The sequence below is a fragment of the Humulus lupulus genome, chromosome 7, assembly GCF_963169125.1.
Source record: "Humulus lupulus chromosome 7, drHumLupu1.1, whole genome shotgun sequence".
Classification (NCBI taxonomy): Eukaryota; Viridiplantae; Streptophyta; class Magnoliopsida; order Rosales; family Cannabaceae; genus Humulus; species Humulus lupulus.
In genome coordinates this window covers 40,115,967-40,188,055 of record NC_084799.1, presented here as the reverse complement: position 1 = coordinate 40,188,055, position 72,089 = coordinate 40,115,967, and the positions used below count along the sequence as shown (strand labels likewise).

The 72,089-nt window shown below is 36.9% G+C and overlaps 3 protein-coding genes, 1 long non-coding RNA gene and 1 other non-coding gene across 5 annotated transcripts; 2 read left to right on the top strand and 3 right to left on the bottom strand.

The window, feature by feature from the left end:
* Positions 1 to 13,530: 13,530 nt before the first annotated feature.
* On the bottom strand, positions 13,531 to 14,150 carry LOC133789549 (uncharacterized). Its single transcript, XR_009873605.1, has 2 exons — positions 13,943 to 14,150; positions 13,531 to 13,747 (listed from the first exon to the last, which is right to left on the bottom strand). It is a non-coding gene; the product is annotated as an uncharacterized LOC133789549 (long non-coding RNA).
* Positions 14,151 to 39,232: 25,082 nt separating this feature from the next.
* Positions 39,233 to 42,426, top strand: LOC133791212 (protein NRT1/ PTR FAMILY 8.1-like). Its single transcript, XM_062229139.1, has 5 exons — positions 39,233 to 39,398; positions 39,716 to 39,934; positions 40,039 to 40,256; positions 40,507 to 41,060; positions 41,400 to 42,426. The coding sequence occupies exons 2-5, from the start codon at positions 39,826 to 39,828 to the stop codon at positions 42,232 to 42,234; spliced, it is 1,716 nt and encodes a 571-aa protein (XP_062085123.1). The 5' UTR covers positions 39,233 to 39,398; positions 39,716 to 39,825; the 3' UTR covers positions 42,235 to 42,426.
* Positions 42,427 to 50,215: 7,789 nt separating this feature from the next.
* On the top strand, positions 50,216 to 51,532 carry LOC133791211 (uncharacterized). Its single transcript, XM_062229138.1, has 2 exons — positions 50,216 to 50,446; positions 50,645 to 51,532. Exons 1-2 carry the CDS (start codon positions 50,413 to 50,415, stop codon positions 51,097 to 51,099), a joined length of 489 nt encoding a protein of 162 aa, XP_062085122.1. The 5' UTR covers positions 50,216 to 50,412; the 3' UTR covers positions 51,100 to 51,532.
* Positions 51,533 to 53,493: 1,961 nt separating this feature from the next.
* On the bottom strand, positions 53,494 to 55,667 carry LOC133791210 (protein OCTOPUS-like). Its single transcript, XM_062229137.1, has one exon. The coding sequence runs from the start codon at positions 55,441 to 55,443 to the stop codon at positions 53,653 to 53,655; it is 1,791 nt and encodes a 596-aa protein (XP_062085121.1). The 5' UTR covers positions 55,444 to 55,667; the 3' UTR covers positions 53,494 to 53,652.
* A 15,927-nt stretch (positions 55,668 to 71,594) lies between these two features.
* LOC133793094 (small nucleolar RNA R71) lies at positions 71,595 to 71,701 on the bottom strand. Its single transcript, XR_009874555.1, has one exon. It is a non-coding gene; the product is annotated as a small nucleolar RNA R71 (small nucleolar RNA).
* Between the last annotated feature and the right edge of the window lie 388 nt (positions 71,702 to 72,089).

Below are 72,089 nucleotides of genomic sequence, written 5' to 3'. Positions count from 1 at the left end.
ACTTTGAAGAATCTCTCCGAAATGGTATCATCAATGAAATCAAATAACTATTGATACCATAATATGGCGTGTTTGTTGTGTTTGTCTATCTTGCTTAACCTTACTTCCTCCAAATAATAAGATCTAACTGAATCGTGCTCCTTTAATATTCTCTTTGTTTATACGATCAATTCAACTTTAAAGAGATGTGCCTAACTGGCTATATAGTGTACAGTATAAAATTAAATTATTTGCCTGTTCACATTTTATTTCATATGGTTCCATCCAGAAATGAATAAAGCTTTATTCAAATAATCCTCATATACGGTCGCTCACTATATTTAGAGTTATCCATTTGGAGTGACCTTATCTCTCTCTTTTTCAATGTAAAGTTGATTTTACTATTTTTACTTTTTAACATCTCGTTTTGACAAAATCATCTTTATTAGGACACAAATATATATAACAGAAAAACTTAAGAAAGCAATGTCTTTAAAACTTTTGTACGACCCCCAGCTAATTATAGGAAAGTGAATACATAAGATTTAAAAGTTATTATAATTATGATTTAATTTCAAAGTTATATTATACTAATGAATTCCAAATGGGAAATTTCACTTTTTATCTCTAATAATACATAATATTACCAAAAAATCTCAACATTAATAATATTTTCAAATTAATGCTAAGCTTTTCCCTCCTACCGAAAATACCCTTCCCATTCAATCTCAGCCTTCTCTCTCTCAGTCTCGGTTTCTCTCTCTTTCAGTCTCACAAAAATCCCCCAAAAACCATCGAACCCCCACCTCCGTCGAGCCGCCATCTCCGTCGAGCCGTCGAGCCCGCATCTCCGTCGAGCTCCCACCTTCTCCGTCGAGCCCCCACCTTCTCCCATTTCTCCGGCGATCTCGAGCCCACTGCAAACTCCCATTTTTCTGTCAAACCCGAGACCCACGGAGCATATTTCCTTCAAAGTTTAAAAAACTAAGGTAAAATCTTGAACCCAAGTCCATATTTGCTTTATATCGTTGTTGAATCTGTGATTTGTGGAATGGGTTGTCCGATTTTGTGGGAAATTTTTTCTGGGTTTGAACCAGTGGCTCGATAGGTTCGATTATGGTTCGATAGTAGGCTCGATAAGGTAGTTTGAACAGTTCGATGATGGATCGATTATGGCTCGATATGAGCTCGACATGGAGCTCGACATGAGCTCGATAGGAGCTCGATAAGAGCTCGGTAGGATATGTTGTATTATATTACAAGGGCTCGATAGGTTCGATAATGGTTCGATATGAGACTAGACTGTAGCTCGATGGTTATTTATCTAGACAGGCAGATTTTTCCTAGCTCGATAGGTTCGATAATGGTTCGATATGAGACTAGACTGTAGCTCGATGGTTATTTATCTAGACAGACAGATTTTTCTTAGCTCGATAGGCTCGATGCTGGCTCGATAGGCTCGATAAATTTAGGTTGTTGATATTTCTCGATGGAACTCGATAGTTTTTCGATAGTGCTCGATAGGGTATGTTGCAGCTCGATGATAGCTCGATAGAGATCGATAGAGCTCGATGACAACTTATTTCAGTGTTTTTTTGAAATTTTTTTTATTCTGTTTTCTTACAAAAAAAATTTCATGTGTTGTTACAGATGCCTAAGTTGCTTGTTCCGTTCAGTGATCACTTTCCTGGTCGAGTGACATATCGGGGTAGTAGTACTTTAAATCACATCAAGACCAGGTTTTTGGAGCTCGGGCTGCTTGAAAGGGCTAAGGAATCCCCTTTTAAGCAATACTTTTTGGCTTCGGAGTTTAATTTCTCCGGAGTCTTGGTGCATCAACTGTTGCTGAGGAAAATCACCAGCAACAACGAAGATGAGGTGCATTTTTTCTTGGGGTCGAAGTCTTGTAGATTCGGCATGGGAGAGTTTGCCCTGGTGACGGGGTTGGATTTCAGTGCCTTCCCGTCACCAGAAGAGTTGGAAGGGCGTAATCTCAGCGATCGGTTGATAAAGGAGTATTTCAACGATGCTGAGAAAGTAAAGCTGTCACAGGTGGACCATGCTTTCAAGACTTGTACGGTTGTGGAAGATGTGTACAAGCTTGGTCTATGTCTGTTTGTTGAGGGGGTTCTGAATGCCATTGAGGGAAAACTGCACATTTGGCGAGATATTCTAAAAATTGTTGAGAATGTAGAGTACTTCTTCAGCTATCCATGGGGGAAGTACTCTTATAGGAGGCTATTGCATTCTTGTAAGAAGGACATGGTGAAGCAAAAGGCCAACTATGATGCCAAGAAGGATGCCAAGGTGCAGCAAGAGTCCAAATACAGTATGTATGGTTATGCCCCCGCCTTACAGTACTGGGCATATGAGGCTATCCAACAGCTTGCGGTGGAGCTTGTTGTGAGCTCGGGAAACATGTTCCCGAGGATGCTTAGCTGGTCGCATCGGAGGAACAAGGATTTCACCAAGTCCGTCATCGCACCGATATTATTGAAGAAGAATGTAAGTTATGTTGTTTTTTTTTTATCTATATGCTTATCTTTTATCATTATTTGAGTTAACCAAATGTTTTATGTTGTTTGCAGTTAATTGTTCTTCCGATGTTGAAGCCTCGGCCAGCAGAAAAAGACTATTACTTGTCTTTGACTGAGGGAGATCTTCCCCTTTATCCTGGGCTTGGCCAGGATCCCTCGGAGACTGATGAGGAGGAGGATGCGACTTTTGAGAAAATGGCAGAGAAAGTTTCTCAGGCTGCCGAGGCAGCCAAGATATTTGTTGATGCTGCCCCGGGGGAGGAGGTTGCAGGTCCCACCCCTCCTATTCCCCCAGCCTCAGCCCCAGCCTCAACCTGTGCCCCAACATCAGCCCCAGCCTCAGCCCCAGCATCAACCTGTGCCCCAACATCAGCCCCAGCCTCAGTGTCAGCCCCAACACCAACCCCACCACCAGCCTCAGCCCCTGAGCTGGCCGACTTGATTGAGCGGTTGGACAGAGTCGAGGGTCGACAGGAGACCCTCTTGAAGAACCAGTCAGTGATCTTGGACGTACTCAGTCAGATCCTGACATTTGTTAAGGAGAAACCGAGGGGGTCCAATGAAGATTCAGAGTCAAAGTCATTGGATCTTCCGCTAGACTATGTTGATGATCCAACGACGCCCCCTACCATCATTGTGACACCAGATGCTGAGACTCCGGGAGTCGTTATTGTCAACCCTGAGGATGTTGCTGGGGTTCAGTTTCAGAGGGCTAGACGCCAAAGACGCAAGCCAGATTGGTTTGAGGACTATACGGATCCCACGAGGAAAAGACCTCGCACTGCTGCAGCTGCACCAGCAGACGAGGCTACACAAGAGGCTACACATGTGCTGGACCCTCTCAAGAAGCCAGATCCCAAACAGTATAGGACAATGTGCAAGTGGCTTCTTGGAGACATGCCCAACAAGACCCCGCGGGATGTAAAGACTGGGAGTCACGGTCCAGCATGGTTTCTGACGTTGAAGACACCCCAGTCGTGGCTCAATGATGGGGTAAGCAATTTATACCTAATTATGGACTGTTTTCAATTTTACATGTTTTATTTTTACTGACTCGATAGGAGTTCGATAGTAGTTCGACATTGATGTTAAAATAGGGGTTGTTCTTTACTATTTCAGAGTGGCTCGATGTGAGCTCGATGGAGCTCGATAGGTAGTTCGATAGGGATGTTAAAATAGATTGTTTTTTTACTGTTTTAGAGTGGCTCGATGTGAGCTCGATATTAGTTCGATAGTAGTTCGATAGGGATGTTAAAAGCTCGATATGAGTTCGATAGTGAAAATTCCCTTAACAAAGTGGCTCGATGGAGCTCGATAGGGAGTTCGATAGGGATGTTAAAATAGGTTGTCTTTACTATTTCATGATGGCTCGATAGGTAGTTCGATAGGGATGTTAAAGTAGGTTATTTTTACTGTTTCAGACTGGCTCGATGTGAGCTCGATAGTAGTTCGATGGTAGTTCGATAGGGATGTTAAAGTAGTTTGTTTTTTTTACTGTTTCATACTGGCTCGATGTGAGCTCGATATGAGCTCGATATGAGTTCGATGTGAGCTCGATGGAGCTCGACATCAGCATTTTATGATGGTTTTTGCTAATTTTTTTATCGTACTCTCTTTTGCAGCATATTGATGCGGCAGAACACATGCTTCGTATGCGTCGCAAGTATTTTCCCAATATATATCGACAGAATGCAGTTGTGATGAACAGTTATTTCTCACAAGTGATACCTGCCCGATATGATCAGTTCAAGAAAACAGCCGACAAAACAAAGTATTATTGGGATGCTGACATTATGTCCATGTTGACCGGCATCGAGCAGCAGTTTCTGGCATCTTGGGGAGGAGTTGAGGATGTATATTGGTGCCAGAAATATGGACAACAACATTGGTTTGCCATTGAGGCTTCCATTTCTAGTTGGACTCTGACTGTTTACGATTCAGACAACTCGGTGATTAGTGACGCAAAGCTTGAGGATATTATGAGTCCATGGTGCTTTATGCTACCTTCTCTGTTAATGCAGAGTAAACTGTTTACTGATAGCTTGATGTTGAAGATTCCATCAGCAGGAAATAGGCCGCATCAGTTCACATTGCGTCGCAAACAGAAACACGAGCTCCCTCAGTCAAAGAGAAGGTAACAAACATCATCTTCATACTAATTTTGTTTCTAACTAAATTTATAGTAATGTGCACTTAATATATTTTTTTTTTTTTACAGTGGGGATTGTGGTGTGTATGCTATCAAGTATATTGAGCATCTAATGGTCGGTCTTCCATTGGAAGCTATCTGCGATGAAAATATGGAGGTGTTCAGGAACAAGTGGACCACAGACTTGTGGTATCAAAATTTGTTACCTTGATGATTGTATATATACAGGGTCTTTACATGTACAGTTTGTTGTTCACATTTTTTTATAATTTTCATGGGCTGTTATCGAGCTAATATCAAGCTATATCGAACTGTTATTGAATTATCAAAATTTGTTACCTTCATAAAAAGAGTTTATTAATACAACAAGTTCAAATGGGAAAAAAGAGTTTAAAGCCTAGCTTTTCCATAAACATAACTTTTCAGAAAAATAAAATAAAAAGAGTTTATTAATACAACAAGTTCAAATGGGAAAAAAAAGTTTAAAGCCTAGCTTTGCATGTAGCCCTGTTGTGGCCAAGACCACCACACATGCTACACTTGCGATGACTGGGAATGATTTCTCCATTCGATGGAGTGCGGTTTGTCTTCCTTCTTCCCACCTTATTCTTCTTCGGTCGACCAACTGATTGTTTTTCAACGGGAACCCCAACTTGCATTTTCTCTATGTTCTCGGGAACTTCCCAATCATCCTCATTTCCAGTTGGGTAAATTGTTTCTTTGTAAGACTCCCTCCACATCTCAGTAGTGTAATATGGTGAACACAGTGAGTAAATGTTGATATTGCGCAACATGGCCGCAGCCACACCATGAACACAAGGGTAACCCATTATTTGAAACTGACCACAAGAGCATGATTTGGTCATCAAATTCACCTCACCATCACCTTCTGGGTCTACCACATGAAATTCAAACTGTCCAAGAGGATGGACTTTCAAGTACCTTGCATCATCCGCAATGCCTGAGACATCTTTCTCATATGTTGTTGCTAATTTCTATGTGCACTTCTCTACCTCCTCACGACGCGCGGCAAACCATGACTGAATTGTGAAACGAATGAATTCCACAAAAGTAGTGACTGGGAAGGTTCTTGTGTCTCTGGTTTTGTTGTTGAAACTTTCAGCGTAGTTGCTTGTCATTACATTGTATCGATTCCCAGGAAAGTATACACGAGTCCGAGTCCACTTATCGAAGCCAATACCCTCGAGATATTGAGCTATGGCAGGATCCATTTGCTTTATATTATTGAAGAACCTGTGAAATTTTGACTTCTGAAATGCATATGCCGCATTATACATCTCCTTGTGACAGTGATCTGTCTTGAACTTAGCGATTACATTCATACTTATGTGATGGTAGCATGCGCCGTGGTAGGCATCAGGGAAGACCAACTCAAGAGCATGAATAATGCTAGCATGCCTGTCTGAAACAAAAGACAGATTATCAACAACTCCAATGGCTTCCTTCAATTTCATCATGAAATACTTCCAAGAAGCATGATTCTCACTGTCAACAATCGCGAATGCAATTGGATAAATGTGGTTATTCGCATCCAATGCGACAGCACACAACATGTGGCCACCATACCTTGACTTTAAGAAAGTGTCGTCCACACATATAAGACAACATGATGTAAATCCCCTTCTACAAACTCCGAGTGAGAAGAAACAGTAAAGAAAGCGACCGTCATCTGTGACAAAATCAGTAATTGTACCTGGATTCTTTTGCTGCAGCATGTACAGGTAAGAAGGTAACTTGGAGTACGATTCTTCAGGTTTCCCCCTAACATAACCGAGTGCCTTCTCTCTGCATCTCCAAGCCTTAATATAACTCATATCGATCCCAAAATTATTCTTCATATCCTCCTTTATGCTGTTTGGTGGATAGCTAGTGCCATCAGTAGCATATTTGTTCTTGATAAGGTGCCCAATGACAGAAGGTGCTGCTTGATGGTGGTCTTTTTGTCGCAATTCTAGTGAGCAAGTATGTACACTATTATAAACAGTGATCTCAAACATCTCTGATCGCGCTACTTTTTTCCCTCTTATTCTCCAACCACAATCAGGATCCTTGCAGGTGATATACAACACATCAGTACCAGACTTCTTAACCATAAACTCAAAATTATTCTTCATTGCAAAGAGAGCCGCTTTGGTTTTCAATTCCATCTTGTTCTCAAATGTCTTCCCAAGATGTAATTCCCCCAACGCTATACCGGATGAGGGTGATTCAGAACGACTACAAGCTATGATATCTTCTTTTGTAAACATGGGAGCACTCCATTTTCTGTGATCTTCTGTTGAACATATTGAAATGTTCCCTGTATAGTTATATTCTGTTCCACCATGACGACTAGAGCTGGTGCCAGGTGTTCGGCGTCCTTGACTTGGTGGGTTCGTCCGTGCAATATGACGTATTGGTTGTTCTTGTGCTTCTTCTACTTGCAAATGTTCAGCTAATAGATCATCATCCACCGAATTGTCTCCTAATTCCTCATTGTGTTCGGCTACCGGATCGTCATTCACATAGGGGTTGTACTCATACTGGTTGTCCCTCAGGTCACCAATAGGAAATCCTAAAGTACTGGCTGCTCCCTCAGGTCCAGGAGTGGAATATGGGTCTGCAATGACAATCTTTTTAACAGGAGTGACACACAAGGCCAACCTTTCTTTAGATGTTACTCCTATGAATGCACGGACACCAAGATCACTTTCAACATGAACAGGTGTAAACGGTTGGTCGCCGCAAGTGTAAGGAACTTCCAATTTCAACTCATACATCTGTTTATCAACTTTAAGTTCCTTGTGCAATATGTCAAGAAGTTGCAAGTACGTTACAGTATCCTCCATCGGTATCACCGTGCATTGAGGGTCCTTGAAAATCCACTTATTCCCTTGTAATTCCCAAACACCATTGTAGGATACAAAAACGTAGACAATAGAGCCTATGTTGGAAAAAAAAACATTAACATTGTCAGGAAAACTGTCATTTTTCCAGAAATGCAATAGAAAATAACATTATCGAGCTTTATCGAGCTATTATCGAGTTGGAATCGAGCTACCATTTCTCAAAACAGAACACAAACCTAACCAAACCCTCCATCGAACCCCTATCGAGCTATTATCGAGTTATCATCGAGCTACCCTTTCTCAAAACAGAACATAAACCTAACCAAACCCTCCATCGAACCCCTATCGAGCTATTATCGAGTTAGCATCGAGCTATCATTTCTCAAAACCGACCATAAAACACAACCAAACCCTCAATCGAACCCTATCGAGCTCATATCGAGCTACTATCGAGCTCACATATTATAGATCCATTCGACCCCTTATCGAACCCTTATCGAGTTTCCATCGAGCACTAAACCGAACCTATCGAGCTATTATCGAGCTAACATCGAGCTACATCGAGCTCTTACAAAGACCTTCTTCTACATACCATCGAACCGTTATCGAACCGTTATCGAGCTTCTATCGAGCAAAAAAATTGCAGAAAACCCAGAAAAACACAGATCGCGGAATCTCTCAAAAAATCCCGAAAAATACACCAATATAGGCTCAGATCTGTTCAAAATAGCCAAAAAAAATGTAAACAAATAATACCCAACACAAAATGTAAAATCTCATTACCCATGGTTTTTCTCCTCCAAAAACTCTCAAAATAGATGTTGCCTTTGATATTAACGAATTCACAGAAACAATGGAGATAACTAACAATGATTTTGACAAGAAAATTATACAAAACTGTAGGTTTTATGGAGATTTCGTGAGAATTAGAGAGAGAGAGGGAGGAGAGTGGAAGAGAAGATTTTGTGAATTTTTGATATAATGGGAGGGGTATTTTGGGTATGGGAGGAAAGTTTAGCATTAATTTGAAAATATTATTAATGTTGGGATTTTTTGGTAATATTAGGTATTATTAGAGATAAAAAGTGAAATTTCCCTTCCAAATTATTAGGTATTCATTTTTTTTCTCTTCAATTTTTCTGTTTCTTTTTCAACCTTTCATACTGTCAAAAAGTTAGAGTTTATTTTTATATATGTTTTTTAATGACCTTTAATATATATATATATAAATAAATAAATTAATGTATACTTAACCTTGGAAAAATACCCATTTACTTTAGATATTTTTATATAAAATACTCATTTTTGTTAAAAAAAAAAATTAAGTTTTTACAGTCAAACATTTTTTTTTTAATTTTATGGTTATAAGAAAATTTTTATATTTTTACAGTTTTATCTTTTTTTTCAAGTTGTTTGTAAGTTTTTTTTTAGTTATTTTGATATATATATATTTTTTTTTTTGTTATTGTTGATCCAATGAGTTATTTTTAAGTTGTTTTTCTTAAAAATCGTATATTTGAAAATTTATTGCGTATTTTTTACAAAAAATACTAGGAAGCACATAAAAAACAAAAAAAAAATCTGTATTTAAGAAAAAATCAATTTACTTTATAAAAATCTTAATTTTTTTCACGAAAATACAGAGAGGCAAATATTGTAATTAAATTATATAAATATATTTTTAAATGTTAGCTTAATTTGTAACTAAAATATACATTTTCGTAACAAAAACTTGCTAAACTAATTTTGTAACTAAAAAAAACATTGGGTAACTAACATTTACAAAAATAACTAGTGAAATTAGTTATAAAGTTTTTTTTTCCAAAAAGAAAAATAAATTAGTTATAAAGTTCTATAAATAACATTTAAAAGAAATGATTAGATTACAAATATATTAAAAAAAAAATTACATTCCATTTAAAAGAAAAAACAGAAATTGAAGAAAGAATGAAAAGAAGAGAGAGATCTTGAGTGGCTGGATTTTGTTCTACTTGATGAGTCGAGTTCAATGTTGCAAAGATCTCCATATTTTTATGTTAGAATTGGTCAAAATTAATGCTTAAAGATGGTGGCGTTGTGAACTTCAAATGGTCACCATGGGAGTTGAGTAGGGTGAGAGGGCTTGGGGCTAGTGGTCTCCTGGTGGCCAACAAACACCTCTAAGTAGTAGAGTTGTGCAAAAGTTTTTGCAAACTGCCAAACACAAATAAACCGCCTAAACCAAACCGAAAAAACTGACAAAAAATGCAATCCGAATAACCTGACAAAAATTCGAATCACTCAATTATTATATTGGGTGGTTTGGGAAATATACCAACTTGCCCAATATAACTCGAATAAACCGATTAAGAGTTTTTTTATACATACATATATTATGTATATCATTACATACATTATATTATATGTAATATTAAATATTGTTTTTGAATTTTTAACAATGAATTTGTAATAATGTTTTAAAATTTTCAATTTAGAATAATATGTATAAGTTTGGAAGATGTATACTATACTTTTAGTTTGTTGAATCTAATTATTTAAATATTAAAAAAAAACTTAAGATTGGTTTGGGCAAGTTAACCCGTCCAAACCGCCTAAAATATTGGATGGATTGAAAAAAAATTAATTGCACGGGTTAGAGTTAAATTTTTGCAACCCAATGTTGGTGGTGGTCGGTGTTGGTCGGTCGTGAAAGAAGAAAAAGAGAAAGAGAGAGGGGGCTCCATACTTTTGATATTAGTTTTTACATTTGTATGTTTCAATTTAGGGTGGGTTATGTCATTTGTCTTTTTTTTTTAATTCTTTTTAATAGATAATATATTCAATTTCATGTAAAAATGATAAAAATTAAATAGTAAATAGATTTATTATGTTAAGTACTACATATATTATTATATTTTTAACATAATCTATATTGTTTCATAAAAAATAAAAATAAAACAAGAAAGTCTCCATAAATATTTTAGGTAGTTATATAAAAGAAAAGAACAGCCGATACAAAACATAAGATTGTTCCTTTAAGTCTCCATCCTCTTTATATATTCAACAAAATCACACAAGAGATTCTTTCGATTCAAAGCGTAATTCACTCCCCAAAACATACTCAAACTCATGACCTGTGTTTGATGGGGCGGTGAAAGTTCTCAATTTATTATATTTGAAGCACTTAAGTTCCTAAATTATTTTTTTAGTTGCGAAAGTTACTTTCGTCCATGTTTTGGTACAGTTTAGTGCAACTATCAATTCTCACCGTTAAGTTTGATTGTGACACGTAGGAAAAAGTGTCTAATTAAATAGATATTTGCAGTGAAAGTACCCAATTTAAGAAATATTTGTAGCAAAAGTACTCAATTTAAGGGATATTTGCGACAAAAATACCCAATTTATAAGTAAATTTCACGTCATGATGACAGACTTAACGACGAAATAAACAGATACACTCAACTGTACCAAATCATAGACAAAATATATTTTCGTCGTAAAAAAATAACTTATGAACTTAAGTGGTACAAACTCAATAATTTAGTTAAGTTGCAAATATCCCATATATATAGGGGAATTCTCCTATAGGGGCTTCACTTTAAGCCCTACCGGTGGGGCTCTCAGTGTCCTCGACCCGTGAACAGTTTTCAGCGTGATTTTTTTTATGACCGTGTATATTGTAGCTATTTAGAATCTTGCAGATTTTCAGAAAATTCTGAATAGTTTACAGGACCGAAAACTAGGTTCAAACATGTTGTTGCACGCGTGACTAATTTTTTTTATGCGGGTGGAAATCAACATGTTTGAACCTAGGTTTTGGTACTGTAAACTATCCGAAATTTTCTGAAAATTTGTAGGATGCTCTAAACAACTACAATATACACGGTCATAAAAAAAATTGCGCCGAAAACAGTTCACGAGTCAAGAAACACTGAGAGCCCTACTGGTAGGGCTTAAAGTGAAGCCCCTATAGAAGAATTGTCCTATATATATCATGCAATTTATGAAGGGAAATTTGAGTTTTTTTGCTTAATGGGGTGGTGTAATTCAAAATAATACTATGCATTTTTATCATTTCAAAATGATGCCAAAAGTTTTGCTAGTACCCAAAATGCCCTTGTCACAATTCCCCCCAATCCATTTTGATTCTCCTTTCTCTCTCACACACTCTCTCGGTTCATCTCCCCCCCGATCGACCGACTAACCAAAACCCAACCCCATCGAAACCCCGTCGTAGCCCCCATCGAAATCGCGCTGTTGCCCCCGTCGAAGTCGCGCTGCTGCCACCATCAAAGCCCCCTGTCCCTCTCGCCTCTCGCCTCAAAGATTCTCCCTCTCGCCTCTCGTCGTTTGTCCGTCTCTGTTGTTCCCCCTCACGAGCTCATCCAAAACCCAGGGCCTCTGGGTTCGAGTTTCTCCATCTCCATGAGTTTCTCCATACCCAAAACAAAGGTAAGCTCTTATTTTTAATACATTTAATTTGTGTTTGTAGTGTTATATTTTATGATTATTTGTGTGTTTGTGTCTGGTTTTGGGTTTGAATCAGGTTTGTTTTGGGTATGGATTAGTGTGGGTATGTTGAGAGTGAAGTCTAGGATTTTTGTGGGTCTGGTAAGGTTGCTCGATGGTGGTTCGACGGGGCTTCGATGGTGGTTCGATGGGGCTTCGATGGTGGTTCGATGCATGCCCGATAGGGGTTTGATAGGTTAAGTCGTTAAGCACTACAAGAAAAAATTCTTTTGTTGACGCGGTTCTTCGCCCACAGGTAATTAAGAGAAGGAGAGAAAGGGATTAGTGCTGAATATAGAACCGTAACAGATATAAGATCGTAAAGAATGAAATAGGTGACTCAAGACACGTTTTTAAGTGGTTCAAAGGTTAAAATCCTTCTACTCCACTAGTCAATATTATTGATATATTCTGGGTATTTGGTTACAGAGTATATATCTTCCCAGAGATTATATTTTCCAACCCTTATCAACTCCCAGGGTCTCCATATTTATAGGAGAAGGCACCTGGAAGTTGGTAAGGAGGTCATCCCGTGACCTTCTTATTTTTCATATCAACTCTGTGACATTTATGATTAATTCCTAAACCTGACACATAAGTGTGGTCAAATCAATAGGCAAGGAGATAACGCGCCGCACGGCCCAACCTAGCCGTGGGTGCCTGAACACGCACGTTCCTGCTGCGTGTCCGAGAATTCAGGGGAATATCGGACACGTGATGTCAGATATATGCACGTTTATCTTGCGTGTGTTGACTTTACAAGGGGTCATAGCCTCCATATCTAGCTCGTACCACGAGCTGCGCACCTGACCCGACCTTCGGCCTTCAGATTCCTTGCTTCAGTCTTGGGGAGTCTCGGCGAGTCCTTGGGGATTCCTCGAGCTAAGGAGGTACGACCTCAAGACAGGAGCTCCGGTCTTGGGGATGTTCATGGACTAACCATGATTAGTCCGAAGCTCGGCCTGCTAATCAGCCCGTGGGAAAATCAGGGCGTACAGCTTTTAATAACACCAAAAATGTGTTATCAAAACATACCATAACACTTTTTGACGTGTTAAGACCGACTATGTTATCGTAGGTCAGGGTACTTTACATAACACTTTATCATTGTTATACAGATGTGTTATTATACTGTCAACGATAACACACTTTCTGTGTTATTTTAATAAATAGATAAGTGTTTAATTATATTATTTATAGTCGATTATATAACACATTTCAATACTAATTTGTGTTATACTACACTTTAGTATAACACATTTTTTGTGTTATACTACACTTTAGTATAACACATTATTTGTGTTATATAATGAAGTTTGCATAACAAAATTCTTTCCATTAAAAGTGTTATTATAATAGATATTATAACACATTTTTCGTATTATTTTAATATTTATATAAGTTTAAATTCTCATTATATATTCATTTATATAACACTAATTTATTCTATTATATTTTAATTTTTTTATATAATTAAAATTAGCTTTCTAATATATACTAGCATCATCAAATGAACTTGATTTTCAAATAACAAAAAGTAAAAACATTCAACATTGTATTAACAATCCACAAATTAGTTTAAAACATTCAATACTGTCATCAACAACAAAATGTTCTTTAAGTATTCAAGTAGTCTTAAATATTCTACATATTGAAAAGTTACTACTTTCAGTACAAAATATTCTACAGCTACCCAACACAAAGCCTTCAAAATTAAGTATCATTTTCTATTTCACTTGTCACATCTGCAAAATAAACAAAGAAATATTTTATTGTTATTATCTAGCATCACAAATTACTTCAAGAAAAATGCTATGGAAATTATATCCAAGAGAGGACACTACATACAAAATAATGAATTCACAACTACACCAAAGCAAACAAAGAAACCAAACACTAAATTATAAGACATTGGTTCTTTTTTTAGTATGAAAATGTACCTCTTGGAATAACTTTTTTAGAAGGCCATGCAACTGTGGAACCAACTGCTTCTTGTATTGTAAGCATCGCATTATTAGGACGAAATAAGTAAGACTCTGGTACAATATCAGCATCAACCCATACTCGCATAAAGTCTGGTCCAAGAGGCTTTCCATGTACAGTTAACTTTGGATCACTAGAATCCCAACAACCTTCAGCAACAATTACATCTGCTCAGTCAAGCAAGTAGCAACCATTCTTCCCTTCTGTAAAGTTATGTCTTTTTTCTAGTGCAATACTCTACCAAAATGATTTTAAAGAAAATATATTAGTTTTTGTATTTGTTCTTCTAAAATGAATCACTAAAACAATAACAACTTTGATAATTTACCGTAGGGGACTGAATATTGTTTGACTGCGGTACATTGCGAGACTGTCCTTCGCTTGGTGTCGCTTTACCACCAACCTAAATATAAAACCAAGATAAGTTTCATTGGAAGAAAAGAAAACTAAGGTTTATAAGTGCAAGATAGAATTACCACCAAGTGTTCTTTAAGTAGATTCATCATTTCAGTCATTTTGAGCTTCATATTATGTTGCTCTTCTTCTAACTTGGAGATCTTGCTATTACACATATTAACAACAGTTAGCTTCGACCTTGTTACGCCTCTTCCGTGTCCAATTAAACGACTAGATTTTGGGTTACCAAACAATTTTGTCAAGGCATCCTCATCAGCGTTGTCTGTAGTTCCAGATTTTGGGTCTTCAAGGAGAATCTCATTCAATGAACCCTGCATATAAATTAGTATAACTAATGTATGCATTATGGAAAATAAATATAAAATCACAAAAATTAAATGACTAATACTCACAAAAATATCAGATGTCGTTGGGTTTACAGGTTCACCATTCTTCTTGGTATGGGCTCTCCGAAAAGCATCGATTCTAGATATTTTAACATCCTCATTTTCTTTTTTCTACACAATACAACAATAGAGATTATAAAATAGAGACTACAATAATGGAAGCAAAAATACAAATAGTATAAAACTTAATTATTACCATAACATCGATTGTTCGAGCATATCCTCTTTGACTTAAGGTGTGTGGAACATCTTTCTTTCTTCTCTCTTAGTATTTGGCCCTTATATCCTATTTAATAAATAAGTAAAAGAGGCATAATAGTATTTAATTTAACACCAACAGAGATAAAAGAGGCAGCAACATCACTTCTTACATCATATTTCTTACCAAATATTCTTTACTAATTTTTTTGGCAACAAATGCTCTCCATTCTACATCACTTTTTATGCAATCCGGCTTTAAGGCTAGTCGTTCACTCTCATTTTTTGCATTGATAATATCCTTTACAAGTCTAGATTTCCCAGATCTCCATAGTTCTGCCATCATTTCAAAGCACATCTTTTTTTGCCAATCATCATGTAAGTCATATTGTGCCTACAATAGAATATATAATAATATATTATATGTTTAAGTGTAGAGCTGAATATATAAAAAAAAATACAGTCATAAAACTTGTAATTCTACCTGAATAGATGCCCAAAGAACATCTCTCATGAGTGGTGAAACTTTCCTCCAATCTGAAATAGTGTAAGGAACAACCTCTCGCACAAGAGTGCCCACAAAAGAAGAAAATTGCACTGAGTTAGTACCAACTGGTTGCCCTTTTTCATTCCAATTTATTATCCTTAAGTCATTGTTCCTCTTTGTAAGATTTGCCAATAGAGTTTTTCCCCTTGTCTTCTTGGCTAAGTTCATTACATTCGCATCTACATCTTGAGGTATTTCTTCAATCTCGGTTTGATTTGCCTCATCAATTGTTTTTTGTAATCTAACAGATTTTCTAAGAGGTTGTTCAAGTTGTACCTCAGCCACTTCTTCACATTCTACAACAGCCACTTGTTCACATTCTGCAGCAGCCCCTTCTTCAAATTCTGCACCAACCCTTTCTTCATCAACTATCTCTTCATGTTCCTCCCTTACTCCCTTTTCACAAACACTATCAACTACCTTATCTACTTCATAATTAAGAGATCTTCTAGTTTTTGAACTTCCAAGTGACATCTCCATGTCTTCCACATCATCATTTGGATCTGGCTCTGTATTATAGACCATACGACGAGTTGCTACTCTAGTACTAAGAGCAGGTGGTGAGTCAATTACAACTCTAACAGGTGTAGAAAACCTACGAAAAGCAATCTTTTTCTTTAAAACAGGGCTTCCAAGCAATGTATCGTCCCAATCAGCTTGAGTCTTCAATGATGCTTTTCACTTTTTGGCCACAAAATTGCATAAAGCACCTGGACGAAGGTGTTTTTTTGGAGATCTTCGTAATGTACTCATTTTTCAAGTTGAAATTGTTGCAATATAAAAAGAAAGATAACATAAGAATATAAATCAGAAATGTGGATCACCAAAGAGTAATAAACATACACCAAAACCATAAAACCATAATTGTTTCATTCAAAGTAAAATAAAATCATAAAGTACACCATAGAGAGTAATAAAACCAGATTTGTTTCATTCAACAAAAGTGTAATAATACACCAAAATTACATACAAAAAGTGTAAGTAGATTTGTTTCATTCAAAGTACATAAGAAACAACAGAAAACTCAACTTTCTTCATTGGATTCAAGTCCAAAACACCCTCTATTTGAATCCTTTAAAGCTATATACTAATTACTTGACTCATTCTCCCTTGCATAAAAAGATTTTTTCACTTGTGAAGCTAATACAAATGAATCCCTAATGGATTGAGCTTGTCCTATATTAAAATTTGCAACCATATAGAACTCCGACTTCTTAACACCCATTCGAATATTCGCCCAATCGCACCAAAACAATGGCACCTTAAAAGTACGATAATCAAGCATAATTATATCCTTGATAACACCAAAATACTCTTCTTTATCATTCAATTGCCCACTGTCATGTGCTTCCAAGTATACACTGCTGTTTTGAGTTGTTTTTTCAGCTCTTTTTTTATGGAATCAAATTCCATTAATCATGTACCCTTTATAGGAAGTGACACCGCGACTTGGACCTTCAGCCAATTGAGTTAACATGTCATCTACTTTGCTCAAGTTAGAAATCTGAAAATAAAAATATTTTTGTAAGAAATTTGTACACTAAAACAAAACGTAAACTTTTATCTTGGCAATAGAATACAACCTTTTTCATAAAACCATAACGGGAACCCTTAAGAATGTCGATTCCACAACAAAGTTTGATTGTTATTCAGATTTAAGTGCCTTTCTTTCAGCTCATCCATATGGACATTGAGAAATGGTTCTACAATATCTGAGTTAAACAACACATACCAATGCGCTACTGCCAAGTTCAATCGGTCAAGCTCAAAGCACTCTGCTGCTGATAGTGGATTTTCTTCTAATAATGTGCTATCTCGATTATCATTTTTCTTTAAAAAGGTTTCACAAAAGTGTACACATTCAACAGCAAGATAGCGATTTGCAATACATCCTTCTGGCCGTGCATAATTTGCTACAAATCCTTTCAATGCTTTCATATATCTCTCAAAATGGTACATCCATCGAAATTGCACCGGACCACAAAGTCTAACTTCTTGTGCTAAATGAACAACCAAGTGAATCATTGGATCAAAGAAAGAAGGAGGGACATATTCTTCTAGTTTATAAAGAATTTCAAAGGCTTCTACTTCAATTTCATAATTTCCTCCTTATCAACCACACGCTGACACAATCCATGGAAAAACTTAGAGAGTCGAAGAATTGTCTCTCTACAACCTTCTTCCATTAAACCCCTTATAGCAATAGCCAATAGTTGTTGCATAATCACATGACAATCATGAGACTTAAGTCTTGTCAGCTTCTATTTCTTCACATCTACACAGTTTCTAATGTTAGAGCTATATCCATAAGGCAATTTCAAGTCAAATAGCCTCTCACAAAGCAACTTCTTATCAGATTTTGATAAAGTGTAAGCTGCAGCAGGAAGATGAGTAACACCATTTTCTTCATACGGATGGAGATGAGGCATAATGCCCATCTCTGCCAAATCTAATCTCCAGTTGTAGTGATCTTTAGATTTTCCTTTGCAATCGAGAAATGTGTTAAGTATGCTTTCACAAACATTCTTTTCAACATGCATAACATCAAGGTTATGACTAACAACTAATATTTCCCAATAAGGCAGCCTAAAAAAAATGGAGTGCTTCTTCCAGATTTTTTCTGTGTCTATATCACGACTCCTCTTTTTTCCCTTTCCAAAGTCATTAGTCACTTTGCTTAACTACTCAGCTACTTCAACACCTGTCAATATAATTGGAAATTGTGGTGCTCTTTCCCTTGCCCTAGCTGTTGTATATTTCTTCTTTCTATAACGGTGTTCTTGTGGTAGAAATCGAATATGATTGCAAAAGGACATCTTTTTGCTATGCTTCAACCAAACAACATTTGAGTGCTCGCCACAAATAGGACAACCATACTTCCCTTTAGTCGCACATCCAGCTAAGTTTCCATAAGCTGGAAAATCATTTATGGTCCATAGCAACATGGCCCTTAAATTAAAAAACTTCTTTGTAGAAATATCATATGTATAAACACCATTCCATAATTCTAGTAACTCATCTATTAAGGGTTCTAAGTAAACATCTATGTCATTCCCGGGTTGTTTAGGTCCAGGAATCAACATAGATAGAAAGGTAAATTCATCCTTCATGCACAACGCAGGTGGCAGATTATATACAACAAGCATTATAGGCCAACAACTATACGTAGAACTCATGTTTTTGTAAGGATTGATCCCATCAGCAGCAAGTCCTAATCGAAGGTTGTTAAGTTCAAGTTGAAAATCTGGCCATCTCTCATAAACTGCATCCCAAGCCTCTGAATCTACCGGGTGCCGCATTTTCCCGTCTGTTCTTTTATTGGTTGAATGCCATTTTAAGCTTAAAGTCGTCTCTTCTTTTCTAAACATCCTTTGAAACCTTGGTATAATAGGAAAATATCTCAACAATTTTGCAGGCTGCCCTTGTAGAATCTCTTTTGTCTGTTCATTTTGCTTCCATCTTGGATATTGACAAGTGGGACATACTTGGGCATCAGCATTCTCTTTTGTATACAAACAACAATCGTTGACACAAGCATGGATATGCTTATAGCTCAGATCAAACATCTTTGGAAATTTTTTAACTGCATACATTGATGTCAGTAGGAGATTATCTTTCGGCAACATTTCTTTGATCATCTCCAACATCTCACTAAAGTCAACATCTGAGATTCCATGCTTTGTTTTTAGATTATACAGGCCAACGATAGACGATATTTTTGTATACTTTGAACAACCTTCATACAATGGAGATTCAGCATCTGCTAATAGACTATGAAAATCAACATCATTGTTATCATCACCAAAATCATTGGTATTACTTGAAAATACTCCCGATGCCCGAAATAAATCATATTCAAAACTTGTGTTTGTCGTGCTGCTTTGAACTGGATCTTCCCCATGATGAAACCATGTTTTGTAAGATTGGTCCATGCCCCACAAAACTAAGTGTTCGAAAACTTCGTCTAAAAGTTGATGTCTTAGATTATGACATTTGTTGCATGGACAAAGAATATTGGTTGGAAATCCGAGATTCGTCATGGCTGTCTTAACAAACTCCCTAGCTTTTTGCTCGTATTCCACTATTGCTCTAAAATTTTAGAGCATACTTCAATAATCAAGCACTAAAACTTAAACTTATACCCAAAATAAACTATATGATTTTGTTTACTAACCTGTTAAGATGGATCCAACTTTTATCCATCTCCATTATTATAAATGTCACCCAACTACCTTTTCATTTACTACGAATTTTAGAAGTAGATTGTAGTTAGATTTCATCCATGCTATTGAACTACTATTACTACAACACTCTACTACGTTAATTCATATTGAGGCATTGGTTTGGTTTCTCTTTGACAAGGACTTAATCTATCTTTAAAGTTGGAAACTACTATTATAGTGATGCTTCCTCCATACAATATCAGTTGTTTTTAAATGACCACCTCCAAGTCAAGTTGCGCCATATGTTAAATAATGGAGACAAAGATATGAGTTGAAAGACTTGCTATATATATGCTACATATTTACGTGAACATAGAAAAATAAACAAACAAGAACATGTATTTTCAATTATTGACTGTTCTTTGACATTAAGTGACCTACATATATAAAATCGATTGGAAATGAAAGCTACCTTAACAAGCATATAGACAAACAACACACATGTTTTCTTCCTTATCTCGCCACAGCACATAAATTTCTCAGATCCTACTTCACTAACACACACAAGTTCTCAACCTTCCGTTATCACCGCAACACACAATAATAATCTCATAACCTACTTCACTATGGATGAATATTTAAGATATTCAAACTCCTCTAATATTTCAATAATATAAAACCAAGGTAAAAGGAATACCTCTTGCAAACAAAAATAAGAGTCTCCCGTAAAAAATTACTTGCACACCAAGTATCTTGCCTCTTCTTTTGAAGGCAGCCAACTAGAAAAGTTTCAACTAAAGAGAAAAAAAAACTCAGCATTAAATAAAATAAATAGATAAAATTAAATATGCAAGGACAATATATAACAAAATTTTATTAGAATAACATCATATAGAGAAATGAAATAGAGATGGAGTTAAATCTTCTTATTTGGTTAAAATGAAATTATAAAGAAAAAGACAGTGATGTAAAACTTTTAATGACATGAAAAAGAATAAAATTTGAATTTATTTGAACATAAAATAGATTGGAAATGAATTGTTCCATACAAATCATACAAACAAATGAGAATTAAAGTTCTTGATCAGTGTGAATAATTCATAAAATTTAGTTTAGTTTAGAAAATTCATTAAAAAATTAATAAAAAAGACACCCATTAGAGTGTCTTTGACAGTTTGACAATCCAAGACCACAATGGCACTTACAACACCTCATGAAATTTGTTCATAAATACATATATCAAAATTATAACAGCACATACATCACCCTTCCCCATTTTGCCTAAGGTATAAACCAACAGTCTCTAATAGCCAGACTTGTTATTTCTTCTTGTTGTTGTTTTGCTATATTGGTTAAGAAAAAAAGAATCATGGTACACGACATACATTTTGCTTTACTTAAAAAGCTTCTCACCTTGTCTGCAGGGTATGTATGTGTGAGAGGATTTGACCAAAAAACACGAGCACCACAGCCCCTATTAGCCAGACTTCACTTCCTAGCCAGCAAAGCGAAAAGAGCCAGAGATGCAAAAAATGTGAAGTGGTGGTGTAGATAAGGGAGAACTCAGGGTGATGTCCACCAAAACCAGAATTTTACCATGATGAATCCATGTAGTATAAAGAGCATAAATTCCAACCTAGATTATTTAACAAAACAATTTTAAACTAGTTCTTTTAGATAGTATCAATATATAAATATCCCAAAAGAGAAAGAATAGACTGATAACTCTAGAAATTAGAGTTATTTTACCACATTTTTAAGCTAAAAATGATTTAGTTCTTAAGTTTTTAATTAAATTATTAAGTTTTAATTACTTTTTGAATTTATTAGTTTCATTTTAATTTTTATAGATTTTTATGTATTTTTATAATTATTTTGTTGTAAAATTTTATATAAATAAATAAATGAGTATTGTTGAACTTAAATGTTAAATTAAGTTATAATGAATATTTTCAAAGAATTTATATGAATTATTTATAATTGAAAATATTTTATCATGACTTAATTTATATTTATTTTGTAGGAAATGGTTCTATTTTTGGTGCTTGAAAAGCCAAGAAAGTGTGAAGAAAAGAAAAAGGAATAAGGAGAAAAAAAAATGTTATTTTTGAAAGAATGAAGCCAACCAAGAACCTGGGCCCGAGCCCAACCTCCAGCCAGGCCCGTTACAGTCCTGCAGCTCTTGAAATGCCATTGGGCCTGCCGATCCCATTGGGCCTCACGAAGTCCCCTGCCAGCAGCTTCATTCCCAGCGTGTTCCACCTGTCTCCCACGTTGTCTCCAGCAGCCAACTGCATCACATATGCATATCAACAAACCACCTTGTCGCACGCCCCTGCCTCCTGAAGACTTCCAAGCTGTACGGGCCAGCCTTACATCCAAGGCCCAATAATGAAGCCTTCCTCCACGCCACCAGCTCCCATCAATGAACCCAACGCCTGGCTCAGCGTCAGTCCATGCCTTCAGTCCACTTCGGCTCAAGCACCATCTGCCTAGCCCAAGTCAACCATGCCAAAGCCACAAAATTAAGACCAAAAACTCACATTTTTATTCCCAATATTTTTCACTCAAATATCAATTCACTCTTCCCTATTTTTCTTACCTAAATAAACATTCCTAATTCATTTTTTTACCCTAGCTTTTCACTAATATTTTATCCAACCAAACATTTCATCTTTCCAATACTCTTACACTTACTCTATTTATCCTACCACTTCCCAACACAATTAAATTAATCAATTTATTTATTTTAATTTGATTAATTTAATCTCCATATTTTGCCTATAAATAGAGCCTTGTAAGACCATTTGGGGGGCTCTTCTTCTTCATCTTTTGAACATCTTCTATACATATTTTTCTCTCTTTTCTCTACCATTTTCATCTTTTGAAGAGCATGTCAAGTATGTTATTTTGTAATTTTTATTTCAATCTAGTTATGAGCTTCTAATCTTTTTCAAAGGTTATTAAGATGATGATGAAGCAAAATGTAACTAGATAGTATTATTTTTTTTGTTGTATGTTGATTTCCCATTTGTACAACATTGTTTATGGATTTTTCTATCAAAGATATGCATTTTTCATCTAATGTTGATTGTTAAAGCATATTACACTTAGTTCTTCATTATGCAAAAATATGATATTCTTTTATTAAATGTTTTTCATTGAATTGTTCACATCTAATTCTTAGAGCATAAGTATCATATTTTGCCTAAACATAATCTCTTTGATTTTTTGTAGTTTCATTAGGTTGTAACACAACTAATGCTTAGAAATTATATTTTATATAAGTGAAGAAAAATCCTACATTTTTAAAGTAACTTGTGCTTGAATAGAAAATGTATTTTGAAAAAAGTATAGTGTGATTTATTTCAACTATATCTAAACTTGGGAATCAATATACTTATAAATACTATTGAACTTGCATTTTGTGGATTCTAATATCTTAATAATCTTATTTTACATATCTCATTTGAAAACCATTTTTCTATTTAATCTTAAATCTTTTTATTACTTGTCTTTTATTTTTCTAAAACAAAATCTCATCAAATATTTGGAACTAGGTTAGAATATTATTGCTTTGTTTGAAATAGTTTCTTTTGATGTTAGTCAACTCCCATGGGTTCGACCTCGTACTTACATGAACATTATATTCCGAAACGATTCGTGCACTTGCGAGTTTAATTATTAAAACACCATCTTTTGGGATTCAACACAGGCAACCTAGTTGAGTTGTGCCCAATCAAGGAAGAGAGACATATAGGGATACTATTAATAAATTTGATAAATTCATATCTTTCTTTATTAGACAAAATCATTAGCTACAATTTCCATCCTATCAATAAAATGTCAGTGCATTTTAAAATTTAAAGCAAATAGAAAAGATAATTATATTAAATAATAATGCAACCAATGAACATAGGAGTATAGAACAGAGATGTACATAACATAAGTAATTGCAAGTACCACTACAAAAAATCTTAGTTTTAGTCACAATAAAATTTGTGACTACAATTAAAAATTTTGTGACTAAAGAAAATTCATCTTACCTATGTCATCACTAAAAAGTCCATGGCTAAAAGTATTAGTCATAAAAATCACAATTTATTGTCACTAAATGTATTTTTAGTCACAACACAATTTATCACTTAAAATAATAGGTTATGACAAAAACTACATTAGTGACAACTTGTAATTAAGTATAATTTTTTAGTCACAAATAATTTTTTGTTGTGACTAAAAGTGACATTTAGTCACACAAAACATATGTTGTGACTAAAAAATTGTCACTAAAAGATACTTTTATTTGTAGTGTACCCAAGTATATTTTCCATATGAATCAATTCCAAATATTTTTGCTCCTCCATGAGACGTTCTAAGTATAATAGTAGACCCCAACTAATTAATTGTACACTCCACTATAGTCCCCATTTCTTGCTATTTACCACCACCAGTTCCTACACAAGAGAAAAACAAATTTTAAAAACTAGTGTACGTAATCACATAAACAAAAGCAACCCATAAAAAACTTGATCAATGATGTAGACTTTTACCTAAGCTCTTCTTTCTCTGGCTTCTTCAAATCTATAAAATCTTTGACCCATTTTCCTGAAGCATACATTCTCACTAAAAAAATACAGCTTTGTATTTCTTCTATCTTGAATTGTAGTATCAAATAATTTTTTTCCTGAACAAACTAAGTCAAAGAACATAATATTTCAAAAATATAAATAAAAGAAAAAATATGTCTGATGAGGAACAAAAACAATTAAGTGAAAGAAAGACCTGGATGGTGACTTTATTCCTTTTACTGCAGCTTTATAGTACTCATAAGTTTACTTTAAATCTATAGAATAATATATTGTATTAGACACATAAGAAGCTAGCATGAACTTTGAATCACACATTCAAATACGAAGTACTTACATTCATTGGATAGGTTGAAAAAGGTAAGAGAGGAGAAGAAAAGGGTCTATGTGGCTGAACTGGTATTAAGGTGTGATATAGACAAACTGGTCAGTACACAAATAATCTCATGAAACAAGATATTTGTACGGAGGCATACAAGATTTCTAGGGCTTCAGAGAGAGATTGGAATTTTTTAGAGAGACAGAAAGTTGTGTAAAGAAAAAAAAAATAAAGCTTATAATCCTAGTAGCGTAAAGAGGGGAAAAAATAGAGAAAAAACACCAACTCCCAAAATTTTAAGTGTCCCGCCCATAATTTCATTCCCATAACATAATAATTTTTTAATAGTATTAGATTCTAGTGTTGTAGTAAGCCTATTATGTTGTAGTAATATGATCTACACACGCTAAATATGATAAAAATAAGTTGAAAACCAAGAAAAGGATGCACGCACTCATAAATGAATAATCACTATTTTGGCTCAAATGTGTGGAAAGTGTTTAAGATAGATATATACTTGGTAATAACTTAGAACACTTTGTATAGCTTTATACTATAGTATATAATTGATGTTAGGTCTATATCCAGCTTAGAAATATGTCTAATTATAGCCAAAATTAAAATAGAGTCGTTAGAAGGGCATTGTTGAAAATCAAGAAAAGTGGATCTAAGCAAAAGCGACGAGTTGTTTTCAACAAAGTGGTGAGCTGGTTTGCCAAAACCAATGAGCCAATTTGAGAAAGAGAGCAATCTCTCTTTTGCCATATTTTTTCAATTTTAAACTTATGCTTCAGGAAACAATTTTTGTATGATTCAAAGTGTATAACACTTAACTATAGTTCATACATAAATTTTCGTTTCTGAAAAGACTTATTAAGTGATTAATTCAAGTATGATGCATGAAAATTCATTAACAAGAGTATAAACTATATTTAAACCTTAAGTATGCTAGTCTTGGAATCTTTGGCTCTTTGATATCTTATATTATCTCTATTCAGATCACTACTAAAAGAAAAATAAACAAGATTTAAGCATTGCAAGCCAAAACTACAAATTGTCAACACAACTGATGAATTGGGGTACATCAAGCTTGTGCAAATTGGGCAATCAACTTGTGAATAAACTCCAGTTTTCCCACCAAAAACAAGGGTTTTCTTTACAACTGTGCTACATCATTATCTGGAATTGTATTTAGTGGAGCTCAATACACATAAAGCCTATCAAAACAAAGTGATGAAAACCATGAAAGTTACAGAAACATTGTAAGATATTGAATGTGATGAATATCTTGATTTTGGAGATGGAAAGCAAGATGCAGGTTTCAAAAGTAAACAAAATCAACAAACTTGAAGAGCAAATACCTTACTCAATGAAACTACAGAGTATATGGAATATGTAACACCCTAATTTGCTAATAAGGTTTAAGACCTTGATTAGCGTGTCTGGAGGGCAATAAGTGAGTTGGCATGTTAATATATGAATTTAAATGAGTATGTGATTAGAATGCATGTTTAGGTGGTATAAATATGCATGTGGACCCCGTTTGTATGATAGGGGTAAATTGGTAATTTTAGCCCGCTAAGGGCATAAATGTGATAATTGTATTATATGATTTGTACCATGTGTGAGTGGTGATATGATGGTGATGCACATGCCGAGACGGTTCTAGGGAGCTAATTAGTTTAAAATTCACAACGGGATTTTATACCCGGCTCGGGAGGAGCCTAGGGGTATTCTGGGAATTTTGTAAATTGGGCTGAGAATAAGTGGTTAATGGTTATTGTTGACTGAGTAACTTGAGTAACCATTGGTAATTAGTAAGGGTAACAAGTTTAGATGAGGAAGTGGTAGATTTGTAGGATTGGTGAAATGGCAAGAGTGCCCTTGAGGTTTGGTTAGGAAGTGATCTACTTGGAGGGGTAGAATGGTCTTTTGGTAGAATATAGGAACCTTCAGCTGAGGGAAAAGGGTCATTCACATTTTACACTTGGGCATATTCCTATTCTTGCTGAAATTGAAAGGAAACCTAGAGGAGGAAAGGGAAAACTAAGGGCAAATCTCTTGGGAGCAAGAAGAGAATTAAAGCTAAGGGAACTTAGAGGATTATTCAGTGAATTGAGGTAAGGAAATTCTATGTATATGTTGTACAATTTAGCTAAGAATATCATGGAATTGAGAATTGAAGTATGTGCTTTGCTTGGTAAATTCTTGGGATGAATTGAGGTTAGGTTCAGCAGAAGGTTGGGGTTTGAGCTTGGAACTTAATTGGGAAGAGCAGCTCAAGTTGAATTCTTGATTGAGGTAAGAGCTCTAAACATGTTTGAATTCTCATATCTGTTATGGTTTAAGAATCTAGAAGTCTGGTTTATATTTTTCTCAAGCTTTGGTTTAAGTGTTTGAAATCTGAAACTCAAGTGTGGATTTTGGGTGTGATTGTGTGTTTGAGCTTGTTGGTGGTGTTTATAGGTTGTTAGATGGTTTATTTGAGGTTTTGGGTTGATTCTGAGGTTTGGGTATGCATTGGGGTTGAATTGGGAGTGTTTTGGCTTAGGGAAAATGCAGAGGAAAACCCAAATTTTTGGGTTCGCGAAGGGGCGCCACGGCGCGAGGCTGCATCAGGACTGGGGGTGCTCTCTGACTTGCTGGGTGCCACAGCCCTCAAGGGTAGTGCCGCAGCGCTAGGCTATTTTCAGGATAGGGAATTTTGCATTTTTGGGCATTTGTTCCGAGGGCTCGAGGGATGTTTCCGATACATTGTTTTAGGAATTTGGGGATCCCGAGAGTATGAGATTAGTCCCGAGAGGTGGTTTTGGATTGGTTAGTATTAAAGAGTACTTCTTATGTGTTGTGACTAGGTTTTTGGAGAGGCTCGGGGTAGAGGACCGTGCTCGTGACCTTCGTGTATTTTGAAGCTCGGGATACAGGTAAGAAAACTGTAACACCCGTAGAGCAAGGCATGGGCCCATAGTGTTGTTGCAGGGAATGGCCCTAGATTTTATTATTGTTAGGGTGTAGCTTTAATTGAATTATTGTATGTTTGAATGCTATTTGAGAATGCTATATGTGGTTATAGCAGAATGAACGGTAAAGGAGCCGGGAACGGCGAAGGGCCGAGAACGGCAGTGGGGCCGGGTATAACACTTAGCACATGAAGTGCTTATAGTTAGGGTGAGACCCCAAAGGATACATGGGATATCCTTACGGTGAGGACCGAGATCCCAGGCTGTGGTAGCGCTTCTGGGACGGCATGGCCGTATATGTGTTTAATCTTATGGATTATCTGTTCATCTGTGAGTTATCTGTTATAATGGCTGTATGATATGTATATGTTATATGTTGTGTGAGTTTTCTTGCTGGGCTTCGGTTCACGGGTGCTCTGTGTTGCAAGTAAAGGCAAGGAAAAAGTCAACCAGCCATGAGTACGGAGAGCGTGGGGCGACGCGTACATGTTTGGCCTGCCCGACTGCTTTGGTTGGGGGCATTTTGAGAAACGGTTGTATTAAACTCTAATTTTGATGGTTAATTACCTATAAACCTATTTTGGAATTGTAAACACTTTATAGACTATACTTTGGGATCCCAAATATAAGACACTTGAAATTTTCAATGAATTAAGGAATTTTCAAAGATTACAGCCTTGACTTCTGTTTAATCACACTTTTGTTTAAAAAACCTCGTTTAGCGAGTTGATTGAACATTTCAAACTCACTTAGTAACGGCTCTAAGGTAGTAGGGCGTTACAAAATAGCCTATATATGACATGAGACATAAATTTAACTTGAATTTAATTGCATATAGCCTACACCCAAGACTTAATTGCTTTGATTTCATTAATAAACAACATGTCTTACAAATAAATTTATGCAAATATATAAATAATGAAGAAAAAAATAATATATCACACACATAATAAACAATACAAATCTACTGAGTCATTCGCTATTGAGGCATTCATTCAAACACCCTGATTGCATAAACTGTAATCTATATATAATGTATAAATTGTTCATTAGTTCATAGCATTGAGAAATGGTTATAAACTCAGATTTGTTCTTACAATCGATGGCCCTTTATAACTTTATTTATCATATATCTATGGCTCTATGCAAAAGTAAATGGAATGTTCAGAAATCTCAGCCAATATATAAATATATATACAAAAATTGAGTTCTATAGCAAATGGAAAGTTCAGAAATCTCAGCCAATTTTCTATCATCATCCAAAAACAGAAAACTCAGAACTAAGAAAAAAACATAGGCAAATGCTAAATCTATATTATATACAAAATTTGAGTTCTAAAGGAAAAGAGTTTGGAAAAGAAGCTCATTTACTTACTTGAAATGAACAAAAAGTTATAAGCTTTCTTCTTCAACTTCTGGGGCCAAAGCTAAGCTTGGGTGCCAGCCATGGACTTCATCTAAATGTGATTATGGTCAAGTGGAGTAGCAGTGGCCAAGGCCTCATACGAACCCAATCTCCTAACCCCAACACTGTTCGAAACCAGAGCATAAGTCACCATGAGTATCACAAAAACAACAAGTACATAGACCAAGAAAGCCAGATCTAGAACAGCGGAGCCCTCAATGCCGCTGACTAAGAAAAAGATCTTCACCAAACTTAAAGAAATCTAATAATAAAATTGAATTACAAATCAAAGTATATTTTTAAAAAATGAAATTACCTGATGTGAAGAGAAGGATGAAATAGATTCGACCTTGATAGAAATATGGAGGGAGGGTCTTGAGAGAGATGGTGGAAGAGGTTTCGCGGTGGAGGAGACGGAGTAAAGAGGCGTTGAATGAGGTTTTGCAGTGGAAGAGATGGAGGTTTCGCAGTGGAGGAGACGGAGTAGAGAGGCGTTGAATGACGTTTTGCAGTGGAAGAGGCGGAGGTTTCGCGGTGGAGAAGACTGTGGGTGTGATGGGAGCAAATAGCAAGTAGGTCAGGAAAGAGATACCCGCTAAAAATTTTAATTAGGCGCTATAATTTTTTAGTGACCCGCTTAAACTTTTGACATATACCATAATACTTTTTTCATAGTATTAGATTTCAGTGTTATGGTTAGTAATTTTTGTTGTAGTGAAGGATTCTAAGTTTAGGTTCGATGCATGCTCGATTAGGTTCGATAGGTTAGGTCATTTGGGGTTCCAGGTTTATGCTTCTGTGGGTTTCATGCATGTCCGATGAGGGTTCGATGCATGCTTGATGGGTTGGGTATATGTTGGGTTCGATGGTGGTAGATGTTCGTTCGATAGGGTAGGCCTTAGGGGTTCGATGTTGGTTCGATAGGGTGGCCCATTATGGGTTCCAGGTTTAAACCTAAGAAATTAGATGCATGCTCGATGGGGGTTCGATGCATACTCAATGGATTGGGTTCTATGTTGGGTTCGATGCATGCTCGATGGATTGAGTTTTATGTTGGGTTCGATGGTGGTTTGATGCATGCACTAGGGTTGTTCGATGGGTAATCGATAATGGTTCGATGGTTCATGTATGTTTATTTATGTATTTTTCACGCGACTTTGTTTAACTGTATTATTTTTATTTTAAATTTTTGCAAATGCTGAAGTTTCTTTTTCCCTTGACAGATCACTTTCCTAGTTGAGTCACATATAGGGGTAATGGTTGCTTTAAAACAATCAAGGACAAGTTTGAGGAGCTCGGGTTGATAGAAAGGGTGAAGGAATCCCCTTTCAAACAATTTTTCGTTGCTGAGAAGTTAGACTTCTCTGCATCTCTCATACATCAATTAATGTTGCGCAAGATCCAGTGCTTCAAAGAGGATGAGTTGCATTTTCATTTGGGATCTAGACCCTGTAGATTTGGTAGAGGCGAGTTTGCTTTGGTTACAGGGTTGAACTTCAATTCCAGGCCATCTGAGACTGATTTGAAGAAACACTTGACTAGAGACCGCTTAATCAATGAGTACTTTAATGATGAAGAAACAATGAAGATAATGCATTTGGAGGTTGCTTTAAAAAATTGCACTGTAGTTGAAGATGCCTACAAGTTAGGCCTATGTTTCTTTGTTGAGGGGGTTTTACTTGCACGAGAGGGCAAGTTAAATGTCTGGATAAATTAGCTAAAGATGGTGGAGGACACTGATTACTTCTTTACTTGCCCATGGGGGAAGGTATCTTTTAACAAGCTTATGGATGCATGTAAAAAATACATGCATCATCAGAAGAGGAGCTATGAGAAAAAGAAGGAAGTTTAGGGGAAACAGAAAGAAGCAAAATACAGTTTGTATGGTTATGTCTCTGCATTGCAGTATTGGGCATACGAAGCCACCCAGCAATTTGCATGTGAGTATGGTATTAACCATGGAAACCAGTTTCCGAGGATGCTCAGTTGGTCGAGCAATAAGGAGCGTCCTATTTCGAAGGTCGACCTTGCATCGATGTTCAAGAAGACGAGTGTAAGTTCTTCTATATTATGTCAAAATACAGTATTCTTTGGTGGTTTCAAACTAACTTAATGCTTTGTATTTGATGCAGTTGATTGGGTTGTCCATGTTGAAGCCCCGGCCTTCGGAGATAGATTATTATAGTGCTCTGACTGAGGGTGATGCTCTCTTGTATCCCAAGTTGGGCCAAGAAGAAGAGGTAGAAACTCCCACTGATTTTGAGAAAGTGGCGGAGATAGCTGCTGAGGTTGCGAAGGCAGCCAATATTTTTGTTGATGGCCCTGATGATGAGGATACCTCAGTCCCCATCGGCCCCGGCCCCATCGGTACACCCCAGTCCTGATCAACCTGATTTACGGGAGGTGTTGGAGAGGTTGGAGCGAGTTGAGAGTTATCAGGATACCATCCTAAATAACCAGACGATCATCATGGATGTTGTCAATAAGATCTTGAAATTTGTACAAGATCTTCCAGATGATTCTGATTTCGACTCACTTGACCTCGCAGATGATTTTGTCGTACATGACATAGGCACTCCTCCCCTGATAGTACTCACAACAAATCCTGAGACCCCAGGTGTTGCTATTATAGAACCTGGGGATGTTGCTGGTGTAGAGTTTGAATTGGCCAAGAGGAAAAGATGCAAACCTAAGAAATTTGAAGACCACACCGACCCAACCAGGAAGAAAGCTCGTGTGGATGCGATTGATGACGTGCCATTAGTCCTCGACTCGAACGCAATTGGATATAAATGACTATTCACATCCAAAGGAATGGCACATAGCATATGGCCATCGTACTTATTCTTCAGGAATGTGCCATCCACACATATCACAGGACGACAAAATTTGAATCCCCTCCTACAAACTCCAAGGGAAAAGAAGCAATATAGGAAACGGCCATCTTCAGTGACAAAATCAGTAATTGTACCTGGATTCTTTTGCTGCAACTGTTAGGAGTGTGTCCTAAAAGCATGTAAAGACATTTGTTTTTCTGTGAATAAATAAATACAATGTTTTATTATTATTGTTATATTTAGATTGTTAAATTATTGTTTGAATAATTTTGTAAATATCAGAAAAATTCCATATTCATTATTGAGGATGTGATCTTGTATTAGTACGAGAGAATTAAGATCACATGAATGAATAAAAATAGTCAACAACAACAAATTAAAGTTATGGAATTCTTTAATTGGAGTTGTAAGTACGGTTTACTGAGTATCATAATGATACAAATATTCTAGATTCGGATTATTGATGTGGAAAGACATCTCGATAAAGGTGATTTATATAATATGATTATATATGACATGGACTGATATGAATTAAAGTCTTTATCCAAAAACCATTTAACAATAAAGACTTGTAATTCATATCATAACTGATGATCATTTATAGATCAACCTAAATCCTGAGTGTTCATGAACTCCTGTTCATGTTTATTAAATCTTTTGATTCATTCGTTAAGGTCTCTTCAAAGAATGAGGCTAATGACTTTTGTTTTGGAGATTTAATATCATGGATGGCTGGGAACATGTATCAACAATACGGAATCTAATCTTTCCTAACGGATCGTATATTAGTTCCCTTAAGGGTTAATTCTGGAACTGAATGATTTTGAGCTCAAATCTATAATTAGATTATAAATTAATTATTCACTAGTGAATTAATGGTACTTAAGGAATAAGAAGTAAATTATAAAGGTAAAATGGTAATTCTTCCATTCTAATTTATGAACTAATTAATTAGAGGGTTGAACTATTGTAAGATGGTTATATCAATGGACGACTTAAGAAAAGATTTCTGTAAAAGTATATCTATAACATAAAGAGTGCAATTCTGAATTTATAGTGGAGTAATATCATAATTAATAAATTAACTATTATAATTAAAGAGTTTAATTATTTAGTTTATTTATTAGAGTTTAATGTTATAGGTCCATGGTCCCCGAAATGGCTAAAACAATCACTGACAAAGGTAAATACAAAAATGGGCAAAAAGGACTTATGTGATAAGTAAAATATTTGTCTATGCATCAAACATAATTATTGTTTAATTATGTGTAATTAATTATTTGATTTAACAAAAATATAATTAATTTTGAATTAATTTATTTTTGGGATTTTTGGTATTTAAATAATAATAAAAATTGGGAAAAATCACATGCCATCACTGGCATGTGGAACACGTGTAGCACAGTGCACAATCACTGTGCTACACGCATAAGAGACTGTGATCAGTTTCTAGGTTCCACAATTTTAGTTATTTAAATATTAAATAAATAATGAGATATTGTAATTTGATTAAAATATTATTATTTAAACAAAAATTTGATAACTGATTAGTTATTTTCAAATTGTTTAAAATATTTAAGATTTTATTTTAATATATTAAATATAGGATATCAGTTTTTCAGAACGTAACTTTTCAGAGACAGAAAAAAATCTAGAAATCTCTCTCAGAGAAAGAGAACAATGACACAAACAAAAGTCACTATTCTTCACAAAACCTAGGTCCAAACTTTATCAGATCTCATGTGTTGAGAACATCTGATAAATAGTTTTTTGCTTATTGTTTGTATAGCGAGCTCACACTCGTTCTTTGTGTGCTGAGAACATTTTGGAAGATCTTGGTGTGAGATCTCAAGGATTTAGCCATACCAAAAGATAGCAGCAAGGAAGGACCTAAGGAATTTTTCTATTCATGTCTTTGATTCAATATATATATATATATATATGCATGTGAAGAAGTAGATCTAGAAATCTTATGGGATTAAACTAACAATTTGATTGTTGTTCCGCTGCGTATAATCTCTGATTTGATTAATAAAAACCAACAGTAACATGTGCAAGTAGGATGGCAACTTGCAATATGAATCTTCTTATGTCCCCCTAACATACGTAAGTGCCTTCTCTCTACATCTCCATACCTTTTCATAACTCATATCAATACCAAAAATTTTATTCATATCCTCCTTTATGTTGTTTTCCATGTAACTGGTCCCATCAACTGCGTATATGTTCATTATGAGGTGTCCAACGACCCATGGTTACTTTAAAACAATCAAGGACCAGTTTGAGGAGCTCGGGTTGATAGAAAGGGTGAAGGAATCCCCATTCAAACAATTTTTCATGGCTGAGAAGTTAGACTTCTCTACATCTCTCATGCATCAATTAATGTTGCGCAAGATCCAGTGCTTCAAAGAGGATGAGTTGCATTTACATTTGGGATCTAGACCCTGCAGATTTGGTAGAGGCGAGTTTGCTTTGGTTACGGGGTTGAACTTCAGTTCCGGGCCATCTGAGACTGATTTGAAGAAACACTTGACTAGTGACCGCTTAATCAATGAGTACTTTAATGATGAAGAAACAGTGAATATAATGCATTTGGAGGCTGCTTTAAAAAACTGCACTGTAGTTGAAGATGCCTACAAGTTGGGCCTATGTTTCTTTGTTGAGGGGGTTTTACTTGCACGAGAGGGCAAGTTAAATGTCTGGATAGATTCGCTGAAGATGGTGGAGGACACTGAGTACTTCTTTAATTACCCATGGAGGAAGGTGTCTTTTAACAAGCTTATGGATTCATGTAAGAAAGACATGCATCATCAGAAGAGGAACTATGAGAAGAAGAAGGAAGTTTAGGGGAAACAGAAAGAAGCAAAATACAGTTTGTATGGTTATGTCCCTGCATTGCAGTATTGGGCATACGAAGCCATCCAGCAGTTTGCACGTAAGTATGGTATTAACCATGGAAACCAGTTTCCGAGGATGCTCAGTTGGTCGAGCAATAAGGAGCGTCCTATTTCGAAGGCTGACCTTGCACCGATGTTCAAGAAGACGAGTGTAAGTTCTGCTATATTATGTCAAAATAGAGTATTCTTTGGTGGTTTCAAACTAACTTAATGCTTTGTATTAGATGCAGTTGATTGTGTTGTCCATGTTGAAGCCCCAGCCTTCGGAGATAGATTATTATAGCGCTCTGACGGAGGGTGATGCTCCCTTGTATCCCGGGTTGGGCCAAGAAGAAGAGGTAGAAACTCCCACTGATTTTGAGAAGGTGGCAGAGATAGCTGCTGAGGTTGCGAAGGCAGCCAATATTTTTGTTGATGGCCCTGATGATGAGGATACCCCAGTCCCCATCGGCCCCACACCCTCGGCCCCAGCCCCATCGGTACACCCCAGTCCTGATCAACCTGATTTACGAGAGGTGTTGGAGAGGTTGGAGCGAGTCGAGAGTCGTCAGGATACCTTCCTAGAGAACCAGGCAGTCATCATGGATGCTGTCAATAAGATCTTGACATTCGTACAAGATCTTCCAAATGATTCTGATTCTGATTCCGACTCACTTGACCTCCCAGATGATTTTGTCTCACATGACATAGGCACTCCTCCCCCGATAGTACTCATAGCAAATCCTGAGACCCCAGGTGTTGCTATTATAGAACCTGGGGATGTTGCTGGTGTAGAGTTTGAATTGGCCAAGAGGAAAAGACGCAAACCTAAGAAATTTAAAGACTACACCGACCTAACCAGAAAGAAAGCTCATTTGGATCCGATTGATGACGTGCCATTAGTCCTCGACCCTCTAAAGAAGCCACTTGCTACACACTACAGAATGGTCGGTAAGTGGTTGCTTGGAGATATTCCGAACAAGACGAAGAAGGATGTCCAAACTGGTGTGTATGGTCCGAGTTGGTTTCCTCCATGACTCAATGGTGTAAAACGGTGAACACAAAGAGTAAAGGTTCACTCCACGCTCTATAGCTGCTGCAGCTGCATGGGGACAAGGTGTGCCTATGAGCTGGAATACCCCACATGAGCATGATTTCGTCATCAAATTCACCTCAGCATCGCTGTCTGCACCAGTTACATGAAACTTGAATTGACCAAGGGCATAGACATTCATGAACCTTCCTTTGTCAGCATTGTTTGATACATCTGCCTCCATCAGGGTGGATAATTTTGTGGTAGTCTTCTCTGTCACACTACGTCGTTCAAAAAACCAAGACTGTAGTGTGAACCGAATGAATTCTAAAAAAATTGTAACTGGAAAGGTTCTTGCATCCTTGGTTTTGTTGTTGAAGCTTTCAGCGTAGTTGCTTGTCATTATATTGTATCGTTTTCTAGGAAAGAAAGGACGAGACCATTTATCGAAACCAATTCCCTCCAAATAGGCAGCTATAGGAGGATCCATTCGCTTAATATTTTCAAAATGCTTTAGAAATTCGGTCTTCTTCCATGCATAGGCTGCTGCCCACATTTCACTATGACAGTGATCAGTCTTGAACTTGGCTTTCACATTCATACTGATGTGATGGTAGCATGCACCGTGGTAGGCATCAGGAAAGACAGCCTCTAGAGCATGAATAATACTCGCATGCCTATCTGACACGAAAGCCAAGTCATCAACGTCCCAAATGGCTTCCTTCAACTTCGTCATGAAATATTTCCACGAGTTGTGGTTCCCACTATCTACCAACCCGAAGGCAATTGGATATAAATGACTATTCGCATCCAAAGCAACGGCACATAGCATGTGGCCACCGTACTTATTCTTCAAGAACGTGCCATCCACACATATCACAGGACGACAAAATCTGAATCCTCTCCTACAAACTCCAAGGGCAAAGAAGCAATATAGGAAACGACCATCTTCAGTGACAAAATCAGTAATTGTACCTGGATTCTTTTGCTGCAACATGTGCAAGTAGGATGGCAACTTGCAATACGAATCCTCATATGTCCCCCTAACATACGTAAGTGCCTTCTCTTTACATCTCCATGCCTTTTCATAACTCATATCAATACCAATTTTTTTCTTCATATCCTCCTTTATGTTGTTTGCCATGTAACTGGTCCCATCAACTGCGTATTTGTTCTTTATGAGGTGTCCAACAACCCACGGTGCAGCTTGACGATGACCTTTTTGTCGCACTTCTAGTGAGCATGTGTGTACGCTCTTGTATACCGTGATCTCAATGTGTGTACGCTCTTGTATACCGTGATCTCAAACATGGGGGACATTGGTTGTTTTTTCCCTCTCAGTCTCCAACAACAGTCAGGATCTTTGCATGTGATATACCACACGTCAGTACCAGACTTTTTCACCATATACTCAAAGTTATTCTTCATTGCAAATAGAGCAGCTTTGGTTTTTAGATCAATCTTGTCCTCAAAAGTCTTCCCAACATATATTTCTCCCATTGGTCCACCAGATGATGAGGAATGGGTTTTAGCAAATGCCTCAATATCTTCTTTTGTAAACATTGGGGCACTCCATCTGGTGTGATCTTCTCTTGATACAATTGTCTCCCTCCACCCAGTGTTATCTTCTGTCCTAGCAGGTTGATTACTGCTTCGAACAGGTGCTCGACATCCTTGAGTTGGGAGGTGTGCCTATGCAAGAGGCAGTCCTGACTCTTCTTCTACTTGTTGGGCTTGGGAAATGTCTAACTCCTCATTTGAAACATCTACACTATAATACGAGTCATCCTCGGAACCATCATCATTATCTTCAAAGCAATTACCAACTGGATCATCATTCACATAGGCATCGTACTCATATGCCTCAAGCACACCTATGGGACCTCCTTGTGGTATATCAAGCTGAATAGTAGCCATCGGATTAGTAACTGGAACAAAAGTGCCCACCTCACTAAGATGCTTGTAACTGCTACCTGCAGGAGATGGATCGACACTAGTCGTGTCTTTTTTGTTCACACTAGGAGAAGGATCTGATATGACATTCTTCTTAACTGGAGTCACACACAAGACTATCCGTTCCTTCAAGCTTATTCCTAAGAATACACGAACTTGACGATCATTTCTCAATTGAACCGGTGCAAATGGTTGGTCGCCGCATACGTATGGCACCTCGAGTTTCAATTCATACACCTCTCTATCCACCTTAAATGTCTCGTGCAGTATGTCAAGTAGTTGCAAGTAAGCGACATCATTCTCTACTGGTATCACTTCACCTTCAGCATCCTTAAAATACCATTTCCTACCATCTATTTCCCAAACACCGTTGTAAGAAACAAATACATAAACAGTAGAACCTGAAATAAAAAAAAAAACACAAATACAATTAGCTGAAAAACAGATGGTAGGAAATGGTATTTTAATGATGCTGAAAAACATGACCATCGAGCATGCACGAAATAGTGAGAATGCACATTACCATTGAGCTTGCATCGAGTAGCTATCGAGTAACCATCGAGCACAACATGCAACGTAAAAAAATATGTGCCATCGAGCTTGCATCAAGCAGGCATCGAACATCCATCAAGCATGAATGAAATAGTGATAATGCACATTACCATCGAGTACCCATCGAGTACAACATACAACGTAAAAAATGATGTGCCATCGAGCTTGCATCGAGCAGGCATCGAGCATCTATCGAGCATGCATGAAATAGTGAGAATTCACACTACCATCAAGTACCCATCGAGTAGGTATCGAGTACCCATCGAGTACAACATGCAACATAAAAAATGATGTGCCATCGAGCTTGCATCGAGCAGGCATCGAGCATCTATCGAGCATGCATGAAATAGTGAGAATGCGCATTACCATCGAGTAGGTATCGAGTACCCATCGAGCAGAACATGCAACGCTAAAATTGGTGTGTCATCGAGCCTGCATCGAGCACCCATCGAGCACAACACTAACCCAGAAAATTCCCAGAAAACGCAGATCGACAAAAAACAAAAAAAAACCCAAAAAAATGTACAAATATTGCTCAGATCTATTCGAAATGCTCAAAAAATTTAAAGGAAACATCACTAATCCAAGTATTTAAGAAAAAATTGCTTACCCATTAAATTTTTTTCCAAGATTTCTCAACCCTTAATTTGGTCTTGATCCCCCTCTACAAATGGCTTTCTTAGTGGTGGTCCCAAGCTTGATGGGGTTCTACCGTGGTGCTTTTAGTGGTGGTGTAAGGTGAGGTGAGGTGAGTGAGAGTGAGGAAGAAACAAGAAGAAGGGAGAGAGGAGGAAGGAAGAGAGGAGATAGTTGTTTTTAGGGGCATTTTGGGTACTAGCAAAACTTTTGGCATTATTTTGTAATGGTAAAAATGTCTAGTATTATTTTATATTACACCATATTATTTTGTATTACACTGTACTATTAAGCATAAAAATCAAATTTCCCTGTGAGAATATGATTAGGAAAATGATGGCTACTTTTTTTCCACTATGATAATGGCTTCATTAGTCAAGAAAACAATCTTGTTTTTTAGGGAATAGTCAAATTCCAGTATGCAAATGCATACTCTGACCACAAAAAAAGGAAAAATATCCTTTCTACGCTCTGCACTTCTTCTATTTAAGCTCATATCAGACATTTGAAATGTGGAGGCTCTGAGGTTTATTCAAAAGTGTCAGGTTTGAATGTTCTTCTACGAATCTCCCTTCAGATTTTAGCTTCTGCCTCTGCAAATGTTCTCTTTGTTTTTCCTATTTTATTCTTTTCTCTGAATTCGAAACTGAGTTTTTGTGTAAAACGTTAGTTTTCATACCAGAGAAAAATGTTTTACATATATATGTCAAATTGATTTAAAAGTAGGCTGCAGAATCAGAAAATTGAACTGGGTTTAACTTAAAGTATCACACCCTTCAGTCTAGAGCAAATTCTTGTGTGTAAATAATTGTACTGGCATGTTTTTTCAATGGAAACTTAATGCTCATGCTATGAATACTAGGTTGTTTTCTGCAGTTGTTTTAGCCCCTTCCCAAATCCTGCTCTGTTCACCTCTCTGTAGATTTTCCTAAATAAGCTAGTTACACATACACACGCACAGTTTGAAAAGCCATGGAAAGTAATGATGATATCTACACAAAAGATGGGACTGTCGATTACATAGGAAATCCGGCAAATAAGAAAATAACCGGAACATGGAAGGCCTGCCCTTTTATTCTAGGTAAGTACAAATACAATTAACAATCCCTTTCTAGTACTCACTACTAGTGGAATACTTATACTCTTGGAGATCAAATGGTTACTTCTATTACCTTTTGTCATTAGGAAATGAGTGTTGTGAAAGATTGGCATACTATGGGATGAGCTCCAATCTGGTTCTTTATTTCAAGCATCGACTGCATCAGCACAGTGCTACTGCCTCTAGAAATAACTTAAATTGGGGTGGAACTTGCTACATAACGCCCTTGATTGGAGCATTTATAGCCGATTCCTATCTGGGAAGATACTGGACTATTGCCGTTTTCTCAATCATCTATGTCATTGTAAGTTGGACTGACTAAGAAAGCTCATGAATACAGTTGTCGTGTAGTTCTGAATCTGATACTTTAAAAAGTACCCAAATTGAAAATGGTTTCCTTTGTTGATTTTTGTTGCATTGGATAAGGTTGAGTCATCAAAATAATTTGTTATTTTCTGTCTATACTTGATAACTGTTTCCAGTGCTGCAAATTCTCCAAAAGGGCATGTTTGAGTAGTCTTACTTATTCTTTGTGTCTTCAATCTATCACATAGGGCATGTCATTGTTGACAATGTCAGCATCAATCTCAGGCCTAAGGCCAACCTGTTATTCAAAAGATGATTGTCGTGCCACAGACACAGAAAGTGCGGTTTTCTTTTTAGCTCTTTACATTGTGGCACTTGGAACCGGTGGGATCAAGCCTTGTGTTTCATCCTTTGGAGCAGATCAGTTTGATGATGATGATGAAGTTGAGAAGAAACACAAGTCTTCTTTCTTCAATTGGTTTTATTTTGTCATCAACATTGGCGCTCTTATTGCCGCCTCTGTTCTGGTTTGGGTGCAAGAGAATGTGAGTTGGGGATTAGGCTTTGGTATTCCAGCAGTGGCCATGGGAATTGCTGTAATAAGCTTCTTTTCGGGTACTCGGTTGTATAGGAACCAAAAGCCTGGAGGCAGCCCTCTTACACGCCTTGCTCAGGTGATGGTGTCAGCCTTCCGAAAATATAAAGTTCCTGTGCCTCTCGATAAGACTCTATTGTATGAGACTGCAGATGCTGAATCCAACATCAAAGGAAGCCGAAAGCTTGATCACACAGAAGACTTTAAGTAAGTTTCTCAACTGAAAAGCTACTTTATTTTAGTGTAGAGACAAAGGGTATTGATTCTAGTCCATAGAGTCTAAAACATGTTTCAGCTGCCCTTATGTAAGTCTTAATTACCATCCATGTCCATTGAGAAACTTGGAGATTAGATAAAGGATTTACAGTCTAATTTCAAAAAGTGGTACCATTTTGTATAGACAGAACTGCAGAAAACATTTGAACATAAAAAAATAAGGGGAAAAATAACCATCATTTTCCTAAAAATTTCCACAAATACTGATTTAAGAGATGTATCTTTCCTAATGTTACCACATTGAAGTTTTCTTAATGTTATTCTCCTCAGGTTCTTTGACAAAGCAGCAGTAGTGACACAAACCAACCAGACAAAGGACTCAGCAGTGAACCCATGGAGACTTTGCACAGTCACACAAGTTGAGGAACTAAAGGGCATCATACGTTTGCTTCCTATATGGGCAACTGGCATAATGTTTTCTGCAGTCTATAGTCAGATGGGCAGTCTATTCGTCTTGCAAGGAGAAACACTAGATCCCAGCATGGGCCCTCGCTTCGACATTCCATCGGCCTCACTCTCAATCTTCGACACCATCAGTGTCATCATTTGGATACCAATCTACGACAGAATCATTGTCCCAACAACCCGGAGATACACAGGCCACAAGAACGGCTTAACTCAGCTCCAGAGAATGGGAATTGGCCTTGTCATCTCCATCTTGGCCATGTTAGCCGCAGCAGCTTTGGAGCTTATAAGGCTCGGCATTGTGAAAAGAAATAACTACTATGACTACGACCACATTCCCATGCCCATATTCTGGCAAATACCGCAGTATTTCCTTATTGGTTGTGGCGAAGTTTTCTACTTCGTTGGACAAATGGAGTTCTTCTATATGGAAGCTCCGGACGCCATGAGGAGCATGTGTTCAGCTCTGGCACTCACCACAGTGGCGCTTGGTAACTATGCGAGCTCTCTACTTGTGACCATTGTGACCAAAGTGAGTACAAAGCATGGAAGATTGGGTTGGATACCAGACAATCTGAACCGTGGTCACCTCCATTACTTCTTCTTCTTGTTAGCAATACTTAGTGTGGTGAATTTGGGAGCTTTTCTTCTGATATCAAAGTGGTATACGTATAAGAGGCCTGTTGGAACTCTCCGTTGATGCTTGGCATTGGCAGCTCTGGGAATTTCTTTGGTGGTTTGTAGTTTTTAACTTTGATTGGTCAGTGAAGAAGACAATTCAAGTACTTGTATATATTTCTGGTCTTCTTAAATTAAATGTTTTTCCACAAAGTAGCTCTTTTTGAGAGTGCTTTTTCAATAAAAGAAATGTGTTTTAAAGAAGAAAAAAAAATCCTAGTCTTTATTTGTATTCCATTTCCATCCCACCATATAACTCAACATATATTCATATTTTTTTCAACTTAGAATAGATGTTTTCTAATTTACTACGATAATAAATTATCATATCATTTTAACTTTATGTACATATATTATCAATTTGAAACCATTCCAGGGAACAAATAGTTGAAACATATTGGTTCCGTTTAGTAAAATTTTTGTTTTTAAATTTTTTAAACACAAAAATGAAAATAAAATTTTATTTTTATTTCTTTATTTTTAAAAAATAAAAAAATGTTTGGTAACTATTTTTGTTTTTTGTTTTTAAAAACAAAAAATAATAAACGCGTTTGATAACTTTTATTTTTATTTTTTGTTTAACAATATGAGGTGTTGATTTGAAGAAGAGAAGAAAAAAATGAAAGCTGTTTAAAAAAATTTTGAAAGTGAAAAAATTCTATTTTCAAATTTTAATAAATTTTAATTAAAATTTAAAAAAATAATAAATAAAAATAGAGTTACCAAACACATTTTTTGTTTAATTGTCAAATTTTTAATTAATTAAATAAAAAAACTATTTTTTTAAGTGTTACCAAACAACACCATTAAAAGTCAATGCGTTTTGTAAATTAGCAAAACTGAAATGAGAAAGCCTGTGAGGAAGTAAAGAACAATATTGAAAAATAATCTCAGTTGTATTAATTCAATGAAGCTAAGTACACTTATATGGTAGAGGAAGTGATACCGTTACATTTGGTTACAACAGAAACAACTGAAAGTAACAAACTATGAACACCTAGCTCTAACATCCCCCTCAAACTTAGGGTAGCTAAGGAATGGACCCTAAGTTTGTCTCAAAGAAGTAGAAACCATTGTTTTGACAGAGGCTTAGTGAGAGTATCAGCTATCTGGGCATGTGTTGGAGTGTGCTTCACAACCAATTGCTTGTAAAGAATTCGTTCACGAACAAAGTAAAGATCTAATTCGATATGCTTTGTTCTAGAGTGCCCAGATTCTGAGAAATGAGAATGGTATTCTGATTGTCACACCAGATAGTAGGAGGGTGTTGTATTAAAACACCAATTTCTTGAAGGAGAGACTGAATCCACATGAGCTCAACAGTGGCATGAGCTAAGCTTCTGTACTCAAACAGGAGACAGTTCTTTGTTTCTTAGATGCCCATGAAATGAGATTTCCTCCCAGATATACACAAAAACCAGATGTTGACCGTCTGTCATCAGGGTCAGACGCCTAATCAGCATCTGAGAAAGCTGTAAGACGAAGTTGTGGAGAATTGTAGAAAGTTAAGCCATAGTCCAGAGTACCTTTTAAGTATCGAAGCACCTTCTTTACAACTTTCCAATGAGTGTCTAAAGGAGTTTGCATAAACTATGAGACGCTGTTGACTACATATGAAATTTCAGGCCTTCTAATCGTCACATACTGCAAAGCCCCTAACACTCCTATAAAGAAAAGGATCTTCCATTGGATCACCATCTTGGAGAGAGAGCTTTTCACCACCAGCCATCAGTGTAGGCAGAGAGTTAGCGAATTCCATCTTTGCATAAGTAAGAAGATCCAATATATATTTCGTCTGACACAAGTGAAGACCTTTATCAAGATGGTGAACTTGAACACCAAGAAAGTAGTCAATATTTCTAAGGTCCTTAAGAGCAAATAACTTGTTCAGATTAAAGACTAATTCCATGATAGCAGCTTCTGAACTTCCTGTGACCAGAATATCATCAACATAGACTAGTAGGAAAAGTGTATGTTGATCTGATTTCCTCAAGAAAATAGATTGATCATCTCTTGATGAAATGAAACCAAAGGAGTGTAGAGTTGTTCGAAGCTTATTGAACCAAGGTCTTGGAGCCTGTTTTAGTCCATAGATAGCCTTGTTAAGTTTACACACCAACTGAGGAGCTACTTTATCTTGAAAGCCTGGAGGTTGAAGCATATAAACCTCCTCTTGTAACTCACCATTTAAAAAAACATTGTTAACATCTAACTGTTTTATAGACCAACCTCTATGTAAGGCCACTGTGAGAATAATCCGAATTGTTGTAAGCTTCACTACAGGACTAAAAGTGTCTGTAAAATCAAACCCGTACCTTTGTAGAAATCCCTTTGCTACTAGTCTGGTTTTATGTTTGTTAATTGAGCCATCTTTGTTTTCCTTCAATTTGAAGACCCATTTGCAGCCTATAGCTTTTCTTCCATCAGGTAAAGCAGTTAATGTCCATGTCCCATTTTTCTTCAGTGCACCAATTGCATCTTGCATAGCAGCATACCATAAAGGATCAGCTAAAGCAGAGGCGACTGTGAGAGGTTCTTTTGAAGCAACTAGAGCCCGTGGCTTGTAAACTCCATCTTTGGCCCAAGTTGTCGTGGGATGATGGTTGATATTAGATGCATCAGGCAGAGAACTTTGGACTTGAGATGACTGAAAAGAAGAAGAAACAACATTAGAAGTATCAGTGATGGGTGGTGGGGCCGAGTGGGGTATGGAGGGAGTGGGTAATGGTGTATGATGGGTAGTGAAATCAGGAGCATTATAGTTTAGAGATGGTGGTCCCAAGACTAATGGTATTAAGGCAGTAGGCGTGGGTGATGACTGACACAAGGCTGGAAAGGTGGAACTATTGGTAGACAAATCAGAAAAAGGAAATGTGTTTTCATTAAAAAGGACATCACGTGAAATGTAAATCCTTCCATTGGGTGCCAAACATTTATATCCTTTGTGTTTGAGGCTATAGCCTAGAAATGTACATTGGACAGAACGAAAAGCAAGCTTATTTTTATTATATGGTCTGATATTAGGAAAGCAAGTGCAACCAAACACCCTCAATTGATTATAATCAGGCCTTTTATTATACAGTTTTTCAAAAGGAACTTCAAACTAAATAGCTTCGGAAGGTAAACGATTTATGAGAAAAACAGATTCTCTAACAGCTTCATCCCAGTATATTAAAGGGAGTGAAGCATGAGCCAGTAAGGTGAGAGCTGTTTCTATTATATGCCTGTGTTTTCTCTCTGCAACACCATTTTGTTGGTGTGTTGTGGGACAGGACAATCGATGTCGGATACCATGTTTGGTGAGATGAGCTGTAAATGGCCTAAACTCTACACCCCAATCAGACTGAACCGACTTAATAGTGGTGTCAAATTCTTTTTCTACTTGTGTTTGAAAATTAATAAATGTTTGCAAGGCATCAGATTTGTTATGAAGTAAGAATACCCAAGTATATCTAGTGAAGGCATCTATAAAATGAATATAATACCTATAACCATTTGAAGATGGTTCAGGTGAGGGACCCCAAAGATCTGTATGAATAAGTTGTAGTGGCTGTGAGTAATGAGTTTCAGATTTAGGAAAAGGTAATTGATGAACTTTACCCTTACAACAAGCAGTACAAAAATCACTAAAAAATTTATTGCTTGATGGAATATTACATTTGGACATTATAGTTTGTACAACTCTGGCAGTGGGATGACCCAATCTACCATGCCACAATGAAAAATTAGAACAAGGAGGGACTGAACTATTGCTCACATGAGCATTATTGACAGAGTAAAATTGAGCTGAACTGGCTGCTTGGTTGGATTGCTGAAAGTGCATAGTGGCTGAAGGGATGACATAAAGACCATTTTCAAGATAGCCTTGCATCAGAGTTTCCTTGGAAACCTGGTCTTTGACAACACAGTGATTAGGATAAAATTCAAAGAATGCATTATTGTCAGAGGCAAACAAAGAAACACTGATTAAGTTTTTATCAATATTTGGAACATGGAGTATACGGTTTAGTGTGAGAGTTTTAGAGGTATAGGGAGTGTGAAAAGAAGACTTACCCACGTTCTTAATAGAAATGCCCATGCCATCACCCATGTGAACTTTGTCAGTGCCAAGATATATCTCTTTTTGGGTCAGATTTGAGTCATTTGGTGTGCAATGACTAGTAGCCCCCGAATTTGGATACCAAGCTGGATCTGAAACTGTGTTTGAGGTAGCAAGATTGACTACATGTCGATCAAGATTTGCAGCTCCAACTCCAGGAAACTCCATATTGAACCTTTGATAACATCGAGAGGCAAGATGGCCAACCCTTGAACAAAGTTGACTGGTGGTTTTCGCCGAAGAAATGGTAGAAACAGATGAGAAGCTTCGACTTTTCGATGTTGGCAAATGAGAACCATGCCCATTGACCGCATACAGATTCTAAGATCCACGGCCACGATCAGCTGGCAGAGCAGAATAGGATGGTGGAGTAAATTGGGTCGATGGTCTTTGATCACGACATGTGTGAGAAGAATCACGACCACGAATCCCCCTATTAGTGGCCATATTGACTGAATCTAGAGAGCGATGATGACTGTCCATTATGTGTTCTTGAGAGAGGAGTAAAGATTCGATCTCAGCTACTGTGTAAGGAAGATTCCGAGAGTTGACTGAGATAACAAAGGTATCATACTCAAGAGGCAATCCTTTGAAGATGGCAGCAACATGATCTTTCGCGGTGACGATATGACCAACAGAGCCCAAACGATCCACCACTGTTTTGATCTTGAGAAGATACTCATTGATGGTAAGCCCTCCTTTCTTGATATTTTGTAATTGAGAGTGAAATTGGTCAATCTTGGCAGAAGTTTGAGTTGTAAAATATACCTCTAATGTCGTCCAGACTTGTGCAGAGGTGGTGCCGACAACCCGAGTGAGAATACCCTCTGTCATTGAGGAGAGTAACCAAGAATACAACAGCTGATCTTGCTTGACCCATTGCTTGAATTGAGGATTGATTATACCAGCCCGTTGATCAGTCTCTATAAGGAACTTCTGTGGTGGAGTGGTTTCAGCAGAAATGTAATCATCAAGATCATGGCCTTTAATGGCAGACCAGACTTGCGGACGCCAAAGAAGAAAATTGTTGTCGTCCAATTTCATAGAAATCTTATGGGAGAAGATAATAGGTTGCAGGGATGGTGTCGTGGTGGCAGAAGCACCAAGTGTTTGAGTAGAGGAGCTGTCAGGGGGAGCCATGGCAAAAATGAACAAACGAAGAAGAAAAAGATTGGATCGAATTTACTCTGATACCATGTGAGAAAGTAAAGAACAATATTGAAAAGTAATCTCTGTTGTATTAATTCAATGAAGCTAAATACACTTATATAGTAGAGGAAGCGAGACCGTTACATTTGGTTACAACAGAAACAACTGAAAGTAACAAACTATGAACACCTAGCTCTAACAAACCTTATTGTACAAATGCATAGTTTTTTTTTTTTTTGAGTGTAGTACAAATGTATAGTTATAACTTATGTATGTAAGGGTTTAATTTTAGTTTATTATGGTGAAAAATAATACCATATAATTGTATACAATGAAACATTATGATTTTCAACATTTGAATTGCGATATTTTTTGTACAATATTAAATGAAATGCCAATTATACAAATATTAATAAATTTCATCATAATTCACTATACTATGACTATCTGGCTTGAAAATTTAGAGGTTAAAATATTAGAATAAGTAGAGTCCATTTGTCAAATTATTCCAGCAAATTAAATCTTAAACTAAAACTACAAATTACAATTACTCTAAAAAAAGACAATTATCTTAGGAAACGACATGCATAAAATCCCTTCATTTAAGACAATATTGTATACAGTTTACTTTACTCCCTAATAAGCCACACTCTAAATCCTTCCAACACAGCCCTTTATGGATCAATTTGAATGCAAAGAAAAATATAATAATAGAAATTTTCTTTAGTTTAAGAAAAATACCAATTTTGAAAGAAAAAATCTTAATTATGATATAGATAAAACATATACCAAACATATCTCAATTAAAGTATAGGTATACATTCCAGATTAAACAATAGTAAAATGGGCAATTAACACATATACGGTAAATTTGGAAAAAAATTCTAAAAATTCGGTATTTTAAACTAATTACAATATTGCGGTAATCTATGCCTATTATATAACCCACAACCCACAATTACCAGCATTTACTCAGTTATCTATATTACCCATCCCATTACATGTTGAATATCACACTCTAAATTTATATAAAATCATTACAAATATTATCATGGACAACATATATACATATATATATATTAACATCTTCAAATCAGTTTTAAATTACTTATTTGTAAACTTGCAAAATTGTAATCAAAGTTTACACTTGAAAAAATCATATTGTTGAAAGGTCATAATCATAAAATTATTTTAAAATATAGCAATAAATTTGTAACAAAATTTTACAAACAACATTATGGATGCTCATCCGATCCGATCCAACATTTTTACCACTAACCAATCCAATCCAATTAAATGTTGGATGTTGGAAATCAGCATCCAATCCAATTTAATCCGTTTTGGCCTACAAATCCAATCAAATCCAATTGTAATTGGATTTGTAATTGGATTGGGTCGATTTATTTTTATTTTTATTTTTTTATCTTTGAACATAAATGTTGATATTAAACAAATTAACAAGCAAAACAAAAAACATACAAAAAACTTGACACTATGGAGTAATAATATCAATTTAAGTCTTTACAATTGTCACATTATAGTCCTTTAAAAGTTTACAACATTAAGTCCATTACACATCATGATAGAGAAAGACTAAGTTTACAAATCCAATCAAATCCAATTTTTTATTATTGGATTGATTCGGAGTAATTGAATTGGTTTGGATCTTGAGCAACCCTAAACAACATGATAGGGAAATGCTAAATAAGAACTTACATGTTACAAACATGTAAATAACTTTTACAGACAACGACAACTATGAATTTACATGTTACAAACCTGTAACATACTTTTACAGATGCGTAAACCAGTTACATAAAAATATTTTTGTAAACAACATTTACAAATATATAACCAAGTTTTACAGATTTGTAAACAACTTTTACATTTTTGTAGACAACATTTATAGAATAATTCCTTGCTAATTTTTTTTTTTGTAACAATGGTTTACATAACTAATTTTATAACTAAAAAAATTATATTTGTGATTAATATTTTCAAAAAGTAAGTTGTAAATTTAGTTAACATATTTGTAACAAAAATATATAAAACTAAGTTTGTAACTAAAAGAATTTTATAATTAGTATATATAAAAATGTTAAATTGCATTAAACAAGTAATATATATATTTTTTAAAATTGTAACAACTAATAAAGAAATAGATTATATTGATTAAATATATAATATTTTATGTAAGCATAAATATTTATTTAATATTAATAATTATATTTTAAATATTTATAAGTAAAATAAATTTATTTGTAATTATTACTATTATTATTATCATACCAAATACCAAATGTATCTATGAACAAATGACGAAAGAGAAAAAGGCAAAAAAAATTAAAGTATTGAATTTTTTTTTAAATATATAATATAAAAATTGTAATATTTGCATTATAAGAATTAATATAATTAAAATAGTTTAAAATATAAGATCAAAATTGTATTGATTTGATTAAAAATGTTAAAGTGATTTGATATACAACATTTAAAAAAAAAATTGATTTAACAAAAATAATATATATATATTAATTCAAAATTATATATTAATAGAATAGGGTACGGTGAGAAAAGGATGTGTATATGTTTGTTGGTTGAAGCACAATAAATTTATAACTTTTTTAATTTACCGTATAAAATAATTTTTTTTTAAATCACAGTCTAACATGTAATTTTCCCTAGTAAAATATGGTAAAATCAGCATCAAATTGTGAAAAATAACGTGGTAAAATTGAAAACATTTGTTGAGATGTAGAAAGTATAGTGGAAATGAGCTCTTGACAGGAAGCCCGTCAGTCTATGAAAGCCATAGATTACTGACACATGTCTGTACTCTCTGTCTCTGTCTCTCCCTTTCTTTAAATCTCCAGCTTGTTGGACCCCTAATATACCTTCTTCCAGAGGAACCCAGACGATCTAGAGTCGAGTGATCTCACTAACAAAATTAAAATGGTCCGAAAGCGTTACGAACCACCCAAAACAGGTAATTCCCCAAACCAATTATAATTCTTATAACTTATTGGAGAAATCAAACTATAATTGGATATGATTTTGAGAAAATGATTTGTTTTCCCGTAACTTCTATACATTGCCCCCCAACTGTTTGATAAAATGTCTCCAATGGTTTCGACTGAATTTTTGTTGACCAAGCTTTTTTTTTTTTTTGGAAAACAATGTTCAGGGTGGGAGTGGGTCAAGTCCATAAATTACGATAAATACTTTGATAAAATAGGAGCAGGGAAAAGACATTACTTGTTCTGGAAACAATTTGGGAAGGGTCTCATGTACACCTACGCCTTAGCCGGTGCTTGTTGGTGGTACAACGAAGCGTCGCCGTTGGGGTGGTGGACGCTGAAGGTTCAGCCCAAGGAGGAGCGAGAGTTAGCACACTTGTATGAGAGGAGGAAGTTCCCTTATCCGGGAGACAAGGAAGCCATGGATGAGTTCATTACCAAGGGTGGAATGATAGGCACAGCAATTGGTCCGAAAGGGATTCCAGAGTTGGATAAAGATTCTTTGAACTTTCACAAGGAGCTGCAAGACAAGAAGCTGAATCAGGAAGCTCAGAAACTATGGTTCAGGATGAGGAATGAGGTCATTTCAGATCTTCATCAAAAGGGCTTTGATATAGAGTGAAGTTTGGTCATTTTTTGATGTTTTACCTACCTAACTAATAAGGTTTTCAACACAAATGGGAATAATCCATGGACCCGATCACTCCATCTGCCTAAGTTTTTTAAGTGTATTATGAAGATCTTGGAACTTGGAGTAAATGCTTTGTGTGGTCTTGACTCTTGTGAATCTTGATAGCGTTTCTCAACGGTGAGGTTGTCTTCAAATTTGATGAAGTTTATGGTCCTCATTATAAGGTTTTATATCTTGGTATAAATTCTTGCTCTATTGTGTTATATATTCGACTGGCTGAGTACGTAGAAGTTGATTAGACAAGTTCCTATCTCAGTTTATTAGCACCATCATCAAGTTCATTGGATGTCCAGCTACTTATGTTTATTGAAAGGAACAAGATAAAGTGGATTCAATTATTATATACTTGAAGATTATCAAAGAACTGATTCTAGGAAGTCAACATTTTTTTTAAACTACGTATCATACTTAATTTTATATTTTACAAAATTTACCGTATGCTAGATTTTTGTCAAATGTTATTATCAAAAAAGGAAGTCTGATATTTAATTAAAACTATGAGAGCTAAAATAATATTTTTACAATTATACTAAGTAATTAAACTAAAAGTTGAAGACATATACATTTAAAAAATTGAGCAAAATTCAGAAATGTATTGTGTAAATAAAAATAAAAATAAATTGTTAGAATTTTCTAATTCATAAGACTAAATCTAGTATTGAAAAGTTCAAAATAGTACATTTTTATCTTTTCTTTGCAGGGAATGATGAAAAGAATTTGTTATATAGAGAGATAACAGTAGACTAGTACAATACTTTAACAAAGCGCAAGAACACAATCTTATTCCTTTTCGGTCTAACAAGTGATGAACAACCTACACAGAACAAAGCTTCTCGTCGGTCTCATAGTCTCAATGATCAAAGAGTAGCTAGAATAAAAAGATTTATCGTTATTGCAAGTAAGCTTGAAACAAGTTGTCATTTACCATGTATCGGTTGTTGTGCAACTCTTTTAAACCATGTCAGTAATTTTTTCTTGAAGTTAACTCACCAATTCACATATCTGGGCAGAACGAAAAAATTCCAGCCCCAACTTAACATGTTAGAGAAACTAATGATTTAACCAAGGCAACAAACAGACCAATAACACCGAATGAGATTGAGTGAAAAACAAGCATTGTTAAAGATAAAAAAAACTAGTACACTAGTCATTAAATCTCGTAGCTGGATTCCTAAAATGTATTATTTCGTACAAATATGGAAATGGAGAACCCATGTCTGAGGATAAGGACGACACAAACATAGATGCATCGAGGTAAATTTTGCTGAAAGGACAGGCGTGGGAAACTGAATGAAAAGCCAGGGGGAAAGTGTGAGGAAATGAAAAGAAAACAAAAATTAATTTGCCCCCCAAAAAAATGAATTTTCATTGTTTTAAAGTTTTGCTTAGCATTGGGCATAAATAACGGTCCTAAGTCTGAACTTTATCACATCAAATTCCATTAGAGGGCAATCACAAACTCTGAATTGTAACTGGTAAGTTCTGCATATACTTGCAAATTAAAATATTTCCATTGGATATTGCCCATGAGTCGATTTTGTATTGTCTCTTGCTGCCTGCGTCTCTGATGGCTTTCAAGATGGTTGTGCCCAAAATGTACAAAACTTCGATGCAGAATATGTAATGCATGCCTAAATAAATGTAGACATACAGAATTAATCTGTAAATGCTTGTCTGGACAAACTAAAAGGGGTCATTATGATTTAAAAAATGCTGTTGAACCTACAACTCTAGGTTTCAAGTGAACTGTTGATTTTGAAAGCTTTAAATTACTATCACTGTCTAAACTTTAATGCTTATGAGTTACACTCAAGACACAGCATAATTAAGGCTGAAGCACGCAAACTTGGCAAGAGGCGCTATCTAGGTAGTTATAACGTAGACAAGTCCCAACTTGTTCTGTAATGTAATCCAATTAATATATTGGCACACATAAACCAATTGTTATGCAGCCACTATTTACATGGCCAAGTAGCAGTACCCTCTACACTGATACGCAAGACCATCAGCGTTGACTTCGTGTAAGGCTGTAACAAGAGTGTTTTCAGCTTTTATATCTAATGGAATTAAAAAGGTTTACTATTCTTGTACAGAACCACGGATTTGCAGCTGCAACTTTTCTTTGGAGTAGAATCTTTGGAAAGGCTTCAATCTCTCGTAGGAATAAGGTTGATTGATTGATATTAGGGTAAGAAAAGTTGGCAAATGATCGCTAAAACAAATAAGCTTAATGACCAAAAAATTAAATAAAAAACTTATTGTCAACCTCTTTGGTCAAAGCAGTAGAATAATGATGATAAGCATACCTATATTGAAGCTAGAAGATAAAAGAACTGATTTCCTTTTACCACTACCGGTGTGAGAAAAAAAATAAAATGATATGCCGTGAAATAACAATATAATATGTTTTAGTAAAGAAAAACCAGCACATAACTTTTATGAATTTACAACATGAATTAATACTTGGAAACAAGTGAGAAACCTTTACAAAACATTCTTGGCCATCGAATGTGAGTTCTTTAGCCTACTCTTTCCTGATTGACTTCTCCTGTAGCTTCTCAATGGAGTCAAGTAGAACCTTAATAGACCATTGTCGACGTTATTGGGTGAATACCGGGCACTCCGGTTACGCGGCAACGAAAACTCTTCTCTTCTCTTAACGAAACTGCCTCTGGTCTCACCACCATTCGAATTACTCAACAAACCATCAATTTTGCAGGTGGGTTTTCGACAGCTAACACTATAGCTACGTATAAGCTTCTGACTTACAGATCCATTGGCTTCTCCATTAGCCACTCTCCTCAGCTTCTTCCATGAATCCGCCACCGTGGGATCAGCCACATTCCCTCTAACTAAAATATCTCCTTCATCAAGACCACACTTGGGTTGATCACCTCGCTGCTTCTGCATCAGGTTCAGACCCCACAAGTTCCACTTTCTCTGCCACCCTTGTGATTTCTTCAACCCCTTTTGAGAAAGCCCACTTGGAGGAACCAAATCCGCAGCATCCTTAGATGAAGCTGATTCAACACTCTCCGAGCTCTCATCTTTGACAGATTTCAACTTGGCATCCCTCAAGTCTCTATTCGTGATAAGCAATTTCGCGCCAAAGAACAATTCAGTCGTCGCCGGAGAGACCTTAGCGTTCGAATTCAACTTCAAGTCGTCAACTTCAGCTAAAACCCCTTTCCTATGCAGAGAGTTTGAGCAATCGAAACTCCTCCTGCGCCTCTGCAAAGGCAGACTCTCCGAATTGTAGTAATCTTTTGTTTGGGCTGAACCACCGGGACTCATTTCGCCATCTTCGACCAAGTTGTCGGTTACCCAATTCTCATTTTCGCCGTCGGAAAGCTTGGTGTCCTCAACAACCGAGACCATTGGAGTTAGACGTGGGTATGCAGCTCTGCCAATCAAATATGCATCCCAAGAGGCTCTTGGCTCATCATAGGAATACCTGTATTCGTCCAATGACATTCGACCGGCGTCCATGGATAATCTTGGATCGGTGTCACAAGATCTACGTCCCATCCCGTAGTCTCCGATCTCTGATTGGGTTTCTCTCAAACGCCTCGGACTACATCTCTCAACCCCCAAAACCCCACCGCCATTGTCGTCGTCGATGAGCTTCTTGGGCTTGGTTTTTCGCCGCCATTTCCTCAACTTCTTGCTCAAACCAGACGCCGCTACCCAAAATGTCCCCGCAATGTCCTTCAAATCCCTCCCTGTACCTTTCTTTTTCTTGCATTCGAGATCTATAAACTCCTTCATCGTCTTCGACTCAAAGCCATCTTCCTCAACCCGAACTTCACGCTCAGAAACCCTAATCGCACCCTCATTCCCGTTCTCGTTCCCGTCCCCGTGCTCTTCTTTTAACTTGAACCCTAGATTCCCCAACTCAACCTCGAACTTTCCGGCCGTACCTTTCCTCTCGTCGTCAAGATTAAAGAGGTTCCACAAACTGTTTCGAGCTTGAGCCCTAACGTCGCACGACCTGCGTCTCGTAGGGTCAGGAGGGTTCGCAAAGACCTCAGACTTGGGTCCAGAGCAGGATTTACTTCGACGGAGCTCCGACCCGGAAGAAGATGCAGCACCGGCAGCAGCTTGGTTCCGGGTGGGAGTATCGTTGTTGACGGCGGCTTCGATGCCGGCGAGGCGTTCTCGGAGGCATGAAGCGCAGAATCCAGTAATGGGTATGCTAGGATGACGGTGACAGGTGGAAATACGTCGAGACTGAGACTGAGCCTGAGCTTGAGGTTGAGGTGGGATGACAGCCATGGCTACAAGAAGTACAGTAGGTCTGGAATGGTGGGTTCAGAGTGCATTTTGAGGAGTATAAGAAAGTGGGGACTGAAACGAAAGTGAGAGAGAGACAATGCAAATGCAGAAGGGAGCAAAAAAGAGAAGAGAAGGAAAAAGAAGATGAAAAGAAAAGCTGAAACCTCAGTTAAACCCCTTTCTCTCTCTAGATCTTATTTTTTATTTATTATTCCCAATGTATCTATGTAATTTATTTTTGGAAATTTATTTATTTAATATAAAAAAATATATATGGAAAGGTCACTCACCGACCTGAATTTTATTATCATTATTGTTTTTATTTTTATTAGGCTATACAGTAGAGCTGTGAGAGTCAACTGATAATTAAGGAACTTTATCAACTTTTCATCTGAATTTGTACCCAAATAAAAGTTATAAAGAACAGAGTTTATAAGACAATCTTAATTTGTATTTGCCGAGTAATTAGTACAAGACAACCTTTTTTGTTCTTGCTAATGCTATATGTGGCCAAAAAATAAAATGAAAAAAAGAATAACAGTAGTTTTTTTTTTTTTTGCGTGTGTGGCACTGATTTTGTAGTAGTCTTCTCAAGGTTATTTATTTTCCTCAAGTAGACCTCTGGCTGAAGTAAGAGCACATGTGATATGAAAATTCATAATTTTTATTTTCAGAAAATAGTGAATTCATGTGTGTTTTATTTTTATTTTTAACAAATGGAGAGCAGAGATTGCCCACAATGTGTTTGATAATTGGGCCCCGTAGAAACGACAGTAAACAAAATGCCAAAATCCAACGTCCACACTCTGCGCATAGGACGCCACCATCGGCATAGATATCCACAAATCATGTGTTCTTCCATAAGCTGTCTCACTTTATACAAGACATTTTGCCAACAAAAAAAAACCTTTTTTCTTCTTAATTTTATTGGACTTTAAACACTTCATTAACTGCAAAATCGAAATTCATTTAATCATCTCAACTTTGTTTAATGCCACATTAAATTTTTAGGGAAAAAATAAAAAGGGGGGTATTTGACAATAATTTCATGAACCAATTAAGTCAGAATATATCGGTTTTAAATTTGTAAAGGCTTTTTGTTTTTATGGTAATTATGTGCATTTATTTTTCCTTTGGTTTAGAGATTTTTAGGTGATCATATAATGGTGTGAGAAGGCTATTATGTTTGGGAAAATGGAAGGTTTTTTAATTATTTACTTAAAGATCATAAATCCTGGATTAAATTCTCATTCATTATAGTCTCAAATCAACTTGAAGTAATGCTTTCACACGTATTCCTATTAAAAAAAAGTTTAAAGTTTGCACTTTCGTTTTCTCCTAGTTCTCCATACCAAAGAAAAAGGTAACAAAATATAAGGGGCTTTATTCCACAAAAAGTTATGTAAGAATGTTAATGCTTTTATGTGACAATGAAGAATCATGTAATGCTTGTAATAGAAGGAAAGGTTAGAATTGAACCACTTTTCTAACCGATAAATATAATTAAAATTACTTTATCAATGTAACACGGATTTTTCTAGTTGTACTCCAATAAAATTATAATTATTTTCAAATTATACAATTATTTGCAAATTGATCGTTGTAGAATTTGATCTACAATTATAAATTTGGGCTTTATGAGCAACTTACAAAATTAAAAGATCATGACAACTGTACGCCCTAAATATCCACGGGTTATTAGTGAGTTGGAAAATGACATAATTATAGCAGCCACGTGGAAGCCACTTACCCGAAGCTGTTGTTATGGGTCTCTACCTCTCTAGCTCGAGATAGCCAGAGGTTTAGTGATTACTAAGGCATCGGGTCAGCAGTGTGGACACCACGGGCTGAGACTATATCAAGCTCGGGATACGAGCTTGAGGTGACACATCTGACCTCTTATAAAGTCAACCACGCAATGTAAACGTGCATATATTAGACATCACGTGTCTACTCCATTCCTGAATTCTCGGACACGCAGCATAAACGTGCGTGTTCAGGCACCCACGACTGGGTTGGGCCATGCGGCCCATTATCCCCCTTACCTATTGATTAGACCACACTTCATTGTCAGGTTTTATGAATTAATCATGAATGTCACAGAAGTGACATGATGGGTAAGAAAGTCACGGGATGACCCCCATTGCCAATACCCAGGTGCCCTCTCCCTATAAATATGGAGACCCTGAGAGTTGCAAGGGGTTGGCTTCTAATTTGTAAAGAAATACCCTGTAAGGAATATCAGAGATATATCAATAATATTGGCCGGTGGACTGGAAGGCTTTTAACCTTTGAACCACCTAAAAAAACTATTCGAGTTATAATTTTCCTCTGAGATCATTCATCTATTATGGTTCATTATTTAGCACTAATCCCTCTCCTTATTCATATAATTATCTGTTGTCGAAGAACCGCGTCAACAGTTTGGTGCTTTCATTGAGAGTTGTTAGATTGGTGCTATCGCAAACACCCAACCATGGTAGTTACTCACTCAAGACATGGTAACGAGGCGGACCAATGTGATGGGCAGGAGGTCCATCATGGCGTCATGTCCGATGATCAAAACCCTGAGGTTCAGCAGCGGCCGGGCAAGCAGCCGCTGGGCCAGGACGACACTGAAAGTTCGGCTCCCCGGCCCCGAACCCGGATTTCTACACTGCGGTAGAAATGGAAAATGCACAGTTGAGGAGTCAGCTGACGAAAGCAAACCAGCAGATTCAAGAGGTTTTGGCCCGGTTACCCCCTCTTACAACCGACGCTAACGTCGGAAAGAGGCATGGTGAGACTCATAAGTCCCGTCGGGGTAATCGGTCCAGGCCCAGTCGGTCGGTCAGACCCCCAACATCAAATTCTACTCCCACGTGGCACCACTGGGAAACCACATTTGAGGAACTTCCTAGGGCCGAGCAGCAGTTCAGCTGATCGGTCCAGACCTCAACTCCCAGCTCACTTCCGCCCTCGAGCGCACCCAGGAGGGCTCGAGGGAGCTCACGAAGGAGATCCGGGAAGGGCTCGCGACGACAGCCCGCCCCGGCCAGCCGTCTTGCACCCCACTCAGACCGCCGAGCACAGGACGCGGAGGACGGTAGAGCGGAGCGGCTGCGACCTAGCTTGATCCACCCTGGTGGGACTAGGATCGCGTTCCCGGTCAGGCATCCTCCTTCACCGATAAGATACCCGTCTCCTCCCCGTCCAGTCCGAGAAATCCTAGGTCATGGGAGTAGCAGGAGAAATCCTCCTTCCATCGGACCTTCCCATCGTAGTCGGGTGCCCAGAGAAGTCCCCGATCCTCATCCCCAGAGGCGGGCTCTGAGTTTCTCAAATGGAAGCTACTGGACCGGGAGTCGTCGAAGTGACATTTCCGGCAGAGACCTACGCCAATGCTTGAGCTCGGCGCAAAGTCCTCAGGCCGCCCCGAGGGGCGACCTCCGAGATCGTTTAAACTCTGAGAGAGGAGACCTAGTTGGAAATGGCAGCCGTGCTCGCCAAGGGGAAGGCTTGTCCGAAGTACGTGACAGCGGGAACGTCCCATATAGCCTATCTCAAGATAGGAGGGACAATAACCTGCCTAACGCGTACCATGGAACCGTAGCTGTTGAATAGCCTCGGAACAACCAAGGAAGTCAAGACAAAACCCTTGAGCGTCTGGCTCAGATGGAGGAGCTGATGAGGAAGCTCTTGTCGGAAAAAGAAAAAGATGAGTATGATTCAGGGGATGAACTCGAGCTCTTCGCCCCCAGCATAGCAGCAACGGCGTATCCACCTGGTTTCCATATGTCTCACTTGTCCAAGTTCAATGGAGACGGGGACCTGTCAGATCATCTGGGTATGTTCAACACCCGATGATGGCCCACAACATTGGTCCCGAGCTGAGATGTTTAATATTTCCTTCCACCTTGACTGGGCCGGCCAGGCAATGGTTCAAGCAGAGTAAAAAGCAATCCATCAGCTCGTGGAAAACCTTCTCTGCCGACTTCAAGAGAGCATTCCGAGCTTCACAGGCTGCCCGCGTCAAAGCCGACACCCTGGCAAACGTAAGGCAGCAGCCCGACAAGCCTCTGAAGGCTTACCAGAGCAGATTTGCGAACGTCGCTGCTCGAGCCAGAGACGCAGACGACAGCTCCAAGCTCATGGCCTTAAGGACTGGGATCCTCGTCGGAGGCGGACTCTAGGAAGAGATACAAAGAAAGGGAGTCATCACCGTAAACGAATTCCTAAATAGGGCCTAGGGATGGATCAACCTGGAGGAGGCGCGAGCATCAGCCGCGGGAACCAGCTAGGCCCCTGAACAGCCCGCTGGAGTCAGAACGGATGTCGTGACAGCGACACAGACCATTACACAGAATAACCAGTTTGGTGGAGGCAAGAGAAAAGGGAGCAGTGAGGGCGGCCAGCACGGCCCAAAGAAGAACAAGTCCGTAGAAAAATTTAAGCCGGTCTACGCGACTTATACCGAGCTCACACACACTAGGGAGAACATTTTCCTAGCAAACTCTGCTCGCCTCCCTTGGAAGAAGCCGGAATCATTGAAGCACCAGAAGGGTAAGCGAGACCCTTCCAAGTTTTGTCGGTTCAACAACGACATTGGCCACAACACCGATGATTGTAGGCACTTGAAGGATGAGATCAAGACTCTCATCAGAGCCGGACCCTTGGCTCAATATGCGCGGAATAGAGTTCCCCCCGGCCATCCAGCTCCGGAAGTCCCGATAAGTCAACTTGGATCTCGGGTAGATCAGGACATCCCTCCTCCCGTGATAGGAGGAGAGATCTCCATGATCTCCGGAGGCCCCCATCTGGCTGGCACAAGCAGAGGTGCCCAAAAGAGATATGTCAATGAACTTAAGGCTCATAATGGAGTGGAGTTTGTCCCTGAGCAACATCTACCTAAACAACAACGATTGGAGAGGCAACCAATCATATTCACCGAGGAAGATGCCAGCCACGTCCAGTTCCCTCATAACGACCCTCTGGTCGTAGCCGTTCAGCTCGCTAACCGGAGGGTTAGGAGAGTACTGGTCGATAATGGGAGCTCGGTGAACCTACTGTTCCGATCAACGCTGGAAAAGATGGGTTTATTTGTCACCGAGTTGAAAGCCACCTCCATGATGCTATAGGGATTCTCTGGAGAAGAGTCGACAGCAATAGGAACGATCGAGTTGGTGATCACCTTGGGAGAGGGACCTTGGACAGTCTCAAAACTCCTCAATTTTGTGGTCATCGATTGTCCCGCCGCATACAATGTTATTTTGGGCCGACCTACATTGATAGTGTTTGAAGCCGTAACCTCCATCCGCCACCTCGCGCTAAAATTCCCCTCTTCCTCGGGGATATGCACAGCCCGAGGTGATCAGCTTGCTGCCAGGGAATGCTACAACATTTCTATGAAGGGAAAATCAAAACCCGGGCAGGTAACGATGACCGTCCAGGACGGAAATGAGGAATCTCGGGAACTTGTGTCTAGTCCTGAGATTGAAAAACCTCAGAGTGCCAAAGGGGAGGATATCATCTTAAATAATGATATCGACCCCAGAGTAGGCGATGATAGGTCCGAGCTCCAGGCCATCGAAGAGCTCGAGGAGGTAAACATCGATCCACGAGATCCCTCGAAGGTGGTGAAGCTCGGGAAAAATCTATGTAGCGAAAGGAAGGCGGAGATGATTAAGTTTCTGTAGGAGAATTTAGACGTGTTCGCCTGGTCTCATGAAGACATGGTAGGGATCAGTCCGAGCATCATCATGCACACCCTCCACTTCGATAAAAGCGTGCCTGCGAAATCCCAGAAACAAAGGCGCCTGGGAACAACCCGAGCTGAGGCCCTAGAAGAGGAAGTAGCCCGGCTCCTAAAGTGCGGCTTTATCCGCGAGGCAAAGTTCCCGATCTAGGTCACCAATCCTGTATTGATCCCGAAGCCCAATGGAAAATGGCGGACCTGCATCGACTTCTCCAATCTGAACAAAGTCTACCCCAAATATTGCTTCCCCTTACCAAGGATCGACCAATTGGTAGACACCACGGCGGGGCACGAGCTCATGTCCTTTATGGATGCATACTCGGGCTATAATTAGATCGCCATGAATCCAACAGACCAGGAGCACACTAGCTTCATGACCCCAACTAGCGTTTATTGTTACAAGGTCATGCCCTTTGGGTTGAAGAACGCCGGAGCTACATACCAAAGGTTGGTAAATAGGATGTTTGCCAACCAGAACGGGAAGAACATGGAAGTGTATGTTGACGACATGCTGGTCAAGTCGAAAACTGCCAATAACCATGTTTCTGATCTGGAGGAATGCTTTAAGATATTAAGAGAATACGGCATGAGGCTTAACCCCCAAAAATGTACTTTCGGGGTCGCGTTAGGGAAATTCTTGGGTTTCATTGTCAATACCAGGGGGATAGGTGTTGGTTTTTATTGATCAAATCAGAGATTATACGCAACGGAACAACAATCAAATTGTCAGTTTAATCCCAAAAGATTTCTAGATCTACTTCTTCACATACATATATATATATATTGAATCAAAGACAAGAATAGAAAAATACCTCAGGTCCTTCCTTGCTGCTATCTTTTTGTATGGCTAAATCCTTGAGATCTCACACCAAGATCTTCCAAAATGTTCTCAGTACACAAAGAACGAGTGTGGGCTCGCTATACAAATAACAGGCAAAAAATTATTTATCAGATGTTCTCAACACATGAGATCTGATAAAGTTTGGACCTAGGTTTTGTGAAGAACAATGACTTTTGATTATCTCACTGTTCTCTTTCTCTGAGAGAGATTTCTAGATATTTTTCTATCCCTAAAAAGTTACGTTCTGTAAAACTGATATCATATATTTAATATATCAAATATATTAAAATATTTGTTATTTTAAACAAATTCAAAATAACTGATCAGTTATTAGATTTTTGTTTAAATAATAATATTTTAATCATATTAAAATATCTCATTATTTATTTAATATTTAAATAACTAAAATTGTGGAATCAAGAGATTGAACACACTCTCTTATGCGTGTAGCATAGTGATTGTGCACTATGCTACACGTGTACCACATGCCTGTGATGGCATGTGATTTTTCTCAATTTTTATTATTATTTAAATACCAAAAATCCCAAAAATAAATTAATTCAAAATTAATTATATTTCTGTTAAATCAAATAATTAATTAATTACACATAATTAAACAATAATTATGTTTGATACATAGAAAAATATTTTACTCATAACATAATTCCTTTTTGCCCATTTTTGTGTTTACCTTTGTCAGTGATTGTTTGAGCTTTTTCGGGGACCATGGACCTATAACATTAAGCTCCAATAAATAAACTAAATAATTAAACTCTTTAATCATAATAGTTAATTTATTAATTATGGTATTACTCCACTATAAATTCAGAATTGCACTCTTTATGTTATAGATATACTTTTACAGAAATCTTTTCTTAAGTCGTCCATTGATATAACCATCTTACAATAGTTCAACCCTTTAATTAATTAGTTCATAAATTAGAATGGAAGAATTACCATTTTACCTTTCTAATTTACTTCTTATTCCTTAAGTACCATTAATTCACTAGTGAATAATTAATCTATAATCTAATTATAGATTTGAGCTCAAAATCATTCAGTTCCAGAATTAACCCTTAAGGGAACTAATATACGATCCATTAGGAAAGATTAGATTCCGTATTGTTGATACATGTTCCCAGCCATCCATGATATTAAATCTCCAAAACAAAAGTCATTAGCCTCATTCTTTGAAGAGACCTTAACGAATGAATCAAACGATTTAATAAACATGAACAGGAGTTCATGAACACTCAGGATTTAGGTTGATCTATAAATAATCATCAGTTATGATATGAATTACAAGTCTTTATTGTTAAATGGTTTTTCGATAAAGACTTTAATTCATATCGGTCCATGTCAAATATAATTATATTATATAAAGCACCTTTACCGAGATGTCTTTCTACATCAATAATCCGAATCTAGATTATTTGTATAATTATGATACTCAATAAACCGTACTTACAACTCCAATTAAAGAATTCCATAACTTTAATTTGTTGTTGTTGACTATTTTTATTCATTCATGTGATCTTAATTCTCTCGTACTAATACAAGATCACATCCTCAATAATGAATATGGAATTTTTCTGATATTTACAAAATTATTCAAACAATAATTTAACAATCTAAATATAACAATAATAATAAACCATTGATATTTATTTATTCACAGAAAAACAAATGTCTTTACATGCTTTTAGGACACACTCCTAACAATCTCCCACTTGTACTTAAAGCAAGTGAGGCATTTCTCTCAATCCCATATTACGTACATGACCCTCGAATTGCTTTGATGGAAGCGTCTTCGTGAATGGGTCCGCCAGGTTGTGTTCTGATGCGATTTTCAGAATGGTCACATCTCCTCTATGTACGATTTCTCTGACTAAGTGGTATTTGCGCTCTATATGCTTTCCCCTCTTGTGGCTTCTTGGTTCTTTAGAATTGGCCACTGCTCCATTGTTATCACAGTAAAGAACAAGTGGTTTCTCCACTTTTGGAACTACTTCCAAATCTGTGTAGAACTTTTTCAGCCAAACTGCTTCCTTAGCTGCTTCACAAGCTGCTATGTATTCAGCTTCCATGGTTGAATTAGCTATACTGGATTGCTTAATGCTTCTCCAGACAACTGCTCCACCACCAAGAGTGAATACTGACCCAGAAGTAGACTTTCTACTATCCTTGTCAGATTGAAAATCTAAGTCAGTGTATCCAGTAGGTTCGAGGTCACTACTCGAATATACTAGCATATAGTCTCTCGTTCTCCTAGGATACTTGAGAATATTCTTTACTGCAATCCAGGATTGGATTGATAACGGCTGACTATCCCTATTGCATAACAAATGTCAGGTCTTGTACACACATGGCGTACATCAGACTGCTTACTGCTGAGGCATAGGGATACTGTCTCATGACTTCCTTTTCCTGAGGTGTTTTGAGACACTACTCTTTGGAAAGGAATACTCCAGAATGGGTTGGCATATCACCCTTTTTGGAGTTTTGCTTATTAAAGCGTTTTAGCACCTTATCAATATAAGTTGCTTGAGATAGTGCCTAAGTTTTGTTCTGTCTATCTCTAAGAATCTTAATGCCCAGAACATACTTGGCTTCTCCCAAATCTTACATTTGGAATTGTTCAGCTAACCAGTTCTTTACATTTGATAATGTCACTACATCATCCCCAATGAGTAGGATATCATCAACATAAAGAACGAGGAATACTACTATACCATCTTTGATTTTCTTATAGACATAAAGATCGTCAACATTTTGTTCAATAACCAAATGTTTTTCTTGTGTCATCAAATCTAAGATTCCAAGATCTAGAAGCTTGTTTGAGTCCATGAATGGACCTAAGAAGCTTGCAAACCTTTTGCTCTTGATCTTTTAATTCGAACCCTTCTAGTTGAGACATGTAAATGGTTTTGTCAAGGTAGCCATTCAGAAAAGCTGTTTTGACATCCATTTGCCAGATCTCATAATCCATGCATGCAGCTATGGACAAGAGTATATGAATGGATTTTAGCATGGCTAATGGAGAAAGGGTTTCTTCATAGGCAACCCATTCTTACAGGAGAAAAGGTTTCTTCATAGTCAATCCCTTCTGTTATACCCAAAAATTGGAGAATGCATCCTAGGAGGCTAAGGAGAATGCATTCTAGGAGAGCTAAGGGGAGTGGTCCTAGGAGAACCCAAGGAGGATGTGGTCCTAGGAGACCCCAAGAGAGTGATCCTAGGAGAACCCAAGGATGAGGTCCGAGGAGAACTCAAGAAAGTGGTCTTAGGAGACCCCAAGAAGAGAGTGATCCTAGGAAACCCCAAGGAGGATGTGGTCCTAGGAGACCCCAAGGGTGTGTTTGAGGTAAGCCTCCCAAGGTTTCCTAAGTGTTGGCTCGAACGTGTCCAAGGTAGGTAGCTAAGGAGGAGGAGTCCCATGCAAGTCAAGAGTGGAGACTTAGTTTTTGACAAGGAGAGCCTACTCAATGTCCATGCTTGGGAGATGCTAAAGGAGAATGCCTTGAACTTGTCCAAGGTAAGATGTCAAGGAGGATGCCTCGGACTACCTTGGTCCGAGGAGAAAGCCATCATGTCCGATCGGACATGTCATGGAGGAGGTTGCCTCAAAGTTGTTCGAGGTGAGAAACAAGAGAATTGCCTCGGACCTACCCGAGGTGAGGTGCCAAGGGAGTTGGCTCGGACCACCTTGGTCCGAGGAGAGCCAAGCATGCATATACCACCTTTGGTCCAAGGAAAGCTTGAAGGAGTAATCAACATGCGTGTGAGACTACGTCAAAGTCCCCAGAACGACTCTAGCAAGAATTGGTCTAGGCACCCGGGAATCTCTCATTTCTCACTCAAATTGAGGAATTAGTTGTATTTTAAATATTTCTTGTAATATAAATATAAGATGAATAATAAAATATCCCTATCGGAAGGGGATATCAGTTGAGGATCCCAGGCCTATAAATAGAGAGCTTATGGGATGAGAGAGGGGTCTTCTTCTGCTTCTTCTTTCTAGAGAGAGAAAATTGGGACTGTGTATTCTAGAGAGAGAAAGTTGGGTCTGAGTATTCTAGAGAGAGAATTCTTGTATTTTTGCAATCTGTACTGAAGAAACTCAATTGGCTCAGTCCATCTGATCTTGAGTACAGATCTATAAATCACAACTCTAAGTGGATTAGGCTATTACCGACAATCGGGGCTGAACCACTATAAAAATCTCCTGTGTTATTTGCTTTTCTTGTTTAAACCGTCTGTGTCGTTTTTATTTCTCTTGAAGGCTTGTCGTATTTGACGTTCTCACGTCGTTGGCTAAAAACGCAGTCAACACCTTCTTTCTGTGTGTAACCTTTTGGCTACAAGCCTTGCTTTGAAAGTCTCTACTTTCCCATTCGCTCATCTTTTCTTCTTGAATATCCACTTGCAACCAATGGCTTTGATATTCTCAGGTGGATCTTCAAGAATCCCAGACAGAATTGGAATACATCGATTCCATTTCTTGGTTCATGGCTTCTTGCCATTTTTCCTCGTCAGAATGATTCATTGCATCTTCAAATGTCAATGAATCATCTTTGTTTGTGTCAGACACAAGCATTTGAACTCCGTGTTCATAGCGTGTGGGTTACTTACTAACCCTCCCACTACGATGAGGTTCTCTACTACTCTGACTAGAACTAGTAGTTTCCTGTTGTCGTTTTTCATTGGTTATTGTTAGTGACTTTGCAACTTCATTCGAGATCATCTCCTCCAGTACAACCTTACTGCGAGGTTTGTGGTCATTAACATAGTCTTATTCAAGAAAAGTTGCATTTGTCAATACAAATGTTTTATTTTCTTTTTGGACTATCGAAAATTCCACTTCTAGTCTCTTTGGAATATCCCACAAACATACACACTTCAGAGCGCATTTCCAACTTCCCGGTCTTCCTTTTAAGCACGTATGCATGACACTCCCAAATTCTAAAATGGTTTAAACTAAGTTTACAACCATTCCATAATTCTATGGATGTCTTTTGGATAGACTTAGGTGGAACATCATTCAATGTGTATAGAACACATTGAATCGTATAGCCCCTAAATGACAGTGGTAATGATGAGAAACTCATCATTCATCTAACCATATCTAATAACGTTCTATTCTGACTATCTGAAACATCATTTTACTGTGTTGTTTCAGGTGTAGTGAGTTGGAATTGAATGCCATGCTCACGTTGATGGTTCTTGAATTCACAGTCCAAGTACTCTCTTCCTCGATCAGATCGAAGTGCTTTTAAGTGATTTACCTAATTATTTTTTAGCCTCTGCTTGAAATTCTTTGAACTTTCCAAAAGTTTCAGATTTTTTTTGCATTAAGTATAGGTAACCATATCTTGAATAATCGTCAATTAAAGTGATGAAATATTCACAACCTCCTCTTGCTTGTACATTAAGTGGATTGCAACATCCATATGTACTAGCTGAAGTGGTTCTGTGGCTCTTGAACCTTTATCAGAGAAAAGTCTCTTGGTCATTTTGTTTTCTAGACAGGATTTACAAACAGGGAGAGACCCAATAGATAGTTCTCTTAAAGGACTATCCTTTACAAGCCTATTTATTCTGTTTAGGCCAATATGGTCCAATCTCAAGTGCCACAGATATGTCTCACTATTGGAATCAGTTAAATAGATCTAGGATTAATTGTGTTAAATAATTCAGAATTATAAAAAAAATTGTCATTCAATATAAGTATGTAAACTTTGTTTATCCCAAAGCATTTGCATAACAAATAAATAGATAATTTCTTTAAATAATAACTACTTTATTAATAAAAGAAATAAATGTTATGCAAAAATAGAAATAAGTTTCCAAACATTAATAATAAAAATTACTAACAATAAACTAAATTTCTAGACTGTAGTTTTCTTTGTTCAAAGAAATCTAAAATTTCTAAAACAAAATAAAGAAATTTAAATTGTTCAACTAACAATAAAATTACTAAATAAAAACTACTGCTCTCCAACTTCTCCAGCTCCTTACTTGCTACCAAAATCCTCATCAGTCTCTTCCTCCTTTTCAGGGTTCTGATTCTGTAAAAGGAAAGACAAAATAAAAATAGATTAGTGGCATGTATTTTTGAATCTACTATCCAACACGGACGCCCTCGCAAAGCTCGCTACCTTCGGGGAGGCGGAGACCTTGGGGTTAGTACCGGTAGAGTTCTTGGAAAAGCCAAGCATAGAGGAAGTCGGGGCGGAGGTCGAGATGATCGACGCCAGACCGACCTGGATGACCCCTGATAACTCTACAAAATTGAGTTATTTTACCATTTTTTATTTGCTAATTGTTGCTTAGTTCTTGAGTTCTTAATTAATTTATTAAGTTTTTAAGTAATTTTGAATTTATTAGTCTTATCATGATTTTATATACTTTTGTGTATTTTTATAGCTATTTTATTATAATATGTTGTAGTTTAATTATTTGAAATTAGTATTTTTAGATTAAAAGTTAAAAAAATGTAATTTTATGGAACTTAATTGCCAAAGTAGATTAAATTTTAATTAATATTTTCATGGATTTAATATGGCTTACTTTGTAATTGAAAATATTTTATTATAATTTAATATTTACTTATTTTGTAGGATGAGCTTTGCATTTTTTTTATGCTTGAAGAGATAAAAGTGTAGTTTTGAAAGAAAAAATAACAAAAGAAATATGGCATTTTTGAAAACATCCTTGCCTTGTCCCAGCCGGCCCAACAGCAACTCAGCCCAGGCCCGTGCCTCCTGCCCAGGCCTAGGCGTGCACCTTCTCAGCAGCTCCTCTTCAACCTCTGCACCCGAACCTCCAGCAGCACACCCACACGCCTGGCTATCTCAGCTGCCGCCACCTGTCCCAGCTCTCCTCAGCACTCAGCATCACCCCAATGCCCAGCAGCATCAAGTTCATCAATCAGCCGTACCTCCCAACTCCACAAGCCCAGAAGCTTCAGGCCCAAGCCCAGCTGAAACCCAGGCTGCCATTTCCCTTCTAGAGCCCATAAATTGTCTAAGTGTACTTTTTGTCCCCTATGTCCAAAATGCCAACTCTTTACCCAAAATCATCATCACTCCTACAATTTACCCCTATTTACCATATTATTATTAATTTAATCAAGTTACTTAATTTAAATTGATTATTTTAATAATCTCATTTTGGCTATAAATAAGGGTTTTGAAGACCATTTTTGGGTGTTTAATTTTTTGTTACCATCTTCTTTTCTCCCATTTTCTCTCTACCATTCTCTCCTCCATTTTGGGTTTTTCAAGAGCATTTTGCAAGTATGTATGTCATTTATTTTGTAATTTCTACTCTAGTTATGTGCTTCTAATCTTTTTCATAAGATTATTAAGATCATGATGAAACAACTTGTAACTAGGTAATATTTATGTTGTATGTTGATTTCCATTGTAATGCAACAAGTTTATGGATTTTTCTTCTTCATACATGTCTTTCATCTTTAATATCTCATATTTTGGATTGTTAGATAATATTTACACTTTGTTCTTCATTAGTGCAAAAACATAATATTCTTTGTGTAAGATGTGTCATTAAATTGTACACATCCATGCTTAGAACAAAAATATTATGTTTTGCCTTATAAATAATGTTCATTGATTTATTTGTTATTTCATTAGATTGATTTACACTAAATGCTTTGAAATTATAATTTTGAAAAGTGAAGAAAAATCCTATCTTTTTAGAAGTAATTTGTGCTTAAAATTATAAATCTATTTGGAAAATGATAGTTTAAATTATTTTAACTATCACTAAAACTTGAGAATCAATATACTAATAAATATTATTAAACTTACATTTTGTGGATTCTATTATCTTAATAATCTTTTCTTTTAACACTTATTGTCAAATCATTATTGGTTTATTTTCATTCTCTTAAATAGCTTTATCTTTCAATCTTTTATTTTATGTTCATAATATTAAAACTCATCAGTTTTTGGAGCTAGGTCAGAATTTATTACTTTTGATTTAAAATAGTTTATTTTTTTATTTTTTTTTTATTTTAGACAACTCATTTGGGTTCGATCTCGTGCTTACACGAAAACTATTCTATAAATACGATTCGTGCGCTTGCGAGTATAAATATTTAAAACATACCCGTTTTGGGTCCATCAATTTTTTGGCGCCGTTGTCGGGGAGTTGCAAGAAAAAAGAAACAAAATTTATCTCAAAGTTAGTAAATTCTTCTACTAGTTATTTTAATTTTTGCTCTTAAAAAAAAAAGAAAAAAAAACTATATATACAAAAATATAAAAAAATATATATATCTATAAAAAAAAAAGATAAAAAGAAAATTTGGGACGGTTCTACCACCCATAAAAAAAATTTACTTATATATTTATATTTATTGTTTTTTTTAGTTGACGGCACTTGTGCCTCCTATCTATCTTTTTATTTTTTTTAGTCGATGGCACTTGTGCCTCCTAATTTTGTTCTAATTATTTTATTTCTTGTATTTCTTTGTTAGTTGACGGCACTTGTGCCTCCTAACATTTGTTGTAATTTCCTTTATTTATCTTTTTGTAATTTTTATTTTATTTAATTTCCGCAAATTACTAGTTGATGACAATTTTACCTCCTAGTCTTTTATCTTATGTTTTAGTTGATGGCACTTGTGCCTCCTAATTTTTACCTTAATTTTGTTATGGTTGATGGCATGCTATGCCTCCCTACTCTTGCCTAAATTTTAGTTTTATTTAATTTTGCCTTATTTTTCTTGACCTTTTATCATATTATTCTATAATTGTAAAAAATACTTGAAAAAAAAAACCTAAATCTTGTCCTTTCACCATAAGCAATTTTTGCTTAAAGGAAATTTGAAAAAAATTCCCAATCCGCCGCTACTAATTAACCTCGGGGAGTTGTTAGTAGTGCGCGAGTAAGTGGAATCAAATAGGCCTGGGGACAAGTAAACCATAGGAATTATATTGTTGTGAAATCTCTAAAAATTCTAAGTATGCTCTGTGGTTGCGGTTTTAACTGATCTTCCACATCAGAAAATTGCTTGTTTGAGATTATCCTTGTTGCCTTGTTTGTGAAAATTGTATGCATCATTGGGAACATAACTCTAAAAAGCGATTAGTAAAAAGAAGTTTATCTTTGTTTGAAATTGAAAGTGTTAGTAAAAATTTGAGCATCATTGAACCTATTGCTAATCCTGTTGATGAAAATGTTGTGCCTGAAAAAATTTTGCTTGAATATTTTACACCTATTTCATCTAATGCTCCTTCATGCATTGTTTTACCTACAACTTCTGCCACTCATTTTGAGCTTAAACCAGCAATCATTCAATTGTTGCCATCTTTTTATGGGTTAGATAGAGAGGATCCTTACATGCATGTCAAAATTTTCTTAGAAATTTGCTCAACATTTAAATTTCAAAAAATTTCTGATGAGTCGGTCAAACTAAGATTGTTTCCTTTTTCATTAAAAGATAAATCAAAAGCTTGGTTAAATTCCCTTCCCACAGGGTCTATAAATACATGGGATCAACTTTATAATAAATTCTTGCTGAAATTTTTTCCTATGTCTAAAACTGATAGTCTAAGGAGAGAAATCTCCGAGTTTTTTCAAAAAGATAATGAAGAGTTTTATGAATGTTGGGAAAGATTTAAAGATTTATTATTAAAATGTTCTCATCATGGTTTTGAAAAATGGAGACTTGTAAAATATTTTTATGATGGTTTGACTCCCTCTAATCGTCAAATGATTCAATCTATGCATACTGGAAATTTTTTAAAATTTTAAGGACAAGAGGCGTGGGACGCCCTTGAAGATTTATCTGTCAATTCACAACAATGGAATTATTTTGATCCTAGGTCTAGGTCAAATAATTCATCAAAAAGAGGAGGAAGGTATGAAGTAAAAGAAGAATTAGACTTAAGAACATCCTTAGACAAATTAGCGAGAAAAGTAGAAGCTTTAGCCATAAGCCAAACTATAAACTCTCCAATACAACCAAGAAAAGATGTTTGTTCTATATGTTCTAGTCCTTGCCATAATGCCCAATCATGTCCTTCCTACCAAGAAGCCTTT

Excerpts from the sequence above, each read along its gene's own strand:
- LOC133791212 (XM_062229139.1), top strand. The coding sequence starts at position 39,826 with ATGGAAAGTAATGATGATATCTACACAAAAGATGGGACTGTCGATTAC. Across the intron at positions 39,935-40,038 it reads GGCCTGCCCTTTTATTCTAG|GAAATGAGTGTTGTGAAAGA; the intron begins GTAAGTACAAAT and ends TTTTGTCATTAG. Across the intron at positions 41,061-41,399 it reads GATCACACAGAAGACTTTAA|GTTCTTTGACAAAGCAGCAG; the intron begins GTAAGTTTCTCA and ends TATTCTCCTCAG.
- LOC133791211 (XM_062229138.1), top strand. The coding sequence starts at position 50,413 with ATGGTCCGAAAGCGTTACGAACCACCCAAAACAG. Across the intron at positions 50,447-50,644 it reads TTACGAACCACCCAAAACAG|GGTGGGAGTGGGTCAAGTCC; the intron begins GTAATTCCCCAA and ends AACAATGTTCAG.
- LOC133791210 (XM_062229137.1), bottom strand. The coding sequence starts at position 55,443 with ATGGCTGTCATCCCACCTCAACCTCAAGCTCAGGCTCAGTCTCAGTCT.